The following is a 72089-nucleotide window of genomic DNA, read 5'->3' on the forward strand; positions in this document are numbered from 1 at the left end:
AGGATGGGAAAAGATATAACATGAAAATGTTAACTAAAAGCAAACTGGAATAACTACCCTAATTTCAGACAAAGTAGTCTTCAGAATAACAAAGATTATAAGGGAAAAAGAGGGATATTACATAATGATAAAGGAGTCAATTTTCCAAGAAAACACAACAGTCCTAAATGTGTATGCATCTAATAGCAGAACTTCAAAATGCACGAGGCAACAGCTAACAAGCTAATAGAGAGATTTCTCTGGTGGTCCAGTGGTTAAATATATGCCTTCTAGTGCAGGAAACACGGGTTCGATCACTAGTTGGAGAACGAAGATCCCACATGCTCAACCCACATACCTCGACTAAGATTGGATGCAGCCAAATAAAAATAAATATTTAAAAATAACAGACAAATATACAATTATAATTGGAGACTTCAGCACCCCTCTGTCAGTAATTGATAAAACATACAGCAGAAAATAAATATTTGTATGGTATGCTTAGTTGCTCGGTCATGTCCAACTCTTTGTGACCTCGTGGACTGTAGTCTGTCAGGCTCCTCTGTTCATGGGGATTCTCCAGGCCAGAATACTTGAATGGGTTGCCATGCCCTCCTCCAGGGGATCTTCCGAACCCAGGGATCGAACTCAGGCCTCCCACACTGCAGGCAGATTCTTTACCATCTGAGCCACCAGGGAAGCCCCAATAAGGATTTAGATGATCTAAATGGCACTATCCAGCAACTTGACCTTACTGACTCTCACAGACACTGCATCCAACAGCAGTGGAATACATATTCTTCTCAAGTGCACATGGAAGATTCACCAACATAGACCATATCCTGAGTCATAAAGCCAGCCTTAACAAAGCTGAAAGCATAGAAATCATACAGAATATTTTCTCAGACCGTAATAGAGTTAAACAAAAATCAACAATAGAGAGATGCCTGGAAAATTCACAAATGTTTAGAAGTTAAATCACAGGGTTCTATATAATTTAAAAGTCAAATTGAAGTAAAGTGAAGTGAAAGTCACTTCGTTATGTCCGAGTCTTTGCTACCCCATGGTCTGATACAGTCCATGGAATTCTTCAGGCCAGAATACTGGAGTGGGTAGCCTTTCCCCACTCCAGGGTCTCTTCCCAACCCAGGGATCAAACCCAGGTCTCCCACATTACAGGTGAATTCTTTACCAGCTAAGCCACAAGAGAAGCCCAAGAATCCTGGGGTAGGTAGCCTATCCCTTCTCCAGCGGAACTTCCCAACCCAGGAATCTAACCGGGATCTCCTGCATTGCAGGCAGATTCTTTACCAATTGAACTATCAGGGAAGCCCAAAGAGAAAGTTGCAAAGAATGGAAAGCACATGTGTGTGAAGCCAGGACTGGGTATGGCTAAATGAACGGCCCATCAGTGAAATGGAAACAGAAGCCAGCCCTTCAGGCCCCTCAGAGAAGGGCAGACCATGAGATGTGGGGTTGAAGCTCAAGCAAGAGTGGATTTGTGGCTGAGGTTGGGCCCTGGGGTGGAAGGAACAGTAACTGGAAAACATTTGGGGTCTCAGTGTTACTGTGCTCAGCACTACTGCCTAGCTTTTCTTCCCCCTAAATGTGCTGCTTTAGTAAATACAGTACCTCTTTGGACCAAATGGGGAAACAAAGTCAAAGGAGACGGCAGAGTTTGCAGTGGAGTACTCAATTCTCAGCTCTTTGCTTTGATTCCTCCCCTTTGACCCTCAAAGTATCCCCTGCTGTGATATCCCCATTATAATCAAATCAAAAAATTATAACTATGGTCTCTTTACCACGTGGCATGTACTATGCTAGTTCAGTTCAGTCTCAGTCGTATCCAACTCTTTGCAACCCCATGGACTGCAGCACGCCAGGCCTCCCTGTCCATCACCAACTCCCAGAGTTTACTTAAACTCATGTCCATTGAGTTGGTGATGCCATCCAACCATCTCATCCTCTGTCGTCCCCTCCTCTCTCCTTCAATCTTTCCCACCATCAGGGTCTTTTCAAATGAGTCAGTTCTTTACATCAGGTGGCCAAAGTATTGAAGTTTCAGCTTCAGCATCAGTCCTTCCAATGAATATTCAGGACTGATTTCCTTTAGGATGGACTATGCTAAGCATTTTATAAACATTACTTTATTTAGCCCTCACAAAAAAAGCATATCAGGGAGATCTTATCTCTACTTCACAGAGGTATTAACTGAGGTGCAGAGAGATTAAATGGGCACACATTAAATCTCTTTAATAGAGATTAAAGCTGGCAAGAGGCAAAGCTGTGTCCTTTTTGGTCTGTTGACTCTTATTTTTCTGATTCTTAAGACTCTCAATGCCCATGAATGTGCTGCTTCCGACTGTGGGTTCTCCCTAGCTGGCTGTCACCTTGGCACTTCTGAGTGTCTAAAAGTGCAAAGGTCTGAGAGCATCTGATTGAGAAGTTTCTGCCTTCCTAGGGCAAAAATTAAGAATGCCCAAGGAGGGGACAGGATTCCCAGGTGGCTCAGTGGTAAGAACTCACCTGCCAGTGAAGGAGACATAAGAGATGTAGGTTGGAGAATTCTAGGGACTGTATATTCCATGGGGTCACAAAGAGTCAGATATGACTGGATGACTTTCACTTTCACTTGGGCTTCCCTGATAGCTCAGTTGGTAAAGAATCTGCCTGCGAGGCAGGAGACCCCAGCTCGATTCCTGGATCAGGAAGATTCACTGGAGAAGGGATGGGCTATGCGCTCCAGGATTCTTGGGCTTCCCTCGTGGCTCAGCTGGTAAAGAATCCACCCGCAATGTGGAAGACCTGGATTTGATCCCTGGATTGGGAGGATCCCCTGGAGAAGGTAATGGCTACCTACTCCAGTATTCTGGCCTAGAGAATTCCATGGACTGTGTAGTCCATGGGGTCACAAAGAGTCAGACATGACTGAGCAACTTTCACTCAGTTCACAAGGAGGGGAAAGCAGGAGTTGGGGCAACAATGATACTTAAGCAGAACCATTTTGACATACATTTATATCTTCATTAATGTAGGTCTCAGTTCAGTTCAGTTCAGTCACTCAGTCGTGTCCGACTCTTTGAGACCCTGTGAATCTCAACACGCCAGGCCTCCCTGTTCATCACCATCTCCCGGAGTTCACTCAGACTCACGTCCATCGAGTCCGTGATGCCATCCAGCCATCTCATCCTCTGTCGTCCCTTTCTCCTCCTGCCCCCAATCCCTCCCAGCATCACAGTCTTTTCCAGTGAGTCAACTCTTCGCATGAGGTGGCCAAAGTACTGGAGCTTCAGCTTTAGCATCATTCCTTCCAAAGAAATCCCAGGGTCGATCTCCTTCAGAATGGACTGGTTGGATCTCCTTGCAGTCCAAGGGACTCTCAAGAGTCTTCTCCAACACCACAGTTCAAAAGCATCAGTGTAGGTCTAGGTTTGTTTAAAGATTCATAGCCATGCCGTCTTTGGTGGGCCTTCTCATTGGTTCTTCTGCACTGGGCCCCAGGGACAGCACGCCAAGAGCATGAAGGAAAAACTCACTTTGGATGTGTGTTCTTCAAGTTGGGCCCTTCTGTGATTACCCATAAAATATTGAGATTAAAAGCAAAATAACACCTTAAAAATCTATAATCATTCATCTCCCCAAGCAGTAGAAATATTGAAGTAAAATAAGAGAGATGCTAAACAGGATAGAAAAATATTTATGTAGGCAGAAAAGGTAAAAGATAAACAGGTAGTTTGTAGCAAAGAGTGTAAAATGTGTGCATATTCCAGCATGATGTTTAAGCTCTCCAATTCTAGAATTGGACTGCCAGTAAGCAAAACGCTGCTTACTGGCTGTGTGACTTTGAGAATCTATTACTTTGTCTCTGTCTCAATTTACTCATCTCAGAAATGATTAAAAAAACAGTATTTATTATTATAGAGGGCTCTGGGGAGGACTAAATGAATATATATAATGTGTGGTAATCAATGACAATATATTTTTCGTTATTAATATTATGATTCTATGTCCAGCGCTACCAGAGACTTAAAACATGTGTGGGATATTCAAGCCCCAAGTATTTGAGGGTCTCAGTGTTTACCTTCTTCTGAGACTCCAATCAAGGGCACTTTCCTGAACTTCCTGAGAGTAACCTTTCCTCTTTCTAAACTTTGGGTAAACTACTGGCTTATCCCTTCATTACATTTTGAGTATAGTTAATTGTGTAGTTGTCTCAGGAGCTGTGCTTGGTTGAAACTTGGAGGGCAGCAGTGGGTTCTGGCTCATTTGTCTCCTTTGACCCTCCCCTACCCCACCCTAGCCTACAAATACAAATAGTACCTAGGATAGTGCCTGGAACTTAGCTGGTACTAAATAAATGTTTGTTAAACTGAACTGTGGAGGAAGAAATGGCAGCTCACTCCAGTACTCTTGCCTGCAGAATTCCAGGGACAGGGGAGCATGGTGGGCTGCTGTACATGGGGTCACACAGAGTCAGACACGACTGAAGTGACTTCGCATGCATACATGCATTGGAGAAGGAAATGGCAACCCACTTCAGTATTCTTGCCTGGAGAATCCCAGGGACAGAGGAGCCTGGTGGGCTGCTGTCTATGGGGTCGCACAGAGTCGGACACGACTGAAGCAACTTAGCAGCAGCAAACTGAACTGAACTGAGTTGAAATGCAATGTCTGGGCCTACACGGGAGAAAAGAGCAAGCTGGAAGAAAACAGTTTGCTACCATTTGTCATGAAGAAACTGGACTATGTCACTCAGAAGTATTTGAATGAAAGGCATTCCACACCCAAAGCAAATAGCTGTGGGTGAAAGGTAACAACAAAACACATGTGAGCCTGCTGAGGTCGGGTGGGTACAAATAATACTTTTCAAAATATGGACCTGGTGTCCAGTTTTAGTTTCAAGATCAGAGATCTCTGAGAATATCTTCATAAACCTGCAACTGGTACACAGCTTTACTTGTGCAAGTTCAAGTGAGATTAAGAAACTTCAACAAATTCTACTGTGAGTGCCTGGTCAGAAGTTCATTAAATTCTTAGGGGTCAAATTTGACAAGAATTATGTCTAGCTTTGTTCTGTAGAAGCCTGAACAAAGTCATGAAAACCAGATGCAATCAGTGGGATTGCCATGAATCCAGAGGGACTGGCCTAACTGTGATGCAGTGTAAACATACACTTGGGCTTGCACATATATTCCCTCAGCCACACACAATTCTCTCAAATACATTCATACGCTTTTGTAGTAATTGGTCCAGAAACTGCATTGATAGAGTGCTTGAGCAGTGACCATCAATGTGGGTATCCAGAAACTGGCTTCTGTCTTGTATCACCAGTGCTGAGTGGTTCTCAGTATTTGGCCCCTAAACTAGTCATTCTTACTTTTACATTCACCTGTCAAAATCTCTTGTGAAATGTTTCAAATGAAAATTCCTGGGCCTTGCACCTTCAGAAATCTTGGCTCAGCAGGTATGGGGGAGAATCTAAGAATCTACATTTTCGAGACAAATCAATAAGAGGCTTCCCATAATGAATCACACATTGAATAATGATTTTCTGAGGATTTGTGGATACCTTTCAAGGCCTGATAAGTCTACCCTACATTGTAGCATTGAATCAGTGAGGCCAATGAGACCTCAGTGGCTTTGAAAACTCAAAAGTCCAGTTGCAACCTGCTTGCCCTTAGCTGGGATGCTCCAGTGTACATCCCTTCCCATGTTTACATCATAAGAAGGGAGATATTTAAGAATGTGTCATCATACACAGTTATACCTGAAATGAACAGAAGCTCACTTTCTTGTTCTAGGTATTCACACCTAGTGTCTCACTATATCTTAGCAGAGCCAGCGCTCAAACTAGAATCTTTTGATGGTGCAAAACACAAAGTGTTTCACTGAATCACAGCTGCCCTCACTGGGTGACCAGGAGTCTCATAAAATGCAGTCTCTGTATCAGGTGATATTAAAAATATTAAGCAACCAGTAAAACTATTTAACAACCAGGTGCAGGTCCCCTCACAACTGATGCAGACAAGTGCTCCCAGAGCACTCCACTGGCTACCCACTGATAATGTCAAAGTACCCCCCAAGATGTTATCGAATGGACAGACCCCCCTAATTAGGAGTGGGAGAGAGAATAGAAAATCACCTGCTTTCACCCACCTTCCAGGACAAATGACAGTAAGTGGAAAATGATGACTTTAAAAAAAAAAGAAAATGACTAAAAAATGCAAGTTCACTTTTTTTGAGATAGAGGAGGACTAAATTAGAAGACTGCTATGATGACACCTCTCCCCTCTTCCCCAATGCCTCAGACTCATGGTCTGACAAGTATTCCTGTATTTATGAAGATAAAGAGAATATTTTAAATTATGACTGGGCTACAAATTTGTGACGGACTTGCCGGATCTCAGGCATCATTTGGTGTTCACTACTGCACTTCACCCAAAAACTGGTCAAGGAGAGTTTTATTTCCTTACTATAAAGGATTGCCCTCCTTCTGGCCTTAGATGCAAACACCTGGGATGAGATTGTTGAGAGGTCTCACAAGGTGACTCATTAATCCCAACCACCCGCACAGTTATGCCTGGATCCAGTCCAGGTCAGCTGTCTTTTGACCCTCTGTCAGGGTCTGTAAGAAGCCCTTATGTGAGTGGAGGTGGATTTTCTTTGCAAATTGCAGTTTAGAAAAAGATCTGGTCAACTACAGGTTTCCTTCTTTTTGTTCTTCCATCTTCACATTTCCCAGCTGGTGGACATCTTACTTATTCTATACTCACTTTTCATACTTAATATTCAATCATTTTAAATTTCACAGCTCATGATCCTCTGTTCTCTTGAGAAGTTGAACTTTCATCTTTGATAGTTTCAATCTCTCTCTCATTTTTTTTTTAAACAGCTATTTAAATGTGGAACACTATTGTCCTCAGTGAACCATTTCTGACTTTAAATGATTTCTGATTTAAAATCATGACATTTGAATTTAAAATCCCACACTTAATACAGCAATGCCTAATAACCATGCCTGCAAGATATTTAAGGTAACTAGAAAATATTTTATCCTGGCTTCACTTCCCTAAAGGCATTCCAACATCACTCACTCAAGGAGCTAAAATAGAAGCTTAATCTTGGAATTAATTGGAGATTAACATGAAATCTTAATTTTAAATGGAAAGAAAGAAAACAATTTAGAGCCCAGTGTACATCAAAGGATAATTCTATCTGGCAATGTACAATGGCTTGGCTGCAGCCTAATCTCTCACCACAGCTAATGCTTCCATAGCTACCGCACCACAGAGGCCACAACATCTTTAATGCTGTTCCCTCATGCAAGCAACTCTCCCCACCACTGTGGCTGGGATTTAATTAATTACAGCTATTTACAAACTCAGGGGGCTTTCCTGGTGGCTCAGTTGGTAAAGAATCTGCCAGCAGTGCAAGAGACCTGGGTTCGATCCCTGGGTTGGGAAAATCCCCTGGAGAAGGGAATGGCAATCCACTCTAGTATCTTGCCTGGAGAATCCCATGGACAGAGGATCTAGTGGGCTACAGTTCATGGGATCGCAAAAAGTTGGACATGACTGAGCTACTAAACATGCACACTGACTCGCAGAAGCTGGTTACACACCAACAGAAAATCTCCACCTGCTTAGCAAGCGCCCCTCTGAAAGTCACTGATGGACTGCCTTCTGATGGGTGCTATTGGATGTGGCTCAAACCCTGGCAGAGATGCCAACTTCCTTCTCTGCCCTGCTAGTAACCTCTGCATTGGGAGTGGCCCCTAAGGCACAGGGGCATTTGGCCAGAGGGATGAGTGAAAGGCCAAGAACAAGGTGGGAGAGAATTCAGAGCCCAACACTAGCTGCATGCAGGGCTCAAAGTGGTGTCAAATGTCAGCACTTTGCAGCGAAGGATTCTTAGGCACATACCGTCTTCTCCTAGGCATGGTCTCATGTGCATTTTTCTTTTTTTCACTTATTTGAAAATCTTGAACTGCGGAGGAAGGGATTATGTGCTAGAGTGTTTCATTTTCAAATGTTTTTGCACAGGTCTTTTTGCCTCCCACCAACATTTCAATCACCTATAGTAAGTTTCATTAGAGAAAACTTTTCATTTAAAATTTGAGTAAACACCACAAAAAGGATTCAGTGTGCCTAATTCTGAAAGATTCTGGGTAGAGTAACCATCTTCTACTTAGAGAATGTGTTCTACCAAAATTCTGTCCTTCAAACCTCGAGTCAACCTTCTCATATTTTGAGACTTTGGTAGAGGAATGAAATTTGGGACTTCTTAAAAGCTAAATTTTTATTTCATTAGGATGCAAATATTTTAAGTATATCTTACTTTATGAACACATTTGCTAAAAAGGATACTTCTTCCTCCACTTCCCCTCTTCCTCTTCTTCCTTTTTCTTTTTCTAATAAGTGTGACTAAAATAAAAATTTTAAATGACCCTCAGTAAACTCAATGATTATCACTTTTTCTCCAGTGCTCTCACTCTTAAGTTCCCAAATACTAAGCCTCAAGTGGCTTCAACTGAGGCATAGATTGGAATTCCTCTTGGCAACAGAGTAGATATAGTGGAGATTCTTTTTACTGTTATTTCAAAACACCTCTCTGGGCAACTTTCCCCTGGCCTAGGGCTAGAACAATTACTGGGGATACAACGGAGACTCGACCCTCCTCTCTGGGGACAGCTAGTTCCAATGGGATTCCCCTCACCCTGGAAACAGTATTTATTTATTTCTAAGAGGAATTTTTAGCTTGAACTGATAAATTAAAACATGTTGTTAGTGAGTGTTTTCCTGGGTATAGTGTATCCCTCAAAGCACTTTTTTTCCCCCCGAGAAGGAAATGTTAAGCTCTTGATAAATGAAAAATAAGCTCTTGTTCTCCTAGATAAATTATTACAATGAGAACTTTCTCTGACTTTAAAAATCTAATAGTAATCTTTGGCTTTGCATGGTAGAATTTCCCTAAACCGTTGAATGCATTCCATGTTTCTCAGGCTTTGTTTTGGTTAAGGACAAGAAGAGCATCTCCAATGGATGAGTGATTACCTTATCATCCTTTTACTGGCAGCCACGGAGATCTTTAACTCTTTAAGCAGTGGCATTTAAGTCTTGAGAACACCCAGAAGCTTGCCCCAGGCTTTAGACATTCTCAGTTTAAAAAAAAAAAAAAAGAAAGAAAGTGGGGAAAAAGGCCAGCTTGGGTATCAACAAAGCAGAAATAGAATAAGCCAGGTAGTTCAGTTCTGATAAGATTGGAGATCTTCTGCAAATCAGGTAAACTGACCTGCAAACAAGTATCCTTGCTTAGGCAGGGGCGGCCTCTCCTCCTCTGGGATTTGTATCAGGGGCATTCATTCTCCAAGTATACTTAATGGCACGGAAAGTTAGAGATAGGCTCTTTCCCAACTTCTCTGAATATGAGGTTATTCTTTTACTTTTACAAACATTTTAAATCACTTCTTCTTACCTTTCCTTTGTGCATCCAGAAAAGGTCATCTAAAACTGAATTGTGGCCGTCTCTAGGCTGTGTCCCAAAAACTGGTAGAATCAATTTTAAGAGGATTTTATCACCAACAGTTTATAGCTCTTGATTGAAATGAAATAATAGACACAAGGAATGCTTGACCTCTGAAATGACACCCAAACCCCTGCCAAAGGAAAGCCCTCTTTTTAAAAAAAAAAGGTGGGGGGGCAGGGAGGAAGATTGTAGGAAAATGCTCTTAAGACCTAAAAGTCAGAATGCAGAAAGTTATTCCTTTATTAAGACTCTGCAAATTGGTCTTGGTTTAAAACCCTTTATAATAAAGCCCATATGTTAGAGTCATGATGTCAAAACCCTTCAAATACACTGGTAATTTGAAAAGGTAATGGAAAATGAAAGGTTTCATTCAGCTTTTTTGTTTTTGTTTTGTATTTTGCTCAAAATGCTGCCTATTAAATAAATAAATCAAATAAGGTATCAGTGTATCTAGTTTTAACTTTAATAAGATAATTCTGAATGTTTTATGATTTTTTTGTTTTCAAATTAATGAGCTTTTTATATAATATCAACTACGAAAAGAATTTTCTTAAAAGTTAGGAAGTTCATATACCCAGAGTTAAACAGCACATGGCCTTAAATGGTACAATTATAGTTGATCTTTTTTCTTTTTAGTTTTCAGAATTTTCCAGATTTCTATAATTAATACTTATTACTTTTAAAACAATATAATTTTGTTTGAAGTACAAAAATATTCCAGTCATTTTATTCTTGGGTGTTTTAAAAGAGAAATTTTTTTTAAACTTTCTATTTTATATTGGAATATAGCCAATTACCAACATTGTGATAGTTTCAGGTGGACAGCAAAGGGACTCAGCCATGTAAATACATGTATCCATTCTTCCCCCAAACTCCCCTCCTATCTAGGCTGCCATATAACATTGAGCAGAGTTTCCTGTACCATACAGTAGGTCCTTATTGGTTACTCATAGCACTATGTACATGTCAATTCCAAACTCCCTAACTATTCCTTCCCCCCATTCTTCCTTCTTTGCAACTATAAATTCATCCTCCAAGTTTGTGAGTCTGTTTCTGTTTTGTAAATAAGTTCGCTTATATAATTTCCTTTTAGATTCCACATAATAAAAAAATATATACTTCTATGTCCAGTAAACAAAGAAACTTGAAGATCATGACTGTCTGTGACTGAAACTACATACACACACACACATGAAAATGCTCAACAAAAGGAGGTTTGTGCTTAATAACATATGAGTTTTTCCCTTTCCTCCCCCTGGCTTTCTAGATTGGTGGGCACAGGACCAGTATACACTTTGTGAATTAAGGCTGGACTTACTGTAGCACCATTTAGAATTTGGAAATCCAAAAAGCTACTCATCTCATCCATTCTTTAACATTCATTTGATTCTGTTTGAAGAGTATAAACTTTTCAGTCATCTCCTCAATTGCTGAGCTCTGTGACTTGCAGAAAGTAACTTAGTCCTTATAAATATCACTTTTTTCTACTCTAAAAAGAAAAATTAATAATAATATGCAAGGGTTACTGAAAGAATAAATGATTATTAGTATGGTCACATTTTAATGGTTCTCTAATGGTTATAACATTACTGATATATAATTTTTGCTAAAGAACTTAGCAAATTTTATGATGTTTTATGATGTTTATATTTTTAAATGAGAAAATTTTGAACCTCTTTTCTGTCCCTTGCTCATCTCTGGGTTGAGTTTCTCCATGGGTTGCTTTTTCCCCCTCTTCTCATTTCCCAGCCTTCTGCTGCCCTTTCTCCTCCTCGAGTTAGGGTCATCTGCTTGAACTGAGCTGTCTGCCTAATCCTGGGAGCTTGTATGAAAAAGAGCCCAGTGGGACAAGACAGGTTGTACCTGGACCAGAGAAGCTCCTTAGAGATCAGAGAATGTCAGCACTGAAAGGTCGAGACCTACAGCCTCACTAAACAGAGGAGGGAATTAAGGTCGAGTGTGGAGTGACTTGTTCAAGGTCACAGCACCAGTTTGGGCAGACTGAAAGTTAAAGCCTAGGACTAGTCTTGCAGTTTAAACCTATAAGTCGGATGGAGGCTGCTGAAAGCAGCAAACACAGAGGTATACAAGGAAGCATGAAGACATCTAATGCATGAAGCAGGCTGGATTTTTCTAGGAACGTATTCCTGGCTTTTTAACAATTCCCTCATCTCAGAGATATAAGCACAGAAAAGTGTTTCTCTACTGTAGGAAAAACAGCACTGATTCAGCAAGGAGAAACAGAGGCTGACCTGCAGTCTCAGAGATGCAGGGGGCAGAGGCGCTGTGGTCATAGGGCCTCCACAGGGGCCACAATTTCAGCTGGTTATTGCCATGGAGGAGTTCAGCCCTGGTATTGCCAGATCTGAACTGAGAGAAGTGAAAAACTTAAACATTTTATGTGAAATTTCTCAGCTTAAAAATATTGATGCAAATGTTTCAAAATACTATTTAAACCAGACAAAATGTGTCAGAAGTTTGCAACCCTTGATGTAGAATGTGAGAACAGGGCAGAGTTGCCTCATAATCTTAGAGTGAAGGTAAATGTTATGAGATCCTTGAATGAAGAGGGAAGGGTGACTATCTACCCCTGCTGATAGTTGATCTCAGAGTTAAATAGCACCAATACATACAATCAGTACGGGATGTACTGGGGCACTGGGCATTCTTGGCAACTGCTCTTTCTGTGCTTTTCATATCCTGCATGGCTTTCTCTCCCCTCTTTTACATTGAAACAAGATGTAAATGGTTAGATCCTTGCTTGGCTTAAACCTAATTTACAAACTCTCCCTAATCACTGGTAGAAAGCTGTGGCAGGGACTTGGGATCTGCTTGTGGAAACTAGAGAGTAACACGTAAGTCCCTAAAATGTGTGATCCTGCACTCCAGCGACTTTAGAAGGGCATCCATCTTGCCATGTACAAGAATCTGGCTGTCTCCTCCACCTCTCATCCTCATTTAGAAAAAAGGAAGCCCTTTCATCATAGCATTTATGTGTTCATTCTGTATACCTGAAAATTGGCAAAGACCCTCACCACTGCATTCCTTTTTAAGTCAACTTATAAGAAAAGGTGAGACTTCGCTGGTGGTGCAGTGGCTAATACTCCAAGTTCCCAATGCAGGGGGCCAGGTTCAATCCCTGGTCAGGGAACTAGATCCAAATTGCCACAACTAAGACCCAGTGCAGCCAGATAAGAAAATAATATTTTTTGAAAAAGAAAAGTTGTTTTTTTTTTTTTTTAATGAGGGCAGTGAAGTCTCAGTTTGGCAACCTAGGAATGATTATCAAATTTATAGATGTAGTGCTTCCTTACATGTTACTATTTTCTCCAAATTTTCTGCAGTGATTACATATATATTTTTTAATAATCCAGAAGAGGGACAGTTTAGGAAAAAAATTTTTTGCCAAAGGGCAAATTAAACTATATGTCTATTTTAAGAGTCAAATCAGAAGAGAGAAAACAAGGCAGCAATGATGAGGATTCTCAGGGTTTTGGAGAGCATAGATTTCCTAGCACTGTCTGCCCTCTATTTTCCTCCTGTTTATTTCTCTGCTCCCTGCCTCCCCCTCAATCACACATCAGCAATGATACTGTACTTCTGGGGTTCAGGGAGCAGGCATTTGGAGACATTATTAGAACTGCTCTGTAATCAAACATGGCCAAATTGTGATGGTTAAAGATTTACGTAACAATTAGAGTGGGCTTTGGCGGGGGGGTCGGGGAGGGGGGGGGCAGAAAGCAGCTCAACTTGGGATGAGAGTGAAGAAAGAAATCTCTATGAAGGCTTGATGAATGTGTTCCTTGCTGATTACAACCCGATCATATTTACTGAGGAGGAGTCCAGAAAACTGCAGGTGCTGTCCAAACTCAGCCATTATCTGCGAACTTTATCCTGCTGAAAAAGTTGTGTTGGTATCCAACCATACACAAACCTTGGATATTTTACAAGAAGTATGCAGGTGTCATGGATATGCTTATACAGGACTTGATGGACAGACCCCAGTTCTCAAAGGCAGCAAATTGTTGATGGCTTTAATAGTAAATACTCTTCTGATTTTATTTTTTTGTTAAGTTCAAAAGCTGATGGTGTGGGACTTTATTGGAAAGTCACTCAGTCATGTCCAATTCTTTGCAACCCCATGGACTGTAGCCCACCAGGAACCTACGTCCATGGGATTTTTCAAGCAAGAGTACTGGAGTGGGTTGCCATTCCCTTCTCCAGGGGAGTTTTCTGACTCAGGGATCAAACCTGGGTCTCTCACATTCTAAGCAGACGCTTTACCATCTGAGCCACCAGGGAGGATCTCACTTAATTCTCTATGACATTGATTGGAATCCAGCTACTGATATCCAGGCAATGTCCAGAGTGTGGAGGGATGGTTAGAAGCACCCTGTACACATTTCCTAACCACTCCTCCTAAGCACAGGTACAATAGAGGAAAAGATCTATCAAAGATCAGTAAACAAGGTCTTTCTGGGGCAGTTGTAGATCTATCCAAGACATCGGATAATGTTCAGTTTTCAGTGGAAGAACTTAAAAATTTGTTCACCTTGCATGAAAGTTCACATTTGTTCACATTGCATGAAAGTTCATATGTGAACTCATGTGAATGTGAATTCACAGCTTGGCTGTGAATATACAGGAGAAAATCATACAGGTGATTCATTGGAAAAACTCCCTGAGTCTAGAAATTGTCAGCTTGGTTCACATCAACAGAAGTCTAACTCCCTGAAACCTCTCTCCATGTCACAACTGAAGCAATGGAAACACTTTCCTGGAGATCATTTAAATCTTGCAAATCCTTTTCTTCAAAGAATAAGAGAAAATGTATCATTCTTTTTTCAAAATATAACCAAACTATTGCTATATAATGAAATATTGCTTTGTGATGTTACTTTGCTTCCCCCTTTAAAAAGTTAATCTAGTAATAATTTTGAGAAACAAATAGAATTATTTTAATTACAATAATATATTTTGTTGCATGCTATATTATAGTTTTGATACACTAATCAAAATTGACTTCTTTAATGTTTTGTATATGTTCCTAAATATTGAAATATTAAAGACATACTTCTATCATCCTATTAAAAAAAAAAGAGTCAAATCAACTAACAGGTAGATTAAGAAGCTATCAGTGAAAATGGATAGAGCTTTAGCTCAGGAGTCAAGAAATCTGAGGTTTAATTCCTGTTTTTCTACTTAACCTTAATTTTGGGCACTCAGTCTCTTCTTCTGTCAAACGGGGATGAATATACCAATGTTCCGGAGTAATTGTAAAGATTAATGACAAGTTATGTGACACATGGAAAGTTCAGAATAAATGTAAGCATGGTGGGACAGTGATTTTGTTTAATGTACTACTCAACATCGGATTCATTTTGGCAAGCCCTGCTAAACATTTGAATTCACGTGTGTTCATGAGAACAAACCATCTTGATGTAAATAGATAGCTCTAAAGTTTGTCTTTGTTTCTCCTGCCAAAATGTCTCAGCAGAGCACTACAAATCAGGTGGTTTGGGGACCTGTATAAATTCTGTGACAAATTTTAGTTTTTCTCTTGTGTGGGGTATGGTGCCATTTCTAAAGAATCTATGGTTGAATTTACAGAGTCATTTGTAATTTTAGTAAATTTAGTTGCTCCTACATCTTCAAATTTAAAAGTTATAATCATTTTGGTTTTTTCCCAGAGTTCTATAGAACAAGAGCAGTCTTTTTTGAACAAACTTGAAAACTGTATTAAAGATTGTGACACTTTTAATAATGCTTTGCACAAACCCAATAAATACTTATGTATTATTAGATGCCCACCCAACCTCCTTGAACAATGGCCACACTACAGAATCTAATGGAAAAGTGCATTTTGTGAAGTTTCCCCCGTACTCTAGAATTAAGGGAGATGCCAACAGCTTCAGAACTAATTTCATAAACTACTTAAGCATTTCCCTAGCCTGTTTGCTGCTATTTTTTTTAACAGCTTTTAAATTAAAACTTACTATGCCAGCTTAATCAGTTTTTCTTTTCTCTTTTTCTTTTTTTAAAGAAATGCTGTTTAGATAACAGCATATTTAGATTTATGCACTCATCTCCCTCAAGCCCACCACCACTGTCTACTCTGCCTGCCTGGACCATTGCAGTTGGCTCTTGTCTGGCTTTCCTGTCTCTCGCAGTCTGCTCTTGCATACCACTGCAGTCTTTGTAAAATGTCAGTCTACTCTGAGCCTGTGACTTACTAGATAACGAGAGCTATTGAGCACTTACTGTGCCTAGCATTGTGTTCAGCACTTTGCATTCATTATCTCATTTAATCCTTGAAACAATCCCATGAGATAATCTCCATTTTGTAAAAAAGCAAAGGGAGGCTCAGAGAGGTTAAGTAAATTGTGCCAGTAAATTGTAGATTACATCTTGGATTTCATTCATCCACTTAATTACATACACTCCTCCCTGACTATAGCCGTGGCAACATGACAGCAGAATGCAGTCAGTGTGGTGACACCTTAGTCACATGCTGTCTTCACTGTCTGGGATGCCCTCACCCACTGGGCACTCAAATGGGGTCTCAGCACTGCGAAGCCTTACCAGATATCCCTCCACCTCCCAACTTAGTCCCAGAGCCACACCTCCCAGCATGCTGCTTTGCCATCCTTAGTTTATCTGTCTGTCTTTCATCAAATGTCATGAGGGCTGGGAGTTAATCATACTGTGTTTGTATTCATTTACACATAGCCTGGGAAGTAGTAGAAACTAGGTAAGTGTTTGTAAAATAAATGCTGAGATTCTCAAGAATGGCCTACTGATCTTTATATCCCCTCAAATCAAGCTGCAAAACCAGGAGGTCAACCTGGATGGGACAGATTGACTGAGAGGCAGTCTGGTGGGCTACAGAAGTGGAGTGTCATAAGCCATGGGCAGAGAGTAGACAGAGATTCCAAAACTGGAGATCGAGAATCCCAGCTAGGGGCCAGCTGGACAAAGATGGGGATGGCTATGGAGCAAGCAGAGATGGCAAAGTGTATTAGGGTTCTCTTGAGAAACAGAACCAAATATAAAAAGAAATTTATTAAAAGGAATTATGGCTCACCCTATTATGGAAGCTATAAGTCCCAAGATCTATTCAGAACGCTGGAGACCTAGGAGAGCCCATGATGTAATTCAGTCTGAGCAGTGGCAGCATGCTTAAGACACAGGAAGAGCCAACGTTTTCGTTTGAGGAGGGATCCTGGGTTTTTTCCTTGTCTTTGGACTCAAAGACACTCAGGCAGGAGGAATTTCCTCTTACTCTCAGGAAAGTCAGCCTTTTTGTTCTACTCGGGCCTTGAACTGATTGGATGGGGCCCACCTGCCTTGAGGTGGGCAGTCTGCTTTATTCATTCTACCAATTCAAATGTCATGCAGAAACACCCTCACAGACAAACTAAGGATACCGTCTGACCAAACGTCTGGGCACCTGGTGGCCCTGTCAGGTTGACACATAAAATTAACCAGCTGGTGAATAGGTTGAAGCAGAGTTCACCCAGGAAGACCTCGTGGGCACAGGTTTCCATCAGAGCCCCTCTTTTATGTGCATAGTTCTTAAAGTGTCCCTTCCCAACAGTCAACACAGCCTGAGGAACCTATTACCTCTCACCACTCTGCCCTCAAACCTGTTCCTTCTGTGTACTTCTCAAATTTCCAGCCACACAGGCCTTATTTTGGAGTCATCCTTCATTCATCCTGGTCCTTGGTACAAACATTTAAAGTTACCAAGACCTTTCAGTTCTTGAACAATGCCTCCCACATGCCTCATCTTCCTTTACTGTTGCTGCTCTCCTACTGTAGAATGACGACTACTCAGTTTTTTAAATGGGAAGAATTGGGTGAGGCGGGTCACAGTCTGGTGGCAAAGGAGACTTGGAAGACTAGTTTTGAAGCTGCCTTCACAGGACAAAATGAGATTTTCTTTAGGTTGTATGTTGCACAATAATACTGTGAAGTTTTATACAAGGTATGCTCTATAATAATTGAGGAAGTGTTCATTGTATATACTAAAGTTTTGCGTTGGAGATTATGATGGGGAGACCCTATTTTCTATAGCAACTATTTGAATTGTTTCTTAAACAGTTTCCTTTACTCCAAGCTCTTTCTCTTTTGTTACTGTATGAATCTTCCTAAAGCACAGCTTCAATACTATTACTACTCAAAAACCTTCACTGGCTCCCCACTGCCTATTAAAGAAGCCACAGTCTGTAAATGAACTCTGTGGCCCTTCAAAATATGGATTCCACTCATTTTTTCTGACTACGTATCCTATGAATCACCATTGCTTCTTGTGCCAACCAGGAATGCATTTGGATGCAAATATCAAGTATATCCAGTGTATGCTGGCTTAAACAAATAGAGAAGTATTTTTCTCATTTAAGCAATTAATAGGTCTGCAGTCCAGGGCTAGTGCAAGTATTCAACAATTGATTCAAGCTCCTTCTGTTTCTCTGTTCCATCATACAAGCATACGGCTTTGACCTTGAGCTTCCCTGGTGGCTCAGACGGTAAAGAGTCTGCCTGCAATGCAGGAGACCCAGGTTTGATCCCTAGGTCTGGAAGATCCCCTGGAGAAGGAAATGGCAACTCATTCCAGTATTCTTGCCTGGAAAATCCCGTGGATGGAGGAGCCTGGTGGGCTATGGTCCATGGGGTCCCAAAGAGTTGGACACGACTGAGTGACTTTCACTTTCATAACCTCCAGATGTACTTCCAGGCATCTCACCTACATTCCAAGTAGGAGAAAGAAGAGACAGCAAAGGGCAAAAGTTGAAGGAAGGTGCATGCTAATTTAACCTGTCCTGTTTTTATGGATAAAGTGAATACTTTTCTAGAATACTAACCTAGCAATCTTTTGCTTATGACTCAGTGATCAGAAGAGTGTCACATGGTGGAAGGTGACTGGGGGAGGCAGAATTGTAGATGGAGGTGGGCCAGCCAGTCAGTAGTACCTGCCACATACACACCTACTCTAATTAGGTGGCTCACTAACCTTACTCCACATCTGCCTTCACATCATTTCCTCTGCCTTCAATATTTGCCCTGCCCCCTGTTTGTTGAAGGCCTTTCATTTTTTTTCTTTCAAGTCCAGATGAAACACTGCTTTCCCCAATATGTCTTCCTGATCTCCCTCAAACCTCTCTGATAAAGTTTCTCCTTTTGAGATCAACCGCTGTTTGTATTTCTGTTGTACCTGCAATACTCACACTGTACCCTGGTTAGTTATATGCATTTCATCTCCCTGTCTCTATTTTGAAGTCCAAGAGAACAGGGAACATGCCTCATTCATCTTTGTACTTCTAAGGCAACTCTGCACAGAGTAGGTATTCAATAAGTATTGGATGAATGCACGCGTCTTCTGCCATATTCCATTTTGAACAGACAAGTGTGGGGTACGCACACTGCGTCCGTAATGGCCCGTCTCATCCAAGTTAAAGGAGAACATGTGCAGTCCTCTGTGAGTACTGGCTGCTGTCCTCTGTCCTCAGCCAAAGCAAGGGCATCTGTGGTGGCAACGTGACTCTCTACCCATGCTTCTTATGTCCCTTTGCTCAAATGTGCAGCTGTTTCCTGGGTGGGAAAGTAAGGGAACAGTAAAAATCAGACAAAATAACAGCACTTTTAACAGGAGTCTTGTGAGTGTATTAGGCATAAATGAAGAACTTTGTGCTACAATATAAGCAATAATAATATTAATACCAACTAATACCATTTATTAAATTCCTTATGCTAAGCACAGAATTTTGTATGCATTGTCCCTTGGATTCCTCATAAGAACATACTCATTTATTAAATAAGGGAACCAAGTTGCAGAAAGATTAAGCAATTTGCCCAGGGTTACAGAGCTTCTAGATGGCAAAGCTGGAGAGACAGTCATTTCTTAGTACAAGCCTGTGAAGGGAAAAGCTGCAACCCAGAGAGGTCAAGTGACCTGCCCAAGGCTGTGCAGTGCAGTGGTTAAGAGGATGGGCTTTAGAGTTAGACTTCCTGGGTGGGAATCCTCATGTGACCTGGGGCAAATTGTTGAAAGTTTCTATGCCTCAGTTTCCTCATCTGTAAAACAGGGGTTCCAGTTGCTTCATAGGTTCTTATGAAAACAAAATGAGTAAGTATGCTTATTGAGACTGGCCTATCACCTGATCCAAACTAAGTATTTAGTAGCTTAGCTAGGGCAGGGCTGCCACTAGCCTGTGTGATAGAGTGGCCTGAGGACAGCTTGCCTGGTGTATGAGTGGAGGAAAGTTGGACATTCAGATTTATTTTGGTCCTTCTGGAGGAAAGAAAAGAATACTGTTTTCTGGCTCTCAGTGGTAGGAGTCCTGCTTCTCCTCCAAAAGGGATTCCTAGGTTTACTGACCCCATGCTTCAGAAAGTCACCTCTTTTGAACAGAATAATGGCCCTGTCTGCATTTCTGTCCACTGGAAGCTTTAATTGACCCAGAGAATTTGTAGGCTTCTGGCTCTGAAATTGTTTGGGGGAAGGACCTTCATTTGGTATGTACTGAGCTCTGTGGAGTTACCTTTGATATTTCCTTAGTAAATGCAATTTTGTTTTGTTTAAGCTGCTTTCCTTATCTTGGTAACTAGCCTCCAAAGATGGTCCTGCAATGAGCCATGCCTCTTGGTATTCACACTTTTGTGTAGGCCCCTCCCTCAGTCAATCTAGGCAGTCTTTATATATGGTGGATAGATATGATATAATATGGTAGAACATGATATGATAGAATATGGTAGTAGTGACATTTATAATTTCTGAGACTAGGTCATAATAAGTCTAGTACCCTCTGCCTTGGGTTCTTTGAAAGCATGCTCTGGAAGAAGCCAGCTGCTGTGTAAGAAGTTCAGCTACTATGAGACCAGTCTGCTGTAATAAAGCCATGCTATCCATGTTGGGAGGCTGCATGGAGACAGAGCCCCCCAGCAATTCCAGCCTTCTAGGTGAGGTGTCAGATATGTAGGAAAGAAGCCATCTTGGACATCCTGCCCAGCTGAGCCCCCAGATATCTGTAGCCCCATCCACCATCTGACTGCAGCTGCACAAAACCCAAGCAAGAGCCCAGTCAACCTACAGAACTACAAGAGATGACAATACAATGTTATTCTAAGCCACGCTGTTTTGGGATCACTAGGAAGTTCTAGATAACCGAAACACTCATGATTCCCTAAAGCTGCTGGTACAGTTAAGACACACTCAAATCCAATCCACAGATGAGGATTATAAGCTGTTTCTTTATATTAAATTAGATTTTGTGGTAAATATACAAATCTGCACCAAAGTCTACATGCAAAACTTTTGTAATTCTTTCCATTTTTCCTTAATAGGAGAAATACTATTTTAACACTATCTATTACATGTTTGTCTATTTGACTGTCACTTGCCTTCCCCTTTTCAATATATGTTCCAAGATGGCAATGATTTCATATGTTTTATTATCCTTTGTATCCTCATTCCTGGTGACAGTGCTTGATTTATACTAGGTCTACAGTAAGTATTTGTTGAACTAATAAACACTTGAAGAGAGAGAAGATGAATGTATCACAGATGAAGCTAATATGTTATAAAATGTTCATGTAATAAATATACTCAGCCTACAGAAAACATCTCACATTGGCTTCAAGAATAAAATATGACATATGAAGATATTTATGACATGTTAAGTAAAAAGGCTAGGTTTTTAAAATCAGTTTTCAAAGCAATAAGAATAAGCATAATTCCATTTTTTAAAAACTTTTTTTTGCAACTCTTTCTGTATATTTACAGAAAGAGTCCAAAAGCATTTTTGTCAAACTAATGATGATATTATCTGTGGGTAAAAAGTTCAGAAGGGAATTTTGTTTTTTTCTTAGCGCCTTTCACATACATTCTAAAATGTTTAAAATAAAATTATATAGTTTTGTAATCAGGAAAAATGTTATTTAATACAGCTAAATTGGAGCATTGATATACCTCTTTTTCTTGTATTTTTCTGTATTTCCTGTCAGAGACCATAAAATCAGTCTTCCAATTCCTTCTCAGTTATATATGTTTCATGTATATTTGTTCCATCCAAACTCCAGTGCAGTCATAATACAGCACTTCTGCCCACATGAATAACAGCAACAACAAAAGTAGAAAAAATCTGTTTATAGCTGAAGCGAATTCCTAGAAGAGTTTTTGCTGTTCAGATCACTGAGGGATTGCTTGCAGAATCACGAACACTGATAAAATGGAGCATTCCTTGGCTATAATCCGAGTTTCCCAAAGAGAGCAGCAAATACTACATTTATAATTATATAGAAGCAAACTTTCTAACCCCTTGTGAAAGTAGCAAATGGCAGCAAATTCCTGTTTGCTTATGTACTTCGAAACTCATTAGAGAATGAAGGGGAAAATGCTTGCCTCTAAGATAGAGAAACTCCATTGCAGACGTGATACACGTGGGGAAGGAGCAGCGTCCTGGCCATGTCCCCATTCTGAATGTTTCCTCAGTAGCACCACCAGCTGCTGCACCTTCCCTTCTATGATTTACCATGAAGAACACATGCAGTTTATGCAAAACTGTCTTTTCCTGCATGACAAATGGTACTAGAGACCAGATACGCTCATGGCAATGAATGGTAGGAATTGCAGCTCCTTCCCAGAAGTATGTCTTAACTCCTGCTGGCTTTTTGGCACTAGTGATAAAGAATCCACTTGCCAATGCAGGAGATAGAGACATAAGAGATGCAGGTTCGATCCCTGGGTCGGGAAGATCCCCTGGAGGAGGGCACGGCAACCCACTTCACTGCTCTTGCCTGGAGAATCTCATGGACAGAGGAGGCTGGTGGGCTACAGTCTATAGAGTCTCAAAGAGTCCAACATGACTGAAGTGACTTAGTATGGCATGGCTGGTTCTTTAAATGCTTTATCTTTGGACAGTAAGCATTGTTTAATGGTGAAAATGTGGTGATTAGCCTCATTGATGACCAGACACTGAATCTATATATCATAAAGTCTCCTCAAACCTGACTTTCCTCCTAGATTTTCTATTTGCATTGATGGCTACAAGCAATAGAATCTTCCTTACCTCCTCATTCTGTGTCTCCCTCACCTAGAAGTTCGTGTCAGCTACCCCTCAGACAAGTCCTCAGTCTCTAGTTTCTCTCTTGTTTCAGTGTTCTGACTAGGGTTCAGTTCAGTTCAGTTCAGTTCAGTCGTGTCCGACTCTTCATCACCCCATGGACTAAAGCATGCCAGACCTCCCTGTCCATCACCAACTCCCAGAGCTTACTCAAACTCATGTCCATTGAGTCGGTGATGCCATACAACCATCTCATTCTCTGTTGTCCCCTTCTCCTCCTGCCTTCAATCTTTCCCAGCATCAGGGTCTTTTCAGATGAGTCAGTTCTTTGTATCAGGTGACCAAAGTATTGGAGTTTCAGCTTCAGCCTCAGTCCTTCCAATGAATATTAGGACGGATTTCTTTAGGATGGACTGGTTGAATCTCCTTGCAGTCCACAGGACCCTCAAGAGTCTTCTCCAACACCACAGTTCAAAAGCATCAATTCTTTGGTGCTCAGCTTTCTTTATAGTCCATCTCTCACATCCATACACAACTACTGGAAAAACCATAGCTTTGACTTGTTGGCAAGTAATGTCTCTGCTTTTTAATATGCTGTCTAGTTTGGTCATAACTTTTCTTCCGAGAAGCAAATGTCTTTTAATTTCATGGCTGCAGTCACAATCTACACTGATTTTGGAGCCCTCCAAAATAAAATCTTTCACTGTTTCCATTGTTTCCCCATCTATTTGCCATGAAGTGACGGGACCAGATGCCATGATCTTAGTTTTCTGAATGTTGAGCTTTAAGCCAACTTTTTCACTCTCCTTTTTCACTTTCATCAAGAGGCTGTTTAGTTCTTTTTTGCTTTCTGTCATAAGGGTGGTGTCATCTGCATATCTTGATTCCAGCTTGTGTTTCATCCAGCCCAGAGTTTCTCGTGATGTACTCTGCATATAAGTTAAATAAGCAGAATGAAAATATACAGCCTTGACATACTCCTTTTCCTATTTGGAACCAGTCTGTTGCTCCATGTCCAGTTCTAACTGTTTCTTCCTGACCTGCATACAGATTTCTCAAGAGGCAGGTCAGGTGGTCTGGTATGCCTTTCCACAGTTTGAACCAGGCTTCAGGATCTCATCATCTCTTACCAAGACTAATACACCAGATTCCTAATTCCACTCCTAACAGATATTTTCTGTACCTCTTTCCCACCAGATTAGGGAGTGTTCTTTAAAGATTGAGAACGAGTTCTATAGGCCTTTAAATTTCCCAAAGATCATTGCTTCTAAAAGGTGCTTAATAGATGATTTTTGCTCCCTGGTTTACTTGCTTGGCATGGAAAATCGGTGGGACTGAGAAACTGAAGACCTAGGTTATGGCCCTCTATATGAATTACCTATGACTGCCTCACAGATCCTAATGACTTAAGGTAACAACAGTCATTGATTATTTCTCATATTTCCTGTGGATAAGGAATTTGAATAGGGCATAGGTGGGTACTTATTTTTCCTGTCTAATATCTGCAGCCTTAGTTGGAGAGATTTGAAAGTTGGGGGTAATGAACAGCTGGGGACTGGAATCATCTGGCTGTCTCTTTATTTACATGGGTGGTGGTCAGCTGAGGCCACTGCTGGTTACCAGCCAGAACATCTGCACGACATGGCCTCTCTATGTTGCCTCTTTGCTTGGGTCACCTCACAGCATGGCAGTGGCAACTGGCTTCTCAAAGCAAGTGATCCAGGACAACCAGTTATAAGCAGTGTTACTTTCATGGCCTAGTCTTGAAAGGCACATAGCTCCGTTCTGCTGTAGTCATGCACTTACCCAGTGTGACAGGCAGAATAATAACCCCCTAAAGATGTCCGTGTCCTCATCCCCAAACCTGTGACTATGTTACCTTACCTGGCAAAAGGGATTTTGCAGATGTGATTAAGTTAAGGACCTTGAGATGAGGAGATTACCCTGGATTATCTGGGTGGGCCCAGTGTAATCACAAGTGTCCTTATAAACAAGGAGGCAGAAGGGTCAGAGCCAGAGAAAGAAATGTGATGCAGAAGCAGAGGACAGAGTGATGCTGGCCAGGAGCCAAGGAATGCCGGAAGCCTCTAGAAGCTGGAAAAGGCTTAAAACAAACTCCCCCTGGAGCCTCCAGAAGGAATGCAGCTCCTTAACACCTGCTACGTTGTTACAGCAGCAGTAGAAAACTAATATGCCTGGATTCGAGGAGAGGAACCAAAGAGCACACCTCTCAATGGGAAGAGTGCCAGAGTCACATACAAGAGCATGTGGACTGGAAGACATTGTTTCAGCCAGCTTTGAAAAATACGACCTGCCCCACTCTATCACAAAGTAGGTGTATGACTGTAGGTTGATCTCACTGGGTCTCAGTCTTCTCATCTGTAAAAGGAGGGGACTGAGTGTGAAAATCTCGAAGCTTCTGGACCTAGAAGTTCCTGGTCCTGTGATTGAAAGGGAGATGTAGCATTCCCATGAGAAAGTCATCATAAATCGTGACTGATTTCCTAAGTCCTTCCTTGATGCTCATGACTATTCACATACTACTCTGAATGGAATGGAAATGGAGAGCCTGAGCCAGAAAACCTCAATAAAGTAGGTGTGGTAAATTCCCCAGAAGATAAGCTTTGAGGCAGGCTTTTTGTTTTAAATTTCAAAATATTTTTAGGAAAGAAGGAAGGAAGAAAGGAAGGAGAAAAAAAATTGAAGTAGTGACCATTTCCTGTTCATCATAGGAATCCCAGCACTTCACATACCTCTAGTCTAGCATGTAGGTGACCTCCAAAAATGTTGAGTGAGAACCAAAAGAAAAAGACTCAGGGTCCACGGGTTTGCCTGATAGCTACTCAGGGTCCACGGCTTTGCCTGATAGCTATGGGATGGCTCAACTTTCAGCAGGTTACCAGGCAAGAACACTTTGACCATTTTACTCCAGAAATTAATTCAGAAGTCTAACAGTTGGTCTCCTTTATTCTATCCTTGCCCTCAACACAGTAACCAGAGTGCTCCTGATAAACTCTAAGTTTCATCATGCCACTTCTGTTGTGAACCCTCCAGAAGCTTCCTGCCTCACTTGTAATTAAAGCCAAAGCCCTTTCCAGGGCTGGAACTAGGGTGAGGTGACAGGCACTGAGGGCAGTTTAAGGAGGTGCTCACTCTCAGGGCCCACCTGCCTTCCCAGGTCCCTGAGAGAGAGAGCCTCCTTAATTTGTGGACCCTTGGCCCTCCCCCATCCCCCTAGACACTGACTCTGACTCTGAGTGCAAGACCATCACCATCTAACCTCTCACCCCTCCTCCTCTCTGATCTTCATCTCCCCCAGCTGGCTCATTTGCCTCCTGGTGTTTCCCTGACACACACCAGGCCCACTTCATCTCAGCGTTTATGCTGCCCTCCCTCATCTCCTTCAGGTCTCTGCTCAAGTGTCACCTTTACCATAAACCATTCCATGATTGCCCTATTAAAATTCAACCTCATCACCACCTCTCTTTCCCACATTATTTTTATTCTTAGTACCTGTTGCCATCTAGCATGCTATAGTTTGTTTATTTTGTCAGTGGTCTGCCTTTCCTACTAGGAAATAGAAAATTACAGGATTTTAGAATAAACAGGGTACAAGCATGCTCAGTCGTGTCCAACTGTTTGTGACCCTGTGGACTGTAGCCCACCAGGCTCCTCTGTCCATGGAATTTTCTAGGCAAGAATACTGGAGTGGGTTGCCATTTCCTTCTCCAGGGGATCTTCTTCACCCAGGGATCAAACCTGTATCTCTTGCATCTCCGGCACTGGCAGGCAGATTCTTTACCACTAGCGCCACCTGGGAAGCCCAAGAATAAACAGTGGTTTACTAAAGGGATCAGAAGAGTTGTTTTTATATGGTCTATGAGCTCAGAGTGGTCTTACAAACTGGAATTGTGCCCCTGCTTTCATATATTGAGGTCCTAACCCTCGATGCCTCAGAATGTGACATTTGGAAATAGGGTCATTGCAGATATAATTAGTTGAGACCATACTGGGATAGGGTAGACTCCTAACCCAATGTGACCGGTGTCCCAAAAGAAAGGAGAAATTGGGACACAGACACACAGGAAGAACACTATATGAACATAAAGGCAGAGATCAGGGTAAAGCCTCTGCAAGTCAAGGAATGCTGAAGACTTCCAGCGGACCAGCAGCAGCCATGAGAGAGGTGTAGAATAGTCTCTCCGTCATAGCCCTCTGGAGGACCCAACCCTGTTGACACCGTTATCTCTGACTTCTCACCTCTAGAATTGTGAGAGAACAAATGTCTTCTGTTTAAGCCACACGGTTTGTGACACTTTGGTACAGCAGCCCTAGTAAACTAATATACGTGGTTTGTACATCTGTAAACAATTGTAGGAGGAGGAGGAGGAAGAGAAGAAAGGGAGGAGAAGGAGGTGGTCCAGGAGAGGGGAAGGAGAGGAAGAAGAAATAATGGGAGGCAGTATGTGGCTCACAAAGCCTAAAATACTTGCTGTCTGGTCCTTTACACAAAAAGCTTGTTGACCCCTAAAGTTTAGAGATCATATAGCCCATATAACTCATGAAGAAATGGTGGCCTTTAAAAATAAAATCATGTATCCAAAGTTCATACATGTAGTATGAACCCATTTTATCTATACCTAAAACCAGGCTATCTGACTTTAAGTCTGATTTTTTAAAAAATTACACTACCATGACTACCAGACTTAAAAAAATAATTTCATCAGTTTCCCCTTGTTTAAGTACAAAATGTTACTAAGACGATGTTTCCATCTATTATTCCAGCCTAGAAACCTAAGTTGTTTACAGAAACATATCGTAACCCATAATCTTTTGGAACAAAGCACTACTATGATCCATGTTTTTTCATTTTTGCTTTTGGGCCTCGCACTCCAGCAACTCATTTTCTGTGACACCGGTTCTGAAGCTATAATTCAAACATAAAGATCAGGAACAGTGTCTGCCTGCTCTCCAGAGCTTCTACAAGCTGTGTAGTATAGAGTTTGGTATTATGCATTTTATGCTAATGAGAAACAAAGTAGAAGAATTAACTGTTGAAACAACCCACATACCAGTGCTAAAGACAACGCTCATGGTAATTCTTTTAATGTACTGCTGACTCAGGAAATTGCAAGATGAATCTATTTTGTCTTCATCAGCTCTGTGACTTGATGGTATAGACCAAAAAAAAAAGCACCTCGTATACTTGCTAATTCACCTTGGGTGAGGTGTTTAAACATCTGAGGGGTCTCAGTTTTGCCATATTTTAGCTGCCAAAAATGATAGTTCTCACTGCAAAGGGTTACTGGAAAGGGTATAGGAGTGGAGGGCAGAGGTGTTTTCTTCCCTTCTACGGCTGCTTAATTAGTCGAAGCATGTGCTGTGCTGTGCTCAGTCACTTCAGTCTTGTCCAACTCTTTGCGACCTATGGACTGTAGCCACCCAGGCTCCTCTGTCCATGGGATTCCCCACGCAAGAATACTAGAGTGGGTTTCCATGCCTCCAGGGGATATTCCCAACCCACAAATCAAACCCACATCTCCCATATCTCTGGTGTCTCTTGCATTGCATACAGGTTCTTTGCCCACTGAGCCACCTGTTGAAGCATAGTTGAAGCATGCTGAAGCATAGATACCACTAATAGAGAGCGCTGTGTATCAATTTCTGTTAAGGTTCTAGTGAGCCTAAACTGTGAAGGAAATGAAAAGCAAGTAAATGGGTTAAAGACGGTTTTCCAGCAAAGAGTATATGGGAGGACTGAACTTCCCAAGTTCAGAATGCACAAATACCATAGGAATTACATTTACCTAAATCTGAACAAATTTTGTTCATTTTCCAGAATCCCCTCTCTAAAGCAGGAACCTCATCTAGAGCTGAAATCTGGTGTTTGTTAGCTGGGCAGCCTTCAGTGATTTACTTAATGTCTCTATGCCTCTCTTCAAATGTTTAAAAAAAAAAGGAAAAAAAGGGAGTTGATGGGAAGGGAATAACTATAGTATATAAACTGTAAATTGTTTCAAGAATTAAATGAGATAATGAAACTTGAACATCAGTCCCCAACAATGTTCAAGAATCCAAAGTATGTTGATTTTTCTTATAAGTATACGGTTGAAGGAAATATGCAAATGCTCATATAATTATAATTATTTACATAATTGTTCATCTAATTATAACTAGCATGTGGAAACCCATCAGCATTTATTTTCATAAATGCCACTAGCCATATGTTTTGTGATCTGTGAAATAGTTTTACATATGCTCCAGCATTTGATCTACACATTAAAAGTCTCCGGAGTCTTAGGTGGGCAAGTGGGGGCCAGCTAACTTGGGGTAGAGCTGAGTTCCAGGTCTCACTTCTGCTCTTCTGCCAGGTCCTTTCCCCTGTGTGTGTTGGTCCTAAATGGAGAGACATTTCTATTGTCTCAGTTAAGAGTTAAGAACATTTTGCTGTTGGGTGTGAAAACTGTATCACTGAGTCAAGGTTTGTGCATATGCAACTTGGAGACATTATCCCAATAAGAAAGGTTTACCACAGACACTATAGTTTAGAGGTTTTTCAACATTTCCTGGGTCCCAAATCCCTTTGAAAATTTGAACAAGTTATCCTTCCTTATATGCACTTTTGCACTTATCCCCAAAATTGTATGCATAAATTTGTGGCTTTCACAGATCTCCTAAATCCTTCTAGGATCCTTAATGAAGCCACATAGCAGGTTTAAGAATCTTTAAGAAGATTAGCATTTAATTTAAATACATAAAAGCCAGCACTCACTTTTATATTCTCCTTAAGGTCTTTAGTTTTTCAGTCCTCCACTTTCTATCCCCATTTTTCCCCTGGATTCTAAAGTAGGGGAAATAAGATGAGACTGAACAAACTCTTCTGGTTCTAGCTAAAGATATAATCAGATGCAGGAGTGGCATCATTTTGGTACAAACTGAAGACATATTCTGGGAGTTGGTGATGGATAGGGAAGTCTGGCGTGCTGCAGTCCATGGGGTCGCAAAGAGTCAGACATGACTGAGCAACTGAACTGAACTGAACTGAAGACATATTTACCCATTACCTGTAGTTGACACCTTAACATGTTAAGCAACAAAGAAGGAACAAAAAGATATTCAGAATGAAAGACTTCCAAAGCAAAAGGTTCAAAATCCAGCATGCCACCCCTTTATACTGGGTAATAGAGTTACACACTCTCACTTTTAACTCCTTTAGAAAAGGCTGGGGTCCCCTAGGTTGTTTGGCCATGACTCACTGCTCCACCAAAGACTATCTGAAGCCCCTTCCAGCAACGTTACACCTTTTGCTAGCCTCCATGCCAACTCCTTGCTCCTTCTCTTCCTAACCTTATAAATCTCATCTGGCCAGTGTTGCATAAACTTGCAGGTACTGCTGTTGGACATGGCAAGTAGAAATAGCAGATCCCTTGAGCCCAGGCACCTGGGGAAACACACTCTTTTCCTTACCTGATGGGGAAATCCAGACTCGTTGCATGGACAACCTGTTGTAAGATGGAACCGGTAGTGGAGAGAGGGGCTATATAACACATACTGGGTGGTGTGCTGTGCTTAGTCTCCCAGTCGTGTCTGACTCTCTGCGACCCCATGGACTGTAGCCTACCAGGCTCCTCTGTCCATGGGGATTCTCCTGACAAGAATACTGGAGTGGGTAACCATTCCCTTCTCCAGGGGACCTTCCCAACCCAGGGATGGAACCCAGGTCTCCCGCATTGCAGGCGGATTCTTTACGGTCTGAGCACCAGGGAAACCTATTACATATGCTATACAGATTTAATTTTTGTGACTATAGTCGGGGCTCAGGTACCCTGTGCCCCAATGAATCTAAGGGCCGGGACAGCGCTCAGGGAATTGCAGGGAGGAGGAGCGAAATTGTCTCAGGACCCTAAGTTAGGACCTATCTACCTACCTAGTTACCTACCTTCCTCCCTCCCACCCTCCTACCTTTCTTTCACCACCCCCACCCGCCCGCAGGAATGGCCCAGAGGCTCCAATCTGGAAGACCAAGAACAGTCGGCAGCCTCTCCAGGTCTCACGCGCGGCAGGACGGAGATTCTGCTCGGGCGGCTCATCCCGCTGCCAGGACTCTGGCTTGTTTATTCAAGTGTGGGTCAGATTAGCCACCTGGGGCACAAATCCTGTGAAGAGTCTTAGAGCGTGGCGAGTTCTTGCAGGTAGGAAAGTGTAGCCGCCGCGCTCAAAATAACGCGGGGCTGGCGGTTCGGGGAGCCGGGATAACGCGGGGCTGGCGGTTCGGGGAGCTGGGTGGCCTCCACCCACGCTGCGCTGACACCCCGAGTGCCTGCCAGGCGTTCCCGAAGGCCGCGCACTGAGCCAAGGACGCGCGCCGAGGTCCTCGGGGTGGCAGCCCAACCCCGCCTCTGACTCGAGTGGGTGCAGGAAGAGGCGCAGGAGCGATGTGCCCGCAGCCGCCTGAGAGGAGCGGGAGGCGCCCGGGCTGGCTCTGGGCGCTGGTGCCCTGGGCGGGGGAGCCGGGCGTCCTTTTATTCGCACCGGCGGATCGCCCCGTCCCTACAGTTCAGTCTCTCAACGCCTCTCTCCGATTTCTCCAACTTCTTGAATTTGAGTTTGTGTCATCTCTGGGCCTGGCCCTGGGGACGCCAAGGGCCAGAAAAGAGGTAACGCGGACCACATGCACTTCGGACCAATCTCTTCGTGTCTGAGCTGGGGCTTTGCATTGGTGAGAGAGGCGCTCCTTCAGAGCCCTATTTTCTGTTATTACTCTCCTGTCCGCAGCCCGTCCCCAGTGCAGTCCCCCAAGCCAGGGGCCTCTGGAATCTGGAGATGGACCCGATTCCTTTCTCTGATGCTGTTACGCTCCTTTGGGCTTAATGCATTTTTATCCTATGAAATAAGCATATGGTGTCCCTGACTCCCCCCACCCCCAGACTGATGCTTTATAATGCCCAGTCTGAGCCTCTGAAAGAGGCGAAGGAAGGGAAGGGCTGTACACAGCGCAGATGCCTCCCGGAGCTTCTCTTCCAGCCCACCTGTTCCGGCCCTCCTCCGTTTGAGAAAAATGTTGGGGGCAGCACCTTGCCCCCTACCTTGGATTGCACTGGTCCCCAGAGACCAGGCCTTGGTGGTTGCCACTGCTTTACTTTAGGGACCCCAGAGTGGATTTCCTGAAGCCATAGGTCCCTTTCATCCCTGCTGTAGACATGGGGACTACAGATTATGCTTCTAGCTTTGTCCTATGCAGCCCCTTGGCTACCTGAGGTGACTGGAAATATTGTCTCTGGCTGGTAGGCTGATAGTCAAATAACTAAAAAAATCATTTGAAAGAATATTTTTTGTAAACTCTTATTGAAATACAGCACAAATAGAAAAGTGCACAAATTTCATGTATACAGCCTGATGAGTTTTCACAAAGTGAACACCAACAAGCATTTGTTACATCTATATGTGATCCTTGAGAGGATTACAGATAATAAATTATTCTTGAAGAGGACATTAGTGAAGAAGATCTCCCTTTCCCAATGACCTTGATATATTTAGGCTATTTGTGAAAATATCCAAGTTTCGTTTATACAATAACAATTTCTTGGGTCACAAACCCCTTTGGACAAAGCTTTCCTTGCAAAAGACTCTTGGCAAGAAGTAAGGGAGACAGATAGTATTGCCCAGTTGACATCTGGTTGGGAAACCACAACAACTCATTTCATACAGTCTGATGTCCATGTAGGACTATGCTTCTGCCTCCAAAACTGGTCCCACAGTGACACTGCATTTTATCCAGGTCACACTGTTCATGCACAACAGGGAGAGAAAGAGAAGAGTGTATATGCTGAGAATGAAGACATATCAAGGTTTTAACTTTCTTGCTACATTCCATAATAATTTATTTCCAAACAACATCCCTGCTGTAGAATCAAGCAGGTACAACTGACTTTTTTTTTTTTTTTAAGAAAGGAAAGCTAAAACAGGGAGAAGCCAAATATCCTGCACTGTGTTCCAATCCCATGTTCTTTCTCATAACCCTTCCTTGGAAAGGGAGGAATTTCAACATCCATGCCCTGTCTGCCATCCATATGTTAAACAAGTTAAGACATAAAAGCAGTCTTTTCATCTGTATGATCTCTCTGCAGTCTTCATTAGCGTTCTCTGTCCATTTTTGGTCTGTTTTGATGGATTAAAAATATATTCCAGAAAGTAGCAAGAGAACAATGTAAAGTGTAAGGAATTGAAGTAATCTTAGATTTTATTTTATTCATGAGAAAATATTAGAATCCAATATTTTTATCTTTGAGTGAGGTGTATCAAGGGTTGACAACAGTCAAATGTCTGGAGAAGGAAAACTTTACAATCAGGTTTCTATTTCTTCTGCAGACCAGAGAACAGGAAATGGGCTCACATTTTAGCAAGAAGTATAGAGAAAAATTGTTAAAAGTGAGAGGTGTTAGGGATCAGAAAAATCAGAGATGGAAAATGCTTTGGATATGTCATCTAATCTATTATTTCCTATTATTATTGCTCTCACTAGTTATGACTGTCTGCTTTGACAGGTATTAGTTATCTTGGCAGAGATTATGTTCCTGGATCAGATCTATACCAGTAAATCATAATGAATGTTAACGCAATGAATACAGATTCAGGTAAACAGCCCTTATTCAGTCAATGCCTGAGATGTGTGAAGTACCAATGATTACAAAATCAACAAGAAATATACCTCTTTCCTTTAAACAGTTTCACTAACTAAATAAAACTCAATACCAGGGTGGCTTCTCATCTACTTTACTCATGTAATCATTACCTTTGCAAAATAATAATAGCCAATATTTATTGAACACTATGTACCTGCCATTTTATTACATTAACTCATTTAATTCTTATAAGAACATTATGAAATAGAAATTGTTATTCTCAGATTACAAAGGAGGAAACCAAGACGACTCTGCAGGTTAAGTCATTTGACCGTGATTTTAACTAATGATATATGTTTCTTGATCTTGGGCCCAAGAAAGACCTATGTGGACTCTGGTCCATCCTCATATTTTACAATGAGGAAACAGACCCAGCAGAGGTAAGTAGCCTCTTACTCAAGATCACAGCCTTTTCCCAAGGAAGGTCACATAAGTCTTGCCCTAAGGTGGATTATGTAATAATAAGAGCAGGAGAAGATAAATTTCTAGGTCCTGATTTTGTTCAGTCTTCTAAGGACCAAGAAGATATCCTGAAATTCTCTGTAACAGTAAGCGCAAAGATGGAGCTGCTGGTGTCCTGGCCTCGAGAAAGCCTCCAGGACAAGCCATGTTGGTCAGAAACTGTGGCCATGGGGATCCACCCTTTTGCAGGCCCAGCTCTCAGCTTGTAGAGGTGAAGTCAGATTCAGCACGTCTGAATTTGAATCACCACCTACTAGCTTTGTGACCTTGAACAACTTACACAAGCTCTCTAAATTTCAGATTCTCATCTGTAGAGCTGAAATTTTATGAGGGTCACTGTGAGGGCTAGACAGCAAATATGAGACAAATGGCAAATATCAATAAGAGAAAAACAAATGCCACATGCCTTCTAGATCCCTTATAATTCCAGCTCCATAGCTTCAGCAGCCACTCTATAGGCAAAGATTTGAAGGCTTGATGTGGTTTTTAATCAAGGACTTAGAAGCAAGGACTATTATACCTATAGGATTAGAAATCTTTTCATTTGCAAAAACCTATTTTGTGTGTTCTAGATGTAATAATACTATGATTACCATATTTAACAGTTTATAAAGCACAAGCTAGGGATATTCCTTACCTGATTAATAATGTCTAGGTGTCAGCCTTTCAGGGGTATCAGCACTGAAATTATAAGTGAAATGACTTTCAAAACAGTAGTTTTTAAGCTTTAGTATACTGGGAATCAGAGAACTTTGTGAAATATGTAGATTTCTGGATCCAGATCTTAGACATCCAGGCCAGGAAATCTGGATTTTTATCTGCACCTCCAGCCTTGTTCTGAAGCTTATGGCCCTCAGAAAATACATTGAGAAAGGCTGTTCTAAGGGCTCACTGTCCAGCTCAATGAACGAATGCCCTCCATTTAGCAGTAGCAGCAGAGGAGCTCTTGAATGATGATGGATTTCTCTTCCTAATCTATATGCTTTGAGGATACAGTTTCATTTGTTCCATCCATATTATGTTCTATAAAAACACCAAGATTCCCAAGTAAACTTGAGATGGGGAAAAGACTGGACTGATTGCCCTCACCAATTCTGATCAATTAGCTCTCTAACCAACAAGTGATTTTTTCTTTGGCATGAGAGAGAAAAAGAGTGAGTGGAAGGAGTTAATAATAGATGGTTTCAGTTCAGTTCAATCGCTCAGTCGTTTCCGACTCTTTGCAACCCCATGAATCTCAGCACGCCAGGCCTCCCTGTCCATCACCAACTCCCAGAGTCTACTCAAACTCATGTCCATCGAGTTGGTGATGCCATCTAACCATCTCATCCTCTGTTGTGTCCCCTTCTCCTCCTGCCCCCAATCCCTCCCAGCATCAGAGTCTTTTCTAATGAGTCAGCTCTTCACATGAGGTGGCCAAAGTACTGGACTTTCAGCTTTAGCATCAGTCCTTCCAATGAACACCCAGGACTGATCTCCTTTAGAATGGACTGGTTGAATCTCCTTGCAGTCCAAGGGACTCTCAAGAGTCTTCTCCAACACCACAGTTCAAAAGCATCAATTCTTCAGCACTCAGCTTTTTTCACAGTCCAACTCTCACATCCATACATGACCACAGGAAAAACCATAGGCTTGACTAGATGGACATTTGTTGGCAAAGTAATGTCTCTGCTTTTGAATATGCTATCTAGGTTGGTCATAACTTTTCTTCCAAGGAGTAAGCGTCTTTTAATTTCATGGCTGCAGTCACCATCTGCAGTGATTTTGGAGCCCCCCAAAATAAAGTCTGACACTGTTTCCACTGTTTGCCCATCTATTTCCCATGAAGTGATGGGACCAGATGCCATGATCTTCATTTTTTAAGCCAACTTTTTCACTCTCCTCTTTCACTTTCATCAAGAGGCTTTTTAGTTCCTCTTTCTGCCATAAGGATGGTGTCCTCTGCATATCTGAGGTTATTGATATTTCTCCTGGCAATCTTGATTCCAGCTTGTGCTTCTTCCAGCCCAGCGTTTCTCAATAGATGGTTTTCACCCATCTAAAATGTGGGCTAGAAATAAAGCTGTCTCAAGAGAGCTGAAGCTGAGTTCTCTCCACCTACACTGAAAGATTCATATCAAGGTCTCAACTAGGTATGACAGGTGGCTTAATTAGAAACTCCTGGACTATGAGTTTCACAAACTCATGGGTAGGCCAATGGCCACTTTAGTATCTGGGCTTCAGCAAAATGAGATAACAGCTATCATCAAAAAACATTTCGGTTAAAAAAAAATACTATTATCTGGTGCTTTAAAATAAAATGAAATAAGGACATTCTTTTAAGAACAGCATATCACTGTTGAATTCCAGTTTAAATATTAAGGAACATATTTTGTTAATGATTAAAACAGTAGTGATTGATTTAGGGGACTTGGTAAACATTTAATCTGTCCTTATTCCTTACTGAAGGAGCACACTGCCTAGCGCCCCAGGATGGGCATTAGGTAACTATTTAATGGAGTTTTAATTTTGTGTTGTTATTAATAATTAATGTAATTTTGATTATGTTGGAAGCTGGAGGTATATTGTCAGCATCCTTTCGGGGCAGTGGTGACCTGTTTAATCAGAGATTCTTAGAGGAAGTGGGCTCAGCAGTGATTTAAATGAAAGAAGGTTGATATTTAATAAAACTTCAATTAAAAATTTAAATCATTTTCAAATTAAAAAGGGTCATGGAAATTATCTGGCCTAATTCTTTCATTATGCAGATGAGAAAACTGAGACCTGTGAGAATTAAAGGGCTTGCCCAAAGCCATTCAGCTTGTCTTCCTTGTTTGATGTTCTGTTGGGTTAAAAGACTTCACAGGCCTGTCTTGGGAAAGATGGCAGGAGACCTTGGCTCTGCTTTCACAGTTGTTTCTCTAATCTCATGCACTTCCCACCCTTTTGTAACCTGTGTTCCACACAGGAAGTAGTTCCTGTTTTCTAAATATTGGAGGTGTGTGAAGGTAGTTTTTAGAGAAGAGCTACCTTGGACCAGTATCTTTTTAAGACCTAAATGCCCTGCTTGAGACAGTGAAGGGTAATGACTATCCCAAGGAAAGAAATCCAGCAGTTTAGTATACCCATGCTCCATCCTTTAGTATGTCCCTGCCTACCTGGAGCTCTGGGCCGTGACCCTCAGCCCTGCCCTGCAGCCAGAGTAGCTCCAGAGCAGAGGCTGTGATTTAATTCAGGGCTCTGGGCGAGTCTCATTAACCTGGCTGTACTTCCCCTTCAGTGTTTGTAAAACAGAGAGATGATGCTGATATCTTCCTCACTGCTCCATCAGAGGCACTGTGTGAATTTAGCTCCTGTTTGGGAAGGTTTTAAAGCTATACATTCCACCTCCCTGCTAATATGATTAATAGCACTTTCTTAATGGAAAGGGCCAACTCCTCATCTTCCTTCTTCCTTTAAAAACAGACCAAAGGGTATCTTTTCTTGTGTCCCTGTGGCTGTAAAGGTTCTTGCTTCTATGGTTGTTACCTCTTTAGAACATCAGATTGCTGAGGTTAAGGATTCTTAGGTGCAGCACAAGCAAACCACAACATCAAAAATCAACAGTAACAACAACAAAAATAACTAACTGCCTTGTCGGTTCTTTGAACTTCTGAGTTACAAACAGACTTTTCTGTTTGTGTAAAACCGTGGCCCCATCCTGTCTCCAAGCCACCTCTGTCCTCAGAAGGGTTAGGTCTGGAGGGGCAGAGTGTCTACTAGGGGTAAATTTCTGAGGGTCATCACAAAGGCTTTCCACAAGCATTAAAAAAAAATGTTTTGGAAGGAAAGTCATCTTTTAATAGCCAAAGAGGTACCTCTTTTAGGCACACAGCTCTGAGCACAGCCTGTTTCTCAACGTTTGGAAGTCCTTTAACAGTTTATGGAAGGCCTCCCTTTAAACCAATCCAACAGCTCCTTTCTCCATAACCTGATTTTAGAGGTGTTTCATTATCTCTAATTATTCGGGGTAAATGGTGATTACTCAGTGTTTTAATCATCAGTTTGGGCAGCAGTTACTCCTAAAGTCAAGGAAGCCCAGACTCCCTTGGGTATTTTTGGAAGGTACTGCGACTAGTCGGTGCATGCTTTCTAGTACCTCTGCACGTGGTCCCCAGGTGAGCCCCGATCGCTTCCCAGAGCTGGACACAGCGGCGTCCCAGCTCGGGCGGCGGCAGCGGCGGACTTGGGCGCTGCCTGGGTTTCCGGGACCAGGGCCTGCGAGGCGAGGCCCGGCGGCTGGATGGGAGGATGTGGGCGGGGCTCCCATCCCAGAAAGGGAGGAGAGTGAGGGAGGAGGGAAGAAGGGAGGGGCTGCCGGGGAAGAGGAGGAGGAAGGAAAGAAAGAAAGAGAGAGGGAAAGAGGAGGAAGGAGATGCAAGAAGGCAGAGGAGGAAGGAGGGAGGGAACGGGAGCGGAGCTCGGCCCGGAAGTTAGGTGAGTTTGGCATCTGAGCCGAGGGACCCGAGCCTGCGACTTCGCTGCTGATCAGTGCTGAGTATCGCGCCTCTCTCCCTGATGGGATTCCCGTCCGCGCCGTCTCGAGCCTGCTGCGCCCCAGTCCTCGGCCCTCGCCCAGGTTCACTGCAGCTGTTCAGAGGTCCCCAGGAGCTGCTGCTGGCGAACCCGCTACTGCAGGGACCTATGGTGAGCAAGGCTAAACCTGGCGAAGGGCGGAGGGAGGTGCTGAGGCGCATCCTTGAGGGGAGAAGTAGAGGATTCTGGTTGTGGTCGAGGCAAAATATGTCCTCCCCCCCGCAACGGTGGTACTAGAGGTTACTAGATGTAGGGATGCTGGTGCTGAAAGACACTTCCATATACACTATTGCCTCTGCCCAGACCACTTTCTCCGTTCGGTAGCCCCGGGCGACTTCAGCGTTTAGTAGGTTCAGGGCAGGAGAAAAGGGGAGGAGAAGTCTTTCGTTGGAGGTCGTTGGGAAAGACTGTGGGGTCTTAAGCGGAACATGACGCTCGTGGACTAGCATTTGCGACTGTCTGGCTGGAAGAGTCGGAGAGAAAAGGGAGTGGTGGCTCTGAAGTCCGGAGAAAGTGAGGGGATTGAGGGGCGTCAAGGTGGAGAGAGAACACCTAACCTGGGCTGGTTCGGTGGTGGGAAGCGCAATTCTGCGGTTTCTGGAGCTTGCGCGCCGCCGGAGGGCTGCGTCTAGGGGAGTGTCACCCAACCCAGCCAGCCCCCAGTCGGCGAAAGCCCCTGAGCGCAGGCGAACTGCAGTTGCCCAACACGCCTACTCCACGAGCTATTCTCGGGGACTTGGAGCATCCAGGGAGTCGCTCTGCCATCATTCGTGGTGTAGGGTCTTTCGGGACGATGGCCGGGATGCTAGCCGCTCTGGGGACGCAGGTTCCTGGATTGTCCTGTCCTTTGGAGAGTCGCTGGCGAGATGCACATCGGACGCACTGCTCTTACTGGCCCTCCCGGCCCAGAGCCGACGGGAGAGGGTCCTGGGGTTTACAGGTCCCTGCAGACCCCTGCCCGCAGGAGCTGGGCCAGCGGCCTTAGACGCTTCCCAGACACCAATTGGTGGATGGTTAGCATTGCGTTTTATGAGCTGAAGTCTTTGTGAGACATTAAAACCCCGAAAGACATTGAGTTGGTAAACTGAGGCCAGCTCTGAACAAACTTTGGAGTTAGGAGAAAACTCGAGCAAGAAAGCAAAAGACAATTGCCACAAGATCCATCCCTGACCCCCAAGAAAATGTTCTGGAGACGAAAGTGATTTTCGGCTTTTATCTCTTAATTAAGAAAATTGGGGGAGAAAAATGTGATTAGAGAAGAATCCTTCTGAATCTGAAATTGAAACACAACTCCCTCTTCCCCAGGTTTCTGGGTTTTAGCGCAGCGCGCTCTCGCGCGGCGCCCTGGAAGATTCTTAGGGTCGGAGGATGGTCTGGGGACTGCGGGGCTTCCGCCCTTTCCACTGTCCCTTCGCTCGCGGGGACCGGCCCTTCTTCGTCTGCTTTTCCCATTTCTGGAGCTCCTCCCACGGGCATTTTGAGGGGTCTAGGCGTCTCAAAACTCTTTGCTCTTCCAAACCCTTTCGCAGTCAGCCCCAGCCGTGGCTCGGGAGCGGGAAAACCTAAAGCCGGTCAAAAAGCAGCGCGACTCTCGCCGGGTGTGGACCGTCGCGCAGGGGCGCCCGCGGCCTCCGCAACTTGGCCAGTGCGGTGTCTGGCGGCGCTAGGCAGCCGTGGCCGGAGAGAGGGCTAAGCGCTTGATCCTTTCCTCCTCTTCCTCCAAGTGCCCCCAAGTTTGCGAGGGAGAGTGAGGTGGGCAACTTGAGCCCTTGAGCTCTGAAGCGACCCGAAGCAGCATCTGGGAACAGCCCCAGAAAAGGGCAGCCGGTGCCCTGCGCTTTGCAGCGGGAATCGTGGGACTCGGGATCCCGGGGCGGGCAGGGCTGCCGCAGAATTGCGTGGGTCAGGATTTTGAAACGGCCCGGGGCTGCCGCAGTTGGTAGGTCAGGTTTTTTTTTTTTTTTTTCTTCTTCTTCTTTTAAGGCCCCTGTGCTGAGCGACCCACGCAGGCAGCATCTTTGGTTAGAATCAGAACCCTAGTAATTCCTTGAGCTGTGGGTTGGTAAAATTCTTGAAGAAATATTTGCTGCGACTCTGCAGCTGGTGCAAAGGAGGAAGGGGGTGGGGGAGGAAGTGGCGGGGGAGGAGTAGTGGTTTAAAAAAGACGAGCTGGGGAGAGAGCGAGAAAGAGAGACGCAGACGCAGAGGTCGAGCGCAGGCCGAAAGCTGTTCACGGTTTTCACGACTCCTGGGAATGCGGTGGGATTTCCTTTCTGCGGCGGGTCGGGAGTTGTAAAACCTCTGCGACCTTGAGACCTGAAACATGTGATGCGCCTTTTCTCAGGAGACGCCTCTTGTCGAGTCTGTCGCAAGCCTCGCGTCCCTGCGACCGCCGCAGTGCCTTGAATGGCCCGCCGACCACTTTCTTTGGGGATTTGCTTTGCTTGGCGGGGGATCGCCGTAGTGCGGAGTTTTTCTCGGTAAAGGAACCGGAGAAGGAACCTAGCGGCGGTTTTCTCACCACCTTCCCACACCGATAACCGCCTAAATATCTCCCCCTCCCGTCCCGCGCGACAGGGTCCGCAGCTTTGGGCTGGGAGCTAAAGCGGCTGTCCAGTTTTTCTCGACATTCTCAGGCGTTCGCCAGGGGGTGACTAGCTGTCACTGAGAGCAGTATTTGGCCTCTCCGAGACCCTGGGGAGGAAGTGGGGTGCGCGCGGCATGTGTGTTTGTGTGTCCCTCAGCGCTTTCCTTTTTAAATGACCCTCGGTGGTGAGGCTTTCGGCGGCTGAAACTCCGCGGTCCCCTATCTCGGCCCCACTGGAGGCGGGCTCGCGCTGAAAGGCGCAGCCCCTACGGTACTCCCCAGACCCTTGGCTTCAGGCCGCTGGCACGAGGGCCCAGCCCGACGCCCCGAAGGCTACAGGTAGGGGCGAGGACCACGTCCTCCACGCGCCGCACCCGGACACCCGCCGAGGGCTCAGCAGAGCGCCACGGCGAGCTCCTCCCGGTCCGCTGGAGGTTTGGGGCTGCGGGCGGGGAGGCCGGCCTCTCCGGGAGGGGGTGGGGCCGCGGGCGGGAGGGGTGGGGGGCGGGGGCGGGCGCGGGCGCGCGGGCCCTTTCACCGCCCGCCTGGGGGAGGGCGGGCTCCTCCGTGCGTGGGGCGGAGCCTCTGCGCTCACGTGACTCATAGGGGCTGGAAGAAAAACAGAGTCCGTCTGCGCCAGTCTCATTATATTCAAATATTCATTTTAGGAGCCATTCCGTAGTGCCATCCAGAGCAACGCACTGCAGCAGCTCCTCTGAGCCTTTCCAGCAAGTTTGTTCAAGATTGGCTGTCAAGAATCATGGACTGTTATTATATGCCTTGTTTTCTGTCAGTGAGTAGACACCTCTTCCTTCCCTCCTCCCGGGAATTCACTCTGCCCTCCCCGCCCGCGCTCGCCTTGTGTCCCTCCCGTCGGACCTTCCTTCCAGAGTCCACACTCTTCTTTCTGGCAGCGCTGTCGCTTTCTTCTAGGCCGGGCAGCCACTGCGCTCGGAGCCTACCGGTTCTGGTTAAAGTGCCGCTTGCTCCCGCTGGCTCTCTCTCTGATAACTGCGTTGCAAGAAAGGGGAGCGAGAAGGGGCTGAACAAATGGAAAGTCCTCAGTCGGGGGAGCTGACCGCTCCCCTCCCCACATGACTGGGAGCACCCAGTGCCCCTGTGGCTCGCTCCTAGCTGCTTGTCAAAACTCACAGAGGTCGCCCTTGGAATCATCCCCTCCCACACCCCCTTCCCTGGGAGTGAGCGAGAGGGCGCGATCAGATGCTTTTTGCTGGGCATTTCAAACTCCTCAGCCACAGTAAAATAAACCCTCTGGCCACTCGGTACGCTCCTAGATCCTGCCGCCCCGTGTCTTCACCCTGCTCCTGCTTCTCTGCTTTCCCTCCTCCGAACCAGCTGGAAGTTGTGGAAGTCAGGCTAGGAAGGGCGGAGGAAGAAGGGGGGTGGAGGAGAAGGGAGAGAGAGCCTGAAGGTCTGAAGTGGAGAGGAGAGCGCTGGCATTTGAACTCTCCCTCCCCCACCCTTCTTTACCTTCTCACTGTTAACTGTTTATCCCTGAAGAAGCCAGGCTGAGATCATGGCTCAGATAGCAGTTGGGACAAAAAAAGATTAACAGGATGGAGGCTATCTGATTTGGGGTTATTTGACTGTAAACAAGTTAGACCAAGTAATTACAGGGCAATTCCTACTTTCAGGCCGTGCATGGCTGCAGCTGGTGGTGGTGGGGGGCGGTGTATGTCGGGGGAAGACACAAACTTGATCTTTCTGACCTGTGTTACTTCTAGACCCTCAAGCTGTAGCTCTCCACGCCTATGCAGAGACATCTCCATTTCTCTCTAGTTATTGGTGTTTATTTATTCTTTACCCTTCCACCTCCTCCCCTCCCCAGAGACACCATGATTCCTGGTAACCGAATGCTGATGGTCGTTTTATTATGCCAAGTCCTGCTAGGAGGCGCGAGCCATGCTAGTTTGATACCTGAGACGGGGAAGAAAAAAGTCGCCGAGATTCAGGGCCACGCGGGAGGACGCCGCTCAGGGCAGAGCCATGAGCTCCTTCGGGACTTCGAGGCCACACTTCTGCAGATGTTCGGGCTGCGCCGCCGCCCGCAGCCTAGCAAGAGCGCAGTCATCCCGGATTACATGCGGGATCTTTACAGACTTCAGTCTGGGGAGGAGGAAGAGGAAGAGCAGATCCAAGGCATCGGTCTGGAGTATCCTGAGCGCCCCGCCAGTCGGGCCAACACCGTGAGGAGCTTCCACCACGAAGGTCAGTCCCTACCTGGAATCTGGACTGGGGTGGGGCAGTGGAAGCTGTGGGAGGACGAGGAATTCAGGTTACATCAGAACCCCAAATCCAGGAGACTGTGAAAAGAGAGCTGCTTACCTTCAAGAGTCTCCAGAGCTGTGGCTGAATTTATTTTTTGGAGACAGAAGGGAAGGGAGGGGTCGGTGAGAAGGGAATGACACCACTCAGACGTGGGTTAGCCCCTGCGGTGTGTTTTTGCTATATCAAAGCCTTTTATGCCAGGTTTTCTGCCTTTTTTTTTTCCAAAGCACCTACTGAATTTAATATTACAGCTGTGTGTTTGTCAGGTTTATTCAATAGGGGCCTTGTAATCCGATCTGAATGTTTCCTAGCGGATGTTTCTTTTCCAAAGTAAATCTGAGTTATTAATCCACCAGCATCATTACTGTGTTGGAATTTATTTTCCTCTCTGTAACATGATCAACAAGGCATGCTCTGTGTTTCCAAGATCGCTGGGGAAATGTTTGGTAACATACTCGAAAGTGGAAGAAGAGGGAGAGGGTGGCTGTGTGCATGTTCCCTCCTGCCTCTGCTGTGTTGGCCCCTCTTCTTCTTTACAACCACTTGTAAAGAAAACTGTGTACACAAAGCCAAGAGGGCTTTAAAAGGGGAGTCTGATGGTGGTGGAGTAAGGAGTTGACACATGGAAATTATTAGACATGTAAAGGAGGTTGGGAGATTCTGTCTTTGGTGCTTGCTGAATGCTAGCTAGGCTTGGCTCGTCTGCTCACTGCCTCATTTATCTGCTCTGTCAAATTAAAGGTATGCTTATTTCTCCCAAATAGGCTTCCACTATATAAACAGAGTTCACTACTCATCACCCAGCTCTTAGCTATTTCTTGACTTTTCAGTCTCTGAAAAAGCTCATGTGCTTTTTTTCTCTGTTCTCCTATTTTTTTCCTCCCCAATGGTGCCTAGAACATCTGGAGAACATCCCAGGGACCAGCGAAAACTCTGCTTTTCGTTTCCTCTTTAACCTCAGCAGCATCCCAGAGAATGAGGTGATCTCGTCTGCCGAGCTTCGACTCTTCCGGGAGCAGGTGGACCAGGGCCCTGACTGGGAGCAGGGCTTTCATCGTATAAACATTTATGAGGTTATGAAGCCCCCGGCAGAAGTGGTGCCTGGGCACCTCATCACACGACTACTGGACACAAGACTGGTCCACCACAATGTGACACGGTGGGAAACTTTTGATGTGAGCCCTGCAGTCCTTCGCTGGACCCGGGAGAAGCAGCCCAATTATGGGCTGGCCATTGAGGTGACCCACCTCCATCAGACACGGACCCACCAGGGCCAGCATGTCAGGATTAGCCGATCGTTACCTCAAGGGAGTGGGGATTGGGCCCAGCTCCGGCCCCTCCTGGTCACCTTTGGCCATGATGGCCGGGGACATGCCTTGACCCGACGCCGGAGGGCCAAGCGTAGCCCCAAGCATCACCCACAGAGGGCCCGGAAGAAGAATAAGAACTGCCGGCGCCACTCGCTCTACGTGGACTTCAGTGATGTGGGCTGGAATGACTGGATTGTGGCCCCACCAGGCTACCAGGCGTTCTACTGCCACGGGGACTGCCCCTTTCCACTGGCCGACCACCTCAACTCAACCAACCATGCCATTGTGCAGACCCTGGTCAACTCTGTCAATTCCAGTATCCCCAAAGCCTGTTGTGTTCCCACCGAACTCAGCGCCATCTCCATGCTGTACCTGGATGAGTATGACAAGGTGGTTCTAAAAAATTATCAGGAGATGGTAGTGGAGGGATGTGGGTGCCGCTGAGATCAGGCCTTCCTTGGGGAGACACACACACACACACACACACACACACACGCACCCCATCCACTACTCACCCACACACTACACAGACTGCTTCCTTATAGCTGGACTTTTATCTTAAAAAAAAAAAAAAGGAAAAAAAATCTAAACATTCACCTTGACCTTATTTATGACTTTACGTGCAAATGTTTTGACCATATTGATCATATATTTTGACAAAATATATTTATAACTACATATTAAAAGAAAAAATAAAATGAGTCATTATTTTAAAGGTAAACTAAGTTCTTTTTATCTTCAATTCTTTCTCTTTTCCTATACTCTTATACTCTGTCTCTTTTGGAGGAGATTTTTTTCTGTTAAGCTGGGGTTGGGGTACAGCAGGAGTCGGAGGGTGGTACCTGGGGGTGGTTAAGTTGGGAGGCAGGAAGTAGAATGATGGTGGAGGATGGGAATCGCCAGGGTGAATTGTTCTCCACTTCTGTTTAATGTTAACAAGGACAAGGAGGCAGCACCCTCTCCCATCTGGATGGCACATGCCTTGGAGAAACAGTGGGATGAAAGGAGTAGGCCAGATTAAAGACTCAGTTTTGGGCTCCTTGTATATCCTCTGCTTTTGTTCACCTGTTAGAGGTGTGTCCCAGCAGAGTGTGAAGGGTAAGAGTCTCAGCTCTAGGGAAATGGTTCCCACTTCTGCTTTTATGATACCTCACGGTGTCTCCAATTGCTACAGGCACTGATATTTTCACACCAAAATGAATTTGCACACTCACATTTTCATGTGTCGATGTGTGTATGTTAAACAGGAAATTTTTGGTTGATTTTGTGTGTGTGTCTTTTGAGAAGTGGATTTTATCCAAAAAGGCAAATAATCTGCCTTACTTTCAAAAGGTTTGGTGATCTGCTATTTTAATATACCACATGGTGGAAAATTCTCCAGTGTCTCTGAACTTGCCCGCCTTGTCTCCTATTCCCCAGATGAAGGCTTCCATTGAGTTCAAAATTCTAAGAGATTAGCCAGGTGAGGACTGGCAATGGGGTCAGATACTGAAAGGTCAGAATTTCCAAGTGGGCATTATGAAACTGTCCCACTGAATAGAGTCAAATACCAACTCCCTTGATCTCTGCTCTCCTCCCCACTTCCCTGAAGCTGGGCAGTAAGTGGTACACCTGGTGGACGTGATGTTCTCAGCCAGGGTTTCTTCAAGCAGAAAACTCAGTTTGGGGCCAGACTAAAGAAAGAAAATGCTGATGTGCTTGAGCAGTCTGTCCCTGAGTTCAAGGCTGCCAGTGAGGCACAGAAGTGGCCTTCTTGAAGGACAGGGATATAGGGACTCAGAACCAGAGGACATTTGCATTTTCTTACTCACCACCAGCAACTACATTATGCCTTGGGATTTTAATTTGTTTGGGCTCCTGTTGTATGTGTGTGCATGGGCTTGGATGGGTTTGGGGCAAAAGCAGTATGTCTGGGTGTAGTGTGTGGGGTGGGCTGTTAGTGCATTCTTTGTCCTAGGATGTAGGTGTGAGTGGCAGTGGTGGTGCTGTGTGCCCCCCCATTCCTGTACACACACTCTTCCATGTGCTCTTGGGGGTGGGGTGGGTGAAGCAGGACTCAGTTTTGTTTTTAATTACTGAAGTCCTACAATCCTCCGAAAGGAGCAGCTTAGTGGAAACCAATAAAAATAGAAGTGGAGCGGTTGCCAAAGCCCCAGCTCCCTGGAGAGCGCAGGTGGAGAGAGGAGATCAGAGCCCCAGGCAAAGGCAGCAAGACTCCACAGTTCCTCCAAAACTCCCCGTGAAGAGGGTTACTTCCCCCTCCCCCAGCCCCCCAGGTCGCTGCCCCTTTGATTAATGGTAAGGAGGTCGAATAAATCATTTAGGGGAAGCCCATTACGGGTTCCCCTCAGGCAGCCCGTCTTGTTTTGCCCGTTTTCCAGCAACTTTCAGAAACGTCCCTGTCATTGAAGAGGAACCCGCAGATCTCTAGTACTTGGGCAAATTATCCGAGGGCAAATCCTGAGCCCAGTGGCTGCCAGGCTCCGGTCACTTTCTAGCAACCACCTTCCCCCAAACATCCACCTTCCTCTACTGGCTTATTTTCAGGAATGGATAATGTTGTTTATTTGTTCAGCCAAATATTTGGTCTGGGGAATTTACCGTGAAATTCTGTGAACTGCATATACCTAGTTAACAAAATAGTCCTAATGTCACAAAATGTTAGCATGGAAAACAATGAGCTATGGCCAGTTTTAACTCTTTGAATTCTGTTTGAAGGCATAGTCTGGAAAGATAAGGAATTGACTGTGTATGATGATTTAATTTAGGTTTCAGGTTTTTTGTTTGTTTTTTTACACTTTTGACTAATAATGCTCGACCGAATACCTTACGGAGGCTCTAGGGTGATTCTTGTCATTGCTTTTGGATCAAACCCCATCCACCCACCCCACCAAGTGTCCCCCCACCCCCACCCCAGTAATGTTCCCATTACTTAAAGATGGGCCAGGAGCATCACTCGAGTTCAACAAAGCTGTAACCACATCAGAGGAGCTGCTCGGTAGATCCCTGTCCAACCCTTAAACTGGAATCGGCTTCCTAGGAGCTTAAGAAAAAAAAGCTGGGGGGAGGGGGGTGGCCCGCATTTCCCGACTTTCGTTGCATAATTCGCCCTGAACCTGCCAGGTGACCTGCTGACTTTGTTTTCTGTCTTGACTGTGCTTCATTCCACCACCCCCTTGCCGCCGGGCAGCGCCACACTGAGAGGGCTCAGGGCAGCCGAGGAGCTGGCAGCCCCCAAGGATCACCCGGCCTTGGCGGGTTGTCAAGGTTGGTGGCGGGCTCCACCTCTTCCACCCCCCACCCCCCTCCAACAACGCCCCTTTCCTGAGCTCCAACCCCACTGCAGTGGGGATGCCAGGGGGCATCCTCCCTGCTGGGGATCAAATGGCGCACCTGGGGGCTGCGTGTAGCAGCATCGAGGGCACCCCGTGTGCAGCCAGATCGCAGGGGGACCCCGTGCGCAGGTGAAGCTGGATCTGATTATCTCATGCGGGTGAGTTGTAAAGGCAGGTCCGCAGGTTTCTCGCCAAATAAGGTCAAGCAGCCATGCAGGGAGTGGAGTCTGGGGAGAAAGCTCGCCTGGGTAGACCCCTGTAAGAGGGGTCGAGATCTTGGGTTTCCAGTAGGGGTGGAGAGCAAGAGTTAGGGAGCTCACCGTGGGCTCACACCTTGGAGAGACTGAACGGGGCACGCGCGGGTGGGGAGCGGAATCGAGGGCAGACTTTCAGACAGGGCTGGCTCGTTGCCCTCTCAGCTGCCTCGGGACACAGAGCCCAGGGTGGGGATGGGGGTGGGGGAGGGGGTTCGGCTGAACCGCCCCCACGCCTTTCCCATCTGTTGGGGAAGGGAGGGGAATAGAGGAGGCTGGGGTGTGCACCAGGGGAGCTGGCTGATTTCTTTCACAAATGAGATGCCAAGCCGGTAATACTTGACAGCACCTCAGCTGATATCCTCTGGACCAGGGAGTCACAGTGCCGCGCGTCGCTCGCCACGAGCTCAGGATGGTGTTAATATTACATAAGGGGAACCTTGGAGAATACAGCTTCTGACCCAAGTCTCCAAACTTTCCTTAATGATGCTTTTGTTTCAGCAAAGAGCAAATTGTGTAAGATATACACACTCTTTTTAAAGTGAAATGCATGCTAAGTCGCTTCAGTCGTGTCCAGCTCTCTGCGACTCCATGGACGGTAGCCCACCAGGCTCCATTGTCCATGGGATTCTCCAGGCAAGAATACTGCAATGGGTTGCCATTCCCTTCTCCCGGGGATCTCCTGACGCATGGATCGAACCTGCGACTCTTTTGTGTCCTGCATTGGCCTGTGGGTTCTTTACCACTAGCTCCACCTGGGAAGCCCTTTAAAGTGAAGAGTGCAAAAACAACGCTGGTGACCTTACATTACCTGAGATCAGAAGGTTGTTAGTATTCCCTAGAGCAGTTTAGGGCTTCCTTGGTGGTTCATAACATAAGGAATCCGCCTGCAATGCAGGAGACCTGGGTTCCATCCCTGGATGGAGAAGACCTCCTGGAGAAGGGAATGGCTTCCCTCTCCAGTATTCTTGCCTGGAGAATTCCTTGGACAGAGGGGCCTGGAGGGCTACATTCCATCTGTTCCCAAAGAGTCAGACACAACTGAGTGACTAACACTGAAGAGTTTAAGATAATTGGTGGCCTGTCAAGTCAGAAATGATACAGAATTACTCAGGTGAACCATTTGAGATAGACTAGCACAATTTTGAAAACTTAACTGGGAGTAGGTTAAGTGTTAGCAATGGGGCCTGGGTGATATTGCAAGGGTCCCATTTTTCTACGCTTTTAGCACTTAGTGGCAGAATAAACGAAGAGGTCAAAACTGCAGTGGTCACTCATGAAGAAAAGTGGCTTGTTTTAGGAAAAGAAATTGATTGCTTTAATATTTTTAAAAAATCACAGGAAATTTTGAAAGCTGAATTAAAAATTAAAGGTGTGCAACACTTAGTCCTAGAAGAAAATAATATCTGTCACCGAGGAAGCCATTTGAAATCACCATAAGTCACCTTACTTGAGGAATTAACTGAGTGAAGCAAGTTCCAGTTGTTTCTGCTTTTTCTCTTTTAAAAATATTCTCTAAAAACCCTGAATTTAAATGCTGTTATATAGTTCAAAACAAACAACTCAGAAAATATAATACTGTAGTGCTCACTACTATCAAAATGCTTGTTTCAAAAATGTTAAATTTCAGAAAAAGACAGGATGGAACAATAATTTGCTGAGTTACATTTCTTAAGAATTTCTTAAGGCCTGCTTTCGGTAAGTAGGTTTCATCACATTCTTGAAGAAAAGATCTCATTGATCTCTCTTGACTTTTTATAACTTGATTTCTAACAAAATATTTAAAAACAAGGCCCTTATCGTAAATCCTTGAGCCCTCTAGCCAAGGTGCAAGTAGATTCTAGTTTTGCATAGTTTCATTGTCATTACTTTAGCAATATCTTTAGTTTTATTAACTGAGGCCTGGCCAGCAGATAGTTTTCTAAAGGATCCAAAGCACACTGATTGAGAGTTTAAAACACTGGGCTCTATCATTTACCCCCGAAATTGTTTCTCTGTCCCTCTGGTATCAGCAACTATCATGTACATAGCTGCCCTTGATTCCTTTGAGAAAAGGTATAACTATGTTCATCTCAAGGCTCATGCTAATTTTTTAATCCTTGTCATTTGGTTTTCAAAGCAATTTCTTATTGAGGCAGGACCCAGGGGAAGAGCCAAAGACTCGCACATTATAAGAGAGGGAGGGAGAGAAAGAATTTCCAATTGAATTCAATTTACTTAGCCTTCAAAAGATGATTATGAAAAACAATAAAGTGCTCTTTTTCTATGTAACAACATGTATGGTTAAAGCTATACCCATTTTCCTTTGAATTTACCTAGGATTCCAAAGTGAAAAAGATGTATCTTTTAAGAACTTATAAACCTTCTTTAATTAGTCTGTGAGTGCTATATAAAGCAGACTTAACTTCACATCCAGAAAGTTTGGACTCAAGGAGTTAATGTGCAGTTATAACATCGCATTCCAGTTGCTTAGACACAAGTATCCCTTTCCTCCTCTATTGTTTCTAGTTTTTATTAAAATGAAGTTGGAAACATTTTTATGATAGAGCAAATTTACTTATAACTTCCTCATCTTGAAACTATTCCAATCTTTCTATGTTCTTTACATTCTTTGCTAATATATTTACAAGTTTTCATAAAGCTTTTATTTTGTGTTCCATTTTTCTTAATTTCAGATAAATATTATAACCTTGATATATTTTATGTCTCAAATGAATGGTTTATATCTATGTTAATGTGGATCACCTTTGTGAAAGTATGCTGGCTGTAAAACAGTCATCCTCCGGTAATTTTACACAGCCTAATTATAATAGCAGAGCTGTGGGCATCACTTTGAAATTTCATTAAGATTCTTACCGACTTCTTAAGGCTCAGCATAAATGTTGTGGTCCCAGTATTAAACAGAATGCTCCTTGTTTGTTCTAAGTATCCTAAAAAGTGGGTTACCTGACTATCACAAACTTTTATACTGCAGGACTCATATCCGCCTGATTTACTCATTGTGAGCATATGTTCTTTCAAGATCTAGACAAGGTGAGACATGTTAAAGGTCTCTGAAACCTTTAGGTTGAGCAATTTCCTACGGGATTCAATGTGTGTCCCCCATTTTCTTGCCCTAACTTCTCACACCAGGTTTCTTGGGGATTGAGGGTAATGAAAAAGGGAGGCAGAATTATTTAAACAGAGTAAGTCTGAAACTGAAACTTATTCAGGTTACTAGGCTTGGAACCAACCTTGACACTGGCAACCTTCAGATTCCAGTTGGTTGGGGTCAAACACAAATGTCCAGTTGCTGAGTGATTTCTACATGCTTCTTTTATGTACATTAACCAGGACAGACAAAGGATGTTTTCCTAGTGGAACTCACTCTTTATGAGGCCTGACCCTCCACAGAGCAAACTAATCTCAGGTGATTTGGGGGTTTTAGGGCACTAAGAACTTTCAGAGCATGGAGAGGTAATTTGTTCAATGGTACCTTAAAAGAGTTAATTTACCTCCAAAAGGTGAGTTTCTTTGCTATCTTGAGTCCTTCACTTCCTCTGAAATCAGGCTCATTATTTGCATAGCAAAGCATTCCCTTTAGCTGGAAAGAAGGAGGTAGGCACCCCTAACAAGGAAAGTCACTTTTCCCACTGTCCTTCAAAACTCAGGAGTGTGATAAGTGGGTTTGATCAACCTTTCCCCTCCCCTAAACTCCAAACTTCAGACTTTTTTGCTCCTTATCTAGAGATTGACCAGCTTTTCCAGATGGAAGACATATAGGATTTAGCATATAGCTGCTGAGAAAACAGATTTGCCAGCATTGTTTGGACTAGCTTAGTGTTGATTAAAGTTTTGTGAAAACTCCAGGAAGACAAAAACCAAACATCCCTCCTCCTCTTCTTTACAGACATTGCATTTTATTTTTAACATAATCCCCAAATAATCAGGGAGGAAAATTTTAATATATTGAAGGTACTCTCCATGGAAACTATACAAATTTATCTTGATATGTTCATCACTAGGCAATCCTGCTTGTTCTACCCAAACTAAACTACACATTTAAATCATCTCTGAGGGCCTACACTGTGCATAGGTTATGGTTTACTTAATTGTCACTTAGCAATTCTACAGAACTAGCTCAAAATTTGTTTTCACTAAATATGTCCCCCCCTTAAAGACTCATCACCATTAAGGACTTCTTAGCATTCTAGAAGACTGAACACTCTGAGGTTCTAATAAGCATGAGATCTATTGTAATTCTTTTATGTGTCTATTGCTTCCAAATTGGGAGATTAATCAGAGAGATCTGAGATGGAAAACCAGACCTTTAATAAACTCAGTCAATAAAAGGAGCAATTATAAAAACTGAAAAGTTTTGCTGCTAGAAACCAGACTGTGATGTTGAGTTGAAACTTAAATTTTTAGCATTTGTGAGAGAAACTAAATATAGCCATAGCTCCCTAAGATCAGTGGTGTTGTTTGATAAGTCATGGTGACTAAGAAAAGAAAAATTAGGGAAATGTTGGAGGAAGAAAATGGCAAACAGGACGAAATGATCTGTTGTTTCTTTTGCAGTATGCCATCATGGACAATGTTTCTAGGCTTCTGCAAGAGAAGCGTGGCTCTGGGGAGAGGAACGTGACAGAGTAGGGGAGAACCAGAAAGACACTTCTATTTTCCCCAAAATAGTTCACAATGAAAGTGTATTTAGGTTGTATGCACATAATTAAAAATAAACACCCAAAATTTTAAACAGAAAAGTGTTAAGGATGAATTTATAAAGAAATGATTGCATCCTTATGTTTTAATGCAACACTAACTAAAATCTCCTTAAAAGTATTAAGTAACACTTTCAAAGATATTCAGATGGGTTGATAAATGGGGAAAAATAGTTCCCCTGATCTTAGGATAATATAGTCCACTGGCCTGAGAAGATATAAAAATATTATGACAGTTATAAGAAGCCTTTGTTATTAGTTTATTAGTAGGAAAAAAGAGATCTGTGGTATAAGCAGATAGCACATAAATATTTAAAATATTGTTAGAACTTAACATCTGAGAAACTAGAAGCAATTTAGGAGTAGGTAGAGGAATTAGTAAGAAATGCTACATGGTTAAATGTATAATGTGAAAGTGATTTGATATAGGTACAGACACTAAAATTCACACCCACCTTCAGAAATGTCTAAACAAAAATGAATTCTGCTTAACTCTAGTTAGGCTCTGGTGGCTCAGATGGGAAAGAATCTGCCTGCAGTGCAGGAGACCCATGTTCAATCCCTGGGTCAGGAAGATCCCCTGGGGAAGGAAATGGCAACCTACTCCAGTGTTGTTGCCTAGAGAACCCCATGGACAAAGGAGTCTGGTGGGCTACAGTCCATGGGGTTGCAAAGAGTCAGACATGACTGAGCCACTAAAACACAAACAAGAACTCTTTAAGTATAGGAAAATTGAAGTGCTTATTATCCAACCTATTGAAAAAACACTCGGAGAAATTGAGGACATTGAAGGTAAAGAAACTAGTTTGTTATGTAGCAATTTAGAACAAGATGTAATAAAACAAATATAAAAAGCAAAATGTAGAGTATGGAATAGAACAAATGTTTGATAAGTATTTACTCTAAAATATGTAAATTATGGCTATAATCCAAGGTTCACATAAAGATTTATAGTCAAAGTAACTGAGCAGATGCTTTAAACATGAAATGGCAGGCTTTTCCCATAAACAGCCAGAGAGTATTTTAGTCTTTGTGGAACCAGAGTCACTGGCACAACTGCTAGACTCTGCCAGGGTTACACAAAACAGCCAGAGAGGACAATGAACAAAGCAAGTGGCATCCCAATAAAGCTTTATTTATGAAAATAACAATTTGAATTTCATGATTTTCACATATTGTGAAATATTACTCTTTGGATTTTTAAAGACTATTTTAAAATGCATCAACTATTCTTAGTTCTTCTTAGAAAAAGAGATGCAAAAAGGCGAAATGATTGTCTGAGGAGGCCTTACAAATAGCTGAGAAAAAAAGAGAAGCTATAAAGGCAAAGGATAAAAGGAAAGATATACCTATCTGAATGCAGAGTTCCAAAGCCTTCCTAAGTGAATGATGCAAAATGGAGGAAAACAATAGAATGGGAAAGACTAGAGATCTCTTCAAGAAAATTAGGGATACCAAGGGAATATTTCAAGCGAAGATGGGCTTGATAAAGGACAGAAATGGTATGGACCTAACAGAAGCAGAAGATATTAAGAAGAGGTGGCAAGAATACACAGAAGAACTGTACCAAAAAGATCTTCACGACCCAGATAATCATGATGGTATGATCACTCATCTAGAGCCAGACATCATGGAATGTGAAGTCAAGTGGGCCTTAGGAAACATCACCATAAACAAAGCTAGTGAAGGTGATGGAATTCCAGCTGAGCTATTTCAAATCCTAAAAGATGATGCTGTTAAAGTGTTGCACTCAATATTCCAGCAAAATTTGGAAAACTCAGCAGTGGCCACAGGACTGGTCAGTTTTCATCCCAATCTCAAAGAAGAGCAATGCCAAAGAATGTTCAAACTACCACATAATTGCACTCATTTCACATGTAGCAAAGTAATGCTCAAAGTTCTCCAAGCAAGGCTTCAACAGTATGTGAACTGAGAATTTCCAGATGTTTGACCTGAATTCAGAAAAGGCAGAGGAACCAGAGATCAAATTGCCATCTGTTGGATCATAGGAAAAGCAAGAGAAGTCCAGAAAAACATCTACTTCTGCTTCATTGGCTACACCAACGCCTTTGTGTGGATCACAACAAACTGCGAAAAAATTCTTGAAGAAATGGGAATACCAGACCACCTTACCTGTCTGCTGAGAAACCTGTATGCAGGTCAAGAAGCAACAGTTAGAACTGGACATGGAACAATGGACTGGTTCCAAATTGGGAAAGGAGTATGTCAAGGCTGTATATTGTCACCCTGCTTATTTAACTTATATGCAGAGTACATCATGTAAAAAGCCGGGTTGGATGAAGCACAAGCTGGAATCAAGATTGCAGGGAGAAATATCAATAACCTCAGATATGCAGATGACATCACCCCTTATGGCAGAAAGCGAAGAGGAACTAAAAAGCCTCTTGATGAAGGTGAAAGAGGAGAATGAAAAAGCTGGTTAAAACTCAACATTCAAACATCAAAGATCATGGCATCTGGTCCCATCACTTCGTGGCAAATAGATGGGGAAACAATGGAAACAGTGAAAGACTATTTTCTTGGGCTGCAGAATCACTGCAGTTGATCACTGCAGCCACTAAATTAAAAGATGCTGGCTCCTTGGAAGAAACTCAATGACAAACCTAAACAGCATATTAAAAAGCAGAGACATTACTTTACCAACAAAGGTCCATGTAGTCAAAGCTATGGTTTTTCCGGTAGTCATGTATGGATGTGAGTGTTGGACCGTAAAGAAGGTTGAGCACTGAACAATTGATGCTTTTTGAACGGTGGTGTTGGAGAAGACTCTTGAGAGTCCCTTGGACTGTAAGGAGATTCAACCAGTCCATCCTAAAGGAAATCAGTCCTGAATATTCATTGGAAGGACTGATTCTGAAGCTCAAGCTCCAAAACTTTGGCCACCTGATGTGCGGAGCTGACTCATTAGAAAAGACTCTGATCCTGGGAAAGATTGAGGGCAGGAGGAAAAGGGGATGACAGAGGATGATATGATTGACTGACTCAATGGGACCTGAGTTTGAGCAAGCTTCGGGAGATGGTGAAGTACAGAGAAGCCTGGCGTGCTGCAGTCCGTGGGGTTGCAAAGAGTTGGATAGGACTGAACGACTGAACAACAACAAAAATTTTTAGTTTACGGACTGTGAAGAACCCAGCAGCCTGCTGCCTCCTGGATTTGTCCTAAAAGTAGATTATCAGCCCCTGAATTGCCCAAAGCATTTTCTTGAAACAATAGCCTCAAGAGCTCCTCTGTGAGAAAAGAATGCTTTTTAGGAAGCATTCCTCCAAATGTATTTAGGAAGCCCTGGGAACTGTATTACCTTCTGGGAAATGTACAATGAACATTCATGTTTCAAAGCTTTGACAAGTCCCACAGGGAGAAACCTGCTCAACTTCAGCCAACTCAGGGATGCCTCAACTCATTTGACCATAGTACACCCTTTTGTTCCAGATCTTCAACCTTATGTGGCCTTTTGCATGATTTGGCCCTTGCTGTCTCTCAGAGGGCATTTCTGGCCTCTGTTTTCCTTGTGAACTAGACATTCCAGCCACACAGACCTCCTTGTAATGTTTAACCACCACAAGGGTTCATTCCTGCCTTGGTTGTTCTGCTGTCCCCTCTGCCCAAGAAGTTCTGCTGTCAGATGGAGCCCCCGAAGGCTGTCCTTCTTGTTCAGTTCTCAGCTCTATGTCTCTTTTACAGTAAAGCCTCCTCTGATGAAATTCTGAAAAGGATGCTTCCAGCATCCTTGATCATGGGATTCAGTCTGTGTTCTTCACTGGGTGTTATATGAAGTCCTCTGTCTTTGTTTGTGTACCATCTCCTCACAGGAAGGAGAGCTCCGTGAGAGCAGGAACCTTGCCCCTCCTATCTTTGCTACATCATCCTGTCCCAAGAAATATTACCTATCTGCACATAAAATGCATGCAATATAATTTCATTCAGAGAGATGGAGAAAGATAGGGAGAGGGAGTGGGATAAAGTATTTCACGGATCACATTTCACATTTTGGGAAATACTGTTTTGTGCAGAAGAAAATGCAAATGATAAATTATCACTTGAAAAGATCCACAGTCTCACTTGCAGTTGCAATGCAAATTAATACAACTTAAAGTTACATTGCAGCTCAAAGTTTATTCTAAATAATGCATGTAATTACACCCATCAACTGCTTCTGTTTCTGTAAAGGGGTCCATTTAACTTTCCTGGGCATACAGGTAAATTTGAATAAAAACTATAAAATTGTTTTTATTCTGATATTTTGGGGAACACACCTCATAGAAATAATGTAAAGAGGAAAACTTTTTTTTAAAATAAATTGATATCAACGTTGGTTATAATAGTAAGAGACTGGAAATAGTGTTTCTATGGTTGTTAAAAATGACAATAATATAAATTACATCAATACCTGGACTTCCTTACTGAGCAATATCAAATGAAAATAGCAGAACAGAAAATATATGTCCTTCAATTACACAAATGTAAAACATGCACATACCCACTGAATGTAGTTAGACAAGAAATTGCAATAATGCAAGTTAAATTTCATGTTTGTTGCAGTCTCTTCTCTGTAAGGTTAAAACACTGACAAAAAAGAAGAGATTGGGGTTTGTCTGCACCAAGGAGAGGAAGCCAGTTCTGTACCTGCTTTAATTTGTCTGAGACTAAAGAGAAAAAACTTAAATATCCTGAATTAAAGGTGGCAAAATTTGTCCTGTTTAGACTTGCCAGGTGAATCTGAGCCTGTGGTCCCAAAGGCAATTCTCACCAACTCACTTGGCTATCCTCTTGAGTCCTTTGAGAAGCAGAAGATTACTATGTACTGTGAAATATTTGCATTAGATAGAATGCTTTGGTGTAAATTACATGGAAGACACTAGTTCTAACATCTTGAATTTATCAGCTTTGTTCTGTTGTTTTAAATGGTTAACAAACACTTGCTATTGAAAACTTTCAAAAGTGAAAACTTTCCCAGGTGTGGCCATGCCAGGATTAGCTAACGGCCAAGAGGCCAAGAGCCCTGCCCCCTATTTGGAGGGTGCCCTCTGGTCCCAGTGCAGTCTGGAATGAATACCAAAGCACCCAATTGAGTGTTTTATAGCCTAGACTGTCTGATCCACAGTAAGAAGATCCATTGGTGTGTACACGAGCTCCATGGATGAGCATTGGTTGGAGGAGAACTGTTATGTAATTATAGCATCCAGAGAGTCAGACACATGACCTAGCCTAGCCTAATAGTTTGCACTTGGAAGTGGGAGTCATAAGGATAGTGCGAATTAATTAATGTTTATGAAGACTTGTCCAGATCCATGGGAGAAAAGCACTGTATAAAAGGTGGTACATTAATGTGTTCTAGAAAATTATATTTTTGAAGTAGAGTGAGAGCTGATTGGGCAGAAATATGATTCAAAGTAACATTCATTTTAATTCTTTTATAAGTTTTGGGCAAATCCTTTTCTCATTTTATGTCATGTTTGTTTGGGATATAGTGAATATTTTGTCAGCATACAAATTTGAAGAATTAGGATTTGACAGGGCTTATGTAAAACATTGCCATCCTTCTCATCAATAAATAAAATTGTCCAATTCCTATATGTCATTTTATAACTTCTTTTTGGTATGCAGAATATTCAAATATAGTCTCTGTAAAATATATTGATTTATGATCCAGGAATATTTTTCTTTACCAAAGTATAGAGAAACATAATGGCTTGGCATACTTGAATTATTCAAATAAGAGGCTTAAAAAATTAAAGCATGATATAAAAATATATTTTAAATGTTATCAATTGACAATTATTTATCATTTTAACGTAGCTAGCTAATCCTTTGTGCTTTCTTTTAAGAAGGTTATTTGAATATAAAAGACAGAAACTATGGTTAAAGTTACAAAGTTAAAATAAAATTACATACAATATTTGTAATGTCACTGCCTCATCCACAAGGCATAGTGTATGAAAACATTTTCCATTTAGTATATTACCTATAATTGTAAATATAACATGAGGATCAATTACTAACTGATATATACTTTTATTGGGCTTCCCAGGTGTGTTAGTGGTAAAGAATCTGCCCACCAATGCAGGAGACACAGGAGGTGTGGGTTTGATCCCTGGGCCAGGCAGATCCCCTGGAGCAGGAAATGGCAACCACTCCAGTGTTCTTCCCTGGAGAATCCCATGGACAGAGTTGCCTGGTGGATTGCAGTCCATGAGGTTGCAAAGAGTTGAACACGACTGAGCATCAGGCAGCAGCAGCATTAGGCACTGAGGTGGCATCATGCTATTTAATTTATTAGGTTGGTGCAAACATAATTGTGGTTTCAGACTGTGAGTTTTAAATCATTATAACTAGGCTCAAACACATCTTCATTAATCAAAATAGAAACCATTACAATCAACACATTTTTGTCAATGAGAAATCAGTTTATTTATTCCTGTAGTGTAAAAATCCATGCTTGGGGTTTGATGAATTCTTGGAAAGTATTTTCTGCTTTCTGCTGGTTGTGGAAGCATTTTCCCTGCAAAAAGTTGTCGAGATTCTTGAAGGAGTGGTAGTTCGCAAGAAGTGGCAAAAGTTCAGGTGAATATGGCAGGTGAGGCGAAACTTTATAGCCCAACTCCTTCAACTCTTAAATCACTGGTTGTGTGGCACATGAGGTTCAGGCATTGTCATTGAGAAGAATTGGGCCCTTTGCAGGCATTGCAGTTTTTGGTGCATTTTGGTCTTCTGAGCATACTTCTCAGATGTAATGGTTTTGCCGGGATTTAGAAAGCTGTACTGGATCAGACCAGCAGCAGACCACTAAAGAGTGATCATGACCTTTCCTTGGTGCAAGTTTGGCTTTAGGAAGCGCTTTGGAGCTTCTTCTAGGTTCAATCACTGAGCTAGTTATTTCCAGTTGTTGTATATAATCCACTTTTTGTCATATGTTACAACCTGATGGACAAATGGTTCTTTGTTGTTGATAGAAGAGAAGATGACACTTCAAAATGATTTGATTTTCAGTCAGCTCATGAGGCACCCACTTACAGAGCTTTTTCATCTTTGCAGTTTTCTTCAAATGCTAAATGACAGTAGAATGGTCATCATTGAGTTCTTGGCAACTTCTAGTGTAGTTGTAAGAGGATCCGTTTCAATGATGGCTCTCAATTTGTCATCATCAACTTCTGATCGCCGACTACTGCACTCCTCATTCAAGACTCTTGTCTCCTTTGCAAAACTTCTTGAAACATCATTACATAGTACATTCATTAGTATGTTCATTTAGTTCATTCTGAGCCAAATGCACTGTTGATCTTGAGAGTTGTCTCTGCTGCTTTACGACCTGTTTGGAACTTGAATAAGAGAATCACTTGAATTTGCTTTTTGTCTAACATCATTTCCATAATCTAAAATACCTATAAGACAAATAGCAAGTAATAAGTCATTAGCAAAAAAAAAAAAACATAAAGCAATATATATGCATTAAATATGATGTTATACATGTGTGATGTATAACATAACTACATTTACTTAATAATGTATTTCAATATCAAATGGCAAAGTTCAACAATCAAAACCACAACCACTTTTGCACCAACCTAAATAGAATAATTGTTTTCTTTAATATTTGAGAATAATCCTTCTGTGTAATTAAAAGTATTGCAGTCGTGTCCAACTCTCTGCAATACTTTCCAATATTCTCTTAGAATATCCTTAATATGACACTATAATTGTCTTTTAACAAATGCTTAACTCGGCAGTTCATTCATAAGTGTTTCACTAGGCTAAACACATATAGTAGCAGACCTACAAAGGAAACTTACTCATGTACCAGAGACTACAAATAAACATTTTAGTGCCTTTTAATTTTGATTATATTTAATTTGAATTACTTGATGGCTCGTTATTCTTCTTTCTCAGGTTGTCAACCTGTCTCGTCTTTAAGTTGCATTTTCAATAGAAAAATCTACTTAGTTTGTTAACCTCAGGAAATATGAAGTTATTATATATGGAAAACAGATTCTTTGTAAAGTGATTGATTTGGAAAGAGGCAAAGAATACTTTACTTACAAATTTACTGTATTACATTGTTTCATACGGAATAGAATATTAATCTACAATATTTATAGTTTTCAAAATGGAAGCTATCATTTTGAGCAGTATCATTGGAATGCCTCTAAACGCAGTTAGGCCAGGTTACCAAGAAGTGCTATGAAGACAGTGTGGGTGTGTTAATGTTGAAATCAGAACAGCTTGAGGAAGGAAAAGATTAACCAAGAGGAAAAGCTAAAATGGGATTTGATTTGATGAGGAAAGCTAATTTGTAGTTAGAAATCAAAGTTACTTAACTTTCATTTTAGAGTTTTATATTAATCAAGTGTGAACTGGAAGCAGGACAGATAATTTATATGACGAGAGGAAAAAAACCCAACTGGCATGAAGAAGAAAGGACTGGGTCATTGATCCAGCAGTGAGCAAATCTACAGATTCTGACAATTAACACCCATGGGTGAAGAACTCAGTGAAATAATGACAAAGTACCGAACAAGCATCCTGAGGAATTCAGAGGTGACTGACAAGATGCCTAAAAGTGAAAAGTGTTAGTTGCTCAGTCGTGTCCAACTCTTTGTGACCCCACTGGCTGTACCCTACCAGGCTCCTCTGTCCATGAAATTCTCCAGGCAAGAATACTGGAGTGTATAGCCATTCCCTTCTCCAGAGGATCTTCCCAATCCAGAAATCAAACCCAGGTCTTATACATTATGGGCAGATTCTTTACCATCTGAGCTATCAGGAAAGCCCTTGATAAGATGCCTAAATAAAAGAATTAATCCATTTTTTAAAAAGAGAATTAATACCCTATCAACTTAATATGAGGAAACCCTCAAGGTTATCATATATTTCCTTAAATATAAGCTTTCATAGAAATTTAAAGTAGACCTTGAAGGTTGATAGTTGGATCCTTTCAGTAGTTCCTGACCTGCTGTATCCACGTGGACTTTGAGGCAGTTTTCCCTCAGAGTTCTCGACTTACGTTGCTTTTCTGTACAAATTTTGTCTCCAGGTTCCCTATGGGACTAAAATACTACTGAATTATTAGGGCAGTCATCTGTGCCTGTGCCACAGAGGGAAAAACCACTGATTTTGTAACCTGATACTTTGACCTTGCCCCAGAGCGGACAATGCTGTAACCAACGTGGCTAACCAGTCACAGACCTAAGTAGATGAGCTTGGTTGACTGAGGGGAAGCAATAAATTATGTTTGTATTGACCTTAGTAAACCTTTTAATTCTTTCCCACATGATATAGTTCTCAACAAATTGGGAAAATATGGCCTCGAGTCTAGGTAAGTGCCCAACTGCAGATCAATGGCCAGGACCTGCAGCATCAGTTTTAAGCCTGTGTCCTCAAACACTTTTATCACTGCTATGGACTGGTGGGTGCTTAAACACCAGGCCAGTCCCTCCCCAGGGCATCAGGAGGATTTTGACATTGTGTTCCCTACAATGGTGGGAGGGAGGGGATGTGGCCCCTGCCCCATTAGGGAGGAAACATTACTCCAAGTGTGTTGGGTGGAGGTCAGAGCTGACATGAGGACCCTGAGTTTACTATTGCATTTCTTCTAGCAGCTGATCTCTCAGAGAAGAAAAAACAGGACCCCACGTGCCCCCTTGCATCATTCATTTGGCTGCAACTTGAGTGGAAATCTTCCTGAGATGCCCTGGGATTTTGGTTTCTATTCACTAATAAGTTGCTTCCATCTGTCTCTCTTAATGACAAAGGGGAATACACCAAAAACTTAGATGGCTTCCAGGTTGGAAAGTCTATACAATTTGTAGAAAATTCACTCCCTCATTCACTCAACACCTAGTTGTTAAGTAACTCCCACTGAGTGTAACCCTGTGCTAGGTGCTAAGCCTACAGGGTAAGTTTCAGCCTTTGCTGTGGAGGAATGTCCAGCCTCTTTGATGACATGCATATATGTAATTACTGTATTAGTTTCCTAGAGTTGCCATAACAAACTATCACAGTCGTTTAAATGACACAAATTTAGTTTCTCCTAGTTCTGGAATGTGGAAGCCCAAGATCCAGGTGTTGGTGGATCTGGTCTCTGAGGCCTCTCTGCTTCGTTTGCAAGGGCCACCTTCTCCTTGCATTTCAAGAAAAAAAATCACAAGGGTACAACAGGCTTAGGAAGCCTGAATGATGCTAAAGAGCAATTGAATGGAAGACGCTTTGGTCATCTCTGGGGAATTCACTACTCCGGGGCATAGTTTGATTTTAGAAACGTTTGGAGCTAAGATCCTTACTTTATAAATAAGTTTGGGTAAACTCCAGGAGTTGGTGATGGACAGGGAGACCTGGCATGCTGTGATTCATGGGGTCTCAAAGAGTCAGACATGACTCAGCGACTGAACTGAACTGAATTCATTTCTACTATCAGTTGGTAGGTTTATGGTATGGAAGAAGTTGGTGAGTTTCTGTATAAAGGAAGGGTAAGTAGGAGAAAATAATGTCGTATACCTCTATCATCTTGATTTTGCCTATTAATATTTCTAAGATGATTCAGAAGTAACGTTTTTTCAAGTCAAAGCAATGAAAATAAAAACATTCTATGTAAAATGGAAAAAAAAAGAGGTGAAGAGTTTCAGTAGTAATCAAAGAAAAGCAAATAAAGTAAATGAGTTAAAAAAAAAAAAGTACATGAGTTATCACAAAGGGACTTTTCCGTTTGGTCATGATGTACAGGTTGTGATTTCCTGTATTTGCAAGAATGTGGAAAGATGGGCATTTAATTATACGTTATAAATGAGGTGCATATTGGTACAATTTCTAGACACAGCTTGATCCTAGATTACCAAAATTTAAAATTTCACTTTTAGAAATTTCTCAGGTACAGATATAGTTATATAATTCATAGCATTGGAAATACTTGGAGAATAATGGGAGACCTAAATATCTATCAGTAAAGGATGGATCAAAATCATTACTGGGCATACATATAATGGAACTCTATATTGTTACTAAAAAGAATGAGTCATTGCTATAGTCACGTCTGGAAAGATGTTACAGACAATACTGTCTTATAGTTTTAAAAAAACAGTTTTGAAAACTATGTAAGACAATTCCATTAACATTAAATTGTGTGTATCTTTGTGTGTGTGTGTACGGGGAGAGATGCTGTGACAATGTTTGGATATGCGGGTATAAGGAAACCTCTGGGAAGCAGAAGAGATTAAGAAGAGGTGGGCAGAATACACAGAAATACACAAAAAAGTCTTAATGACCTGGATAACCACGAAGTTGTGATCATTTACCTAGAACCAGACATCCTGGAGTGTGAAGTTAAGTGGGCATTAAGGAGCATTACTATGAACAAAGATAGTAGAGGTGATAGAATTCCAGCTGAAAGATGGAATTCCAGCCTAAAAGATGATGCTGTGAAAGTGCTGCACTCAATTTGCCAGAAAATTTGGAAAACTCAACAGTGGCCATAGGACTGGAAAAGGTCAGTTTTCATTCCAATCCCAAAGAAAGGCAATGTCAAAGAATGTTCAAGCTACCAAACAATAAATAAACCTACTTCATGTGTAATCCCTCTTTAAAGTCATATCTTTGTTCTGTAGTATTTTGAACTCATTTAAACATTATACATAAATGGTCTTAAATATATTTTATTAGGCTACCCAAAATTAGTAAAGAAAACATACAAAGTAGAGGCCAACTTCAAAAATCTTACCCCTGAAAAAAATCATCTAAAGGTAGAAACCTAAACATAACACCAAAGAAATGGAATTATACCGGCCCAGATAGGGCTGGATCTGGCAAAAACATTTATATACGCAGGTGTGGAGTTATTCTGCAATTTCAATTAGATAAAAAGTATTTGGACTAGAAATACGCTTTTAATCAGGGCTATAATCTTATCAAATTGAAGATTCTTCTCTTTTGTCCCATTAATTGTTTTTGTGTATATGACTTTTCATAGACTTCACAGGGGAAGAAAAACTTGCAATCCAGAGAGTTTTAAAAAATTGGAAGTTGGTGAGCAATTTCACTTAAAATATTGTTAAATTAGTGGGTTTCTAAGACTTGCAGTGACAGATGAAGTCCATAGAGTAATTTTTATTTAGCAGTATCTAAAGATTCTAGATAAAATTTTTCGATGTTTGGAACGTAAAGGAATATTTCTAAGGAGGGGTTTAATTTTACCAAAGGTATGGTAGCTGCTTGCTCAAAAAGTATGAAAATCCCTTGGAAAAAAAGTTACTTTTAGTTAACACGTGTTGGATCTTGTGTATTTACAGGAAATGTTTCCATTTAAGACCATTGATACATTAATAGTTTCCAGGCACATTTTATGACAGGGCCTAAGTTTGTTCTCTTTTGAACAACTAGGAAAGGATGTTTTTAAAGTAAGCACTTAGTTTTGCCTGGATCTCATTTATAAAGTAAGGATCTTAGCTCCAAACGTTTCTAAAATCAAACTATGCCCTGGAGTAGTGAATTCCCCAGAGATGACCAAAGCATCTTCCGTTCAATTGCTCTTTAGCATCATTCAGGCTTCCTAAGTCTGTTGTACCCTTGCGTTTTCTTTCTTGAAATGCAGTGAATGGATGCAGCTCCTGGCTCTTCCTTCACATCTTCCAACTTTATTCATGGATCGTCTGAGAGTTTACTTTCATAGTTCCTTGGAGACTTTGCTAATCATAAATCATCAATCGCAGTGCTGTTTTAAAGCTCTGTGTTCATTTTGACACTGGGGTTTGACTGGCAGTTTTAGTGACATGATGAGACCTTTAAGAGTTGGAGGGGGGGCGGGGATCTGATTAGGTGGAGAAAACTGAAATGTCCTCTCAAGAAGAGGGTTAAGTGTTGTTCACCTGCCTCTGTCTGTCTTCCAGTGTGTAACTAAAGCCCTCTAGTGGCCAGGTAACCCCAGCCAGGTGCTGAGTGCCCCCTCTTCTGGGGAGAGGATCCTGTGATCCTAGCTCCTCCTCTTTCCAGATCTCTCTGAACTTTGAGAAAAGACAACTGGGTCCCCATCACAGCCCAGTCCCCTCATTCAGAACTTCTTAGGGAGCCCTGGCCTTCACCCCTGCAAGCTTCTCAAAGAAAGGAGAGGCCAGCAAGTTCTCCAGCTGCAAAGAAGGCCTTTAACCAGCTCTTTAAAGTGGTAAGGGATATTGCTACTGTCAGTGCAGACTGAAAAACTCATTAAATAGCTGAGAGCTGTGAGCTGGGGTTCCCCAAGGTAGCTTCCTGGCTTTAGATGTCTTATCCCGCCTGTATAACTTCAGAAGGGTGCAATGGAGTCCAGATTTCCCCTAGATGTTCTCATAGGAACATTTAGGTAGCAAAAAAATATAGTCCATACAGTTATACTCATGAGACTCGGGTACTTGCCTGAGTAAAATCAAATGACCCCCCCCCCCACATGTGTCTACGGTGGAGATCCTGAGGAATCCCCTTCCACTATGGCCATACATCCCTACTGGCAGAGGTCCACTTAAAACACCTGTGTTAACATGGATCCCATCTTCTCTGGGCTCTCAGTGATGAGCAGGGTGCCGGGCACACTCAGCCTCTGGAATAAGAGGAAGTAACTGAGTCAGGGTGATGTAAGGTATATATGTTCCTGAGGAGACCTTCTAATTCAGATGCTTCTTGCTGCATGAGAGCAGTTTGTGGGGCACCTTGGGGAGCACAGGCATCTCAGAGAGAATTTCCGTTCCCAACAAAGAGCCTGTGATCATGAGGAAACCACGTGGCTCAGATGACTCCATATCCCCCTCCAACCCTTGCTCTAGGTTTCTCCTCTCTCTCCAGCTTCTTAGCGCCCTTTCCTCACCTCCGACTCCATGAATCACTCTGTGCGATCCCAGCACCCCTTATGCTGAGGTTATTGTGTCTTGAACTCAGTAGTCACTTTTCAGTCCTCCCAGCCTTAATCTCACCTCTGAAAGCCTTTCCACCCATGTGACCACTTTCTCATTTCCACTTTTTCTCACCCCCCCTTTTTCTTTTTAAATTAGAAAAAACACACAAGACTTTTTTTGTCCACATAAAATTTTCTTTTTTTGTCCACATAAAATTTTCTTTTTATGTGGGCCAGTTTTAAAGTCTTAATTAAATTTGTTACAATACTGCTTCTGCTTTACGTTTGGATTTTTAGGCACTGAGGCATGAGAGATCTTAGCTCCTCGACCAGGGATCAAACCTTCACCCCTTGCTTTGAAAGGTAAAGTCTTAACCACTGGACCACCAGGGAAATCCCTCCTTTACTTTCTGACAGTTCTTTTTTCAATCTCTTTGCTGGTTCTCCCATCTCCTCTCAGATCTAAATGTTGGGCTTTTCTTAGACCTCAGTATCTTTGAATCTCTTTTCTTATATCATTTTTCTGGCTATTTTAATCCTGGATTCACATTGCAGAAACATTTGGGGAGGTTTTTTTTTTTTTTTTTCCAGCTATACATATCCAAAACCTCAGATATTCCAATTTATTAGGTCTCTGGTATGTGTATTTTGAGAAAAGAAAATTTCACATGGATTCCTAATAGCACTCCTTGTTAAGAACCGCAGCTCTGTTTCTCTGTGTATTTCTCTTTCTCCCTCTCTCTAGGTGATTTCATCTTCTCCTGTGGCTTCCATATGCTGATGGCTCTCAAATCACAATCTCCATCCTAGAGCTTGCCTTAGAGTCCAGATCGCTGTATGGACAAGTCCATACTTTCTTGTGTGGCTCAGAGACTTCTCATAAAACTTGTCCTTAATGGAAATCATGATTTGCTTCTCCACATCTGCTCTTCCTCCTGTCTATTCCATTTCAGCAAGCGGCATTGTCATCTGTTCAATCCAGAAAACTGGACATTCTCCTTGGCCCCTTCCCTACAAGCCCCCTCCCCAAAACCCAAGGAAGCACCAGGGCTTGTCAAGCCTGCCTCTCACCCAATTGCTAATGAGCAAACATTTATGACAAAAGAAAGAGGCAATTTCAAATGATTTAACCCAATACTTAATGTTCACTTTTCTCTTAGTGACAGCATATTGGTCCATATGCTGGTTTTTCAGTGGCTCAAATACCTTTCTTACTGTTCTTTCTGTATCTGCTCACATGCCCTCTTTTCTATGATTCACACACTGTCTTCAAAGTGTTTTTCAGAAAAAAAAAAAAAAAGGCAGGTCTAATTACATCATACCTTCACTTGTAGTCCTCAGTAAGCTCTTAGTGCACTTGGAGTAAATGGTTAAAATTGTGAAATGGCTTAGGTTCCTTTTTTTCCTTCCACACCTCATTCTAAGCAACTTTTTCCTTCTACTTTTTTCCCTATGGTCAAATTTGACTGGACTTCATCAGGTACCTTCTGGGTTAGGAACTTTGAGGAAGTAATTTCCTTGGCCTGTTACGTGTTTGGGTAACTCCTGCAAACTCCACCTATCTCAACCTAAACATTGCTTTTGCTGAGAAGCTGTGCCTGGTGCTCCCCAGCAGGTTAAGAACCGTGTTATATAGCCTGAAACTGTAATTACAGTACTAATCACCACTGGTATTCATTCTGAAACTTGCTGTGCCATTATTTATCCAAAACTGTCTGTCTGCTAGACTAAAGCTCTGAGAAAGCAGGGAGTATTCTGCAGTTATTCTCAACTTTGAATATGATGCCTGAAATTTGGTTACATCTGAATGTACAGTGGCAGATTTTACTCTCTTGGGCTCTAAAATCACTGCAGATGGTGACTGCAGTCATGAAATTAAGACACTTGCTCCTTGGAAGAAAAGCTATTACAAACCTAGAAAGTGTATTCAAAAGCAGAGACATCACTTTGCCAGCAAAGGTCCATATAATCAAAGCTATGGTTTTTCCAGTAGTCATATACAGATGTGAGAGTTGGACCATAGAGAAGGCTGAGTGCCAAAGAATTGATGCTTTTGAACTGTGGTGTTGGAGAAGGCTCTTGAGAGTCCCTTGGACTGCAAGGATATCAAAGCAGTCAGTTCTAAAGGAAATCAACCCTGAATATTTACTTGAAAGACTGATGCTGAAGCTGGAAAAGACCCTGATGCTGGGAAAGATTGAGGGCAAGAGGAGAAGGGGAGGGCAACAGAGGATGAGATGGTTAGATAGCATCACCACCTCAATGGACATAAGTTTGAGCAAGTCCAGGAGATAGTGATGGACAGGGAAGCCTGGCATGCTGCAGTCCATGGGGTGGCAAAGAGCCGGACACGACTGAGTGACTGAACAAAAACAACAGCAACAACAACAATGTATATGCATTGAATGCATGAATAAAATGGGAGTTAGGATACACATGTAAAAAATGGATACCAGAAAGTAGTTTACATGTCACAGTAGAGGCATGAACAAAGGCACAGTGGGTATTGGGGTCGGGGGGTGACAGAGAGATTATCTTGGACTTTTTATGGAAAATATCATATAGGTGGTAAGGTTTTGCAGGAAGAAGGAATGGCATTATGGTCAGAGGGAAAAACAGAAACAAAGGCATAAGTGTGGGAAAAGAGAGAGTAAACTTGAAGAATAACAAACGATGCAAATGACTTGAGGGTAAGGTATGTGCCAGCAGGTAGTAGGTGCGAAAGTTGAGAAGTTGATAGGTGAGGGGGCAAGTGGAAGGACCAAGGAGTTTACACTTTTAACTTTTAGCCTTGGTCCCAGCAGTGTTCTGAGAAACAGATCTGGTTTTATACCCAGTGGGAACTTTGGTCACCCAATGCCAGTTCAGAAAATCGCAGTGAACTTGAGAGCGATAATGAGAGCCAAAATTCAGGTTTCACAGTAGGAAGGAAAGGAAAGATTGACTTGAGGCTAAGATGACAGAAGCAACCTTGTTAGGAGTTTGATTACTGCTTCTACCCAATGGCAACAGAAAGAGACCAGACCAAGATAAGCCTCTGATCAGAATCCTAGAAGAATGGTTAGTAAAGTTAAAAATTGGTCAGCAATTTCAGAGTAGCCATTAGTTTGAATTCAAGGGGGAACTCATGACTGCATGAAGTGTCTATTCTGCAAAAGCTATGAGCTCATTCTTTAGATAAATTCAGTCACCAAGATTCCCTGCTTTCTATCCAGTGACCACTATGCCAGAATGTTTCTTGTGAGTAGTTGTTGAGGTGGTTTGTAAGCCAATTTTTAAACTGGAAATTTAAAAATGTGTATTTTTTTTGCATTAAAAATTTTTTTTCTCTTCCCAGACAGTTGTTATGGTTCAGTCCCACTTCACAGGTATGCGGGAAGCTTGCAGATAACTATTTCACAACTATGTAAACTAGTGACTCTGTAATGTTGCTTTAGAACCAGATATGTGTGGTTTTGCTTCACTTGAGGAATTCAGTAAAGAACATACTTCATGTCACCAGAAACCCTCATAAATCTACATAGAGAAAGACATGAGCAAAACCTCCTTTTTACAGTTACATGGCCACATGGAATTCTTCATTTTTAAGTGAAGAAGCTCTAGATTTTTCTTTCAGATCTCAGAAAAAGCTTAATCATGCCAATAAGCTGATTTTGAGGAGGGACACCACTGTCATCTTTATCTTGAGTTTCTTTTTCAAGATTAAAAAATGATCGAAGGAGAAAGTGAAATTCTAGGGATTGTTATTTTGCTTTGTACGTAGAGGTATGCATTTTCCCTCTAGACCGGTACTCCAGGGGAAGCCTGCCAGAAAAAACAAACAAGGCAGCAAGGCGCTACATGGTTTCTCCTGCACAATGGCTGAGCTTCTGTATCTGGCCTAGATGTATAAACTATGCATACTGGGATAGAAAGTCTTCCAGAAACAGACAAACGTGGACATGAAAAGTAGGGAAGAAAGGTTTTTTTTTTTTTCAGTTGTAAAAACATTTATACTATTACTATTTCAGCTTGGATATTACATTTTAAAACTGAGCTTTAAAAATTTTTCCATATACAGCATCTTTTGGCTGTGCAGGTTTGGGCTCAGAGAAAACAGGATTAGTGAAATTAAGCGAAAGGAGATAAACATGAAGGGAGAGTCTTCAGATGGAAGGGCTTTTGCAGGAGACACCTGCCCAGCTTGGCATGATGGACCCAGCGGCCTGGCAGAATCTCTACTTGAATATTTTGGTTAAATTGATGACCTTTTGTGGCTTTTGTGGCACGGAAAAAAAACATATAATTAATTTTTTTTTTTTTTGGTCTTCTGAATGGAGTGCTATACATTCCTCTAAAGAGTCCTTGGAATTCTGTTGTCTCACAGCCCTTATTAGTGAACTTGGGGAAATCCTTGGACAGGCATGATTTTTAGGAACAACTTCAGGACTTTAAATTTTCTATATGCCATATTACAAAATTTTCCTAGGAAACTGATATATATATATTTTTATCTTAAGTTATACTTGAAATACAAAGCAGTTGATGTAGTTGCAGGGACATTTATTTAGTTTTTTAAAATGTGTTTTTGACTCATTTTTGCCCTAAATAAAACCATTCTTTGTGTGTGTGTGTGTGTGTGTGTGTGTGTGTGTGTGTGTACACACATGCATGTGTTTTGACCTCTGAAATTTATCTTCTTTTGTTTGACTTTAGCAGACTTTGGAGGCTATTCGTCACGCCTCATGATCAGTGCACAGGGACCGTGTGTCCTAGAGTACACAGGTCTTGAAGTGGAGGTTGCCAGCCTTGGTATAATAGCAGCTTGAGCACTCCCTGTGGCCAGGTATTTTAATATTTCCTTTGGTGAGAAGGTCTAGAAAATATCACCCTTCTAATTTATAGATGACACTTTCTTGGAAGGAACAACTGAAAGTGCACGTTTGAGATCGGAATTAGACTTCAGAATAAGTTTGATAGGAACTGAGGAATTAGCAGAGAAGAGCTTTGTTCTATGACAAATACCTTCCCTGGTTCACAGGGTATCCTCCTATCTCCTGCCTTAACCCAGCCCCACCTGGTCCCCAGGACTTCTGCTGGGGGTTGCTTGTCCAGGTCCCACCTCAAGCCCTACTTCTTCCACTCTCATGGAAAGCCTGGTCCTCTGTAGCCATCTGGATCAAAATCTGTCTCCTACCAACTTCCATCTCCTGACCACTTTCCCCTCACCTTCCATCTCCTAACCACTTTCCCCTCACCTTCCACTGACGTTCCCTGATGGTTTGGGGCATGTTCCTTCTTCATTTTTCCAACACATGTTTGTTCTTCTCCCCTGTTTTGATGAAGATGCTCCCCTTTCCACCCAAGGTCAGTCTCTACTCATGGTGAACTCACAATTCCCTACCTCTGGCCTCTTTCCACCCTCTGATATTATCTACTTAACACCTCTTGGATTTTTTTTTGTGTGTGTGTGTGTATCTCTAGCTTCAAATTTTAGCCACTTGTTG

At 42.7% G+C, this 72089-nt stretch overlaps 1 protein-coding gene and 1 long non-coding RNA gene across 5 annotated transcripts; one reads left to right on the forward strand and one right to left on the reverse strand.

Annotated features, from left to right (window-relative positions):
* Window positions 1-10496: 10496 nt before the first annotated feature.
* On the reverse strand, window positions 10497-23506 carry LOC120852923. The gene is made up of 3 exons (XR_005718684.1): window positions 23494-23506; window positions 19189-19194; window positions 10497-10590 (listed from the first exon to the last, which is right to left on the reverse strand). It is a non-coding gene; the product is annotated as an uncharacterized LOC120852923 (long non-coding RNA).
* Window positions 23507-38066: 14560 nt separating this feature from the next.
* Window positions 38067-45170, forward strand: BMP4 (bone morphogenetic protein 4). 4 transcript variants are annotated; one of them, XM_040226412.1, is made up of 4 exons: window positions 38067-38374; window positions 41519-41643; window positions 42700-43079; window positions 44037-45170. In XM_040226412.1, the coding sequence occupies exons 3-4, from the start codon at window positions 42707-42709 to the stop codon at window positions 44891-44893; spliced, it is 1230 nt and encodes a 409-aa protein (XP_040082346.1). In that variant the 5' UTR covers window positions 38067-38374; window positions 41519-41643; window positions 42700-42706; the 3' UTR covers window positions 44894-45170. The 4 variants fall into 4 exon arrangements, with proteins under 4 accessions (XP_040082346.1, XP_040082349.1, XP_040082348.1 ...); XM_040226415.1 differs by having other exon boundaries at window positions 38103-38164; window positions 42753-43079; XM_040226414.1 differs by having other exon boundaries at window positions 38253-38374; window positions 42753-43079.
* The last annotated feature ends 26919 nt before the right edge of the window (window positions 45171-72089 follow it).

The sequence above is a fragment of the Oryx dammah genome, unplaced genomic scaffold (assembly GCF_014754425.2).
Source record: "Oryx dammah isolate SB20612 unplaced genomic scaffold, SCBI_Odam_1.1 HiC_scaffold_26, whole genome shotgun sequence".
Classification (NCBI taxonomy): Eukaryota; Metazoa; Chordata; class Mammalia; order Artiodactyla; family Bovidae; genus Oryx; species Oryx dammah.

Coding starts and splice junctions, on each gene's coding strand:
- BMP4 (XM_040226415.1), top strand. CDS start 38,103: ATGCAAGAAGGCAGAGGAGGAAGGAGGGAGGGAACGGGAGCGGAGCTC. Junction 38,165..41,518: donor GAGCTCGGCCCGGAAGTTAG/GTGAGTTTGGCA, acceptor TATTCATTTTAG/GAGCCATTCCGTAGTGCCAT. Junction 41,644..42,752: donor ATATGCCTTGTTTTCTGTCA/GTGAGTAGACAC, acceptor TATTATGCCAAG/TCCTGCTAGGAGGCGCGAGC.